Source organism: Tenrec ecaudatus, chromosome 10 (assembly GCF_050624435.1).
Source record: "Tenrec ecaudatus isolate mTenEca1 chromosome 10, mTenEca1.hap1, whole genome shotgun sequence".
NCBI classification, from domain to species: domain Eukaryota; kingdom Metazoa; phylum Chordata; class Mammalia; order Afrosoricida; family Tenrecidae; genus Tenrec; species Tenrec ecaudatus.
The window spans coordinates 83,938,953-84,011,041 of record NC_134539.1 but is presented as its reverse complement, the minus strand read 5'-3'; the positions used below and the strand labels follow the sequence as shown (position 1 = coordinate 84,011,041).

Sequence of the window (72,089 nt, the reverse complement as noted above, 5' to 3'; positions counted from 1 at the left end):
CGATGCTGACCTCAACCCCACTTGGTGGTCCACGTAGAGATGGAGGACGTGAGGGCAGAAGAGAGAGGGAGGGGGGGAGGACAAGGGGAGAAGGGATGGGGGGAGGAGTTCTTTATTTCTAACCACGGCTTATATACCTTTGGGGGTGTGCAAGCCCCCTAATTACAGGTAAAGACATACATCACAGAAAAGGGTTGAACTATAGATAATACAGTAAAGGGAAGGGGACTTTCTAGGGGTATACACGCAATAGTAAGGGGAGGTATCTGGGGTACACATGTGACAAGATGGGCAGATCCTAGATTCAGGATGGCAGCCTAACTTTGGATGTCATCGAGCAGGTTTGACCTGTTCTCTGACTCTCCATGGAAACCATTACTACACTTATCAGTAGGGTGAGAGCCCCACCTACAGTGGACCAGACTGATGTCTGAATGCCTTCAGAGAAAATATCTCTAAGCATCTGACCTCCCACCATGTGCTGGCAAACAGCCTCTAGTGTTTGTCATATCTTTGGGGGAGACAAAGCTGGGGAAAGCCTTTTGTATCCCACAAGGAAATGTGGTTTTAATGCTAATTCAGCAACGACAAAGTATATAGTCACCATGGAAACTTGTATTTAAAGAAAAGAAAACTTTAAGTTGTCATGAAATCTCCAATCACAGGAAAAATGGCTTTTACATTGTTTCCCTTCATATAGAGGCATGTTCCTCCAGCTTATAAATTGCTTACTAAATTATGAAACAATAAATTATTATATTACTGTTTTGAGTTAGGTCAAGGGTTACTTTTATTAATAAATCATTTTATTCTGCCTCTTAAATATTATATTATATTATAGCAATCCATACATCCATTGTATCAAGCGGACATGTACAAATGTTGCCATCAACAACATTAGCTTTTTTCTTGAGCCCTTTGATAGCAGCTCCTCTTTACTCCCTTCCTTCCCCACCCTGCCATTCTCTCGAATCCTTTATATATTATGTATTGTTATTATTATTTATACACACCTTACACTACCTATTCTATCCCTTCACATACAATCTTTGTATTCATCCCCCACAAGGTGGGTTATTCTGCCATCATTGCTATTCATTCCCCATTACCCCCGTCTTTCCTTCCTCTACCCTCCTGGAATTGTTACTCCCATTACTGTTTCTGAAGGGTTTGCCTCTCTAAATATTGAAAGCTCTCATCTGTACCAACATATGTACACCATTCTAGCAGGACTTTTGAGGTAGGATTGAGATCATAATAGTGGGGGGAGGAAAGAGCAAAGGCTCATTTTTAACGATCATTACTGGCTGATTTTGAGCCACTTGTTGAAGGCACACTGGTCCCTCTGCATGGATCAACAATGATTCCCAGGTAATCTTTGTATTTCAATTTCTTTGAATTGTAATTTTTAACACCAATTGATATTGTATTTGAATACATCATTTATTTGCCAGCCATTCAAATTTCCACTATGGGAATTGTCTTTTCAGATTCTTTACCCTCTTGTTTTCTGGGTTTCCTGACTCTTCCTCATTGACTACCGAAGAACCAGAGCAGTGGTTGATGCCATCTTTTGATGATCCCATGAGTGCTGGAGTGGATTGGAACCCCAGACGTTTTTCAGTGGCTGATTTGTATTTTAAAGATTTCTAGGTCTTCTTCCCAAGGGGCCTCTGGGTGGGCTCAAACTTCCAAGCTTTCAGTTAATGACTGAGTGTGCCAACTCTTCTGTGACTAATCAGAATCTCTCAGGGTAGTGCATTGGTGGAGTGGTTTGTTTTCCACCTAAGATGACCACGAAACACAGATGTTTCAGACAATGTGTGTCTGAATAAGCAGAAGTGAGGGCAACCACTTCTTGTAGGTTTTGCCTTGTTTTTACCTCTAACTTCTGCTAGCATTTCATGTTTCCCCATTCTACAAAGAGGGTGTGCCCATTACCCAGTATTGTGAGGAATGCAAGGAGGAGGGGCCTGAGAGGAGCAGTCTTTTCTTGTATATTGGCTAAATCCTGTCCACTCCTTTCCCTGTAAATTGGCTAAGTCTTGAGCCTCATGAAATTGTGAATCTCTCTCGGTTGGAGTATGGTGATCATCTTTACTTTGCTTCTTGGTGAGATGAAAGGGTTCATGTACCACAGTGGATTGGGATATTAAGATGGGTGTAGATTGGGTTTGGCAACCAGACGTTGAGGGACACGAGGCCTTGAAGCCAACAGTAAACAATAACTCTCAGGCTAAATGAGCACAAGCAAGGCAAATAACTGTGTAGGTTCGGCCAACCAAAGTTTGGTAACCAGAAAGTAAGTCAGCTTCAAAGATCGAGCTCTTTGAACTTTGTGGACCTTGGAATGTGTGATCATGTGGCCCTTTGATGTGCTTTGCAGCTGTATACACCTACTTGTATTGATTCAAATTCAACAAGAGGTGTTATGAGTTAACTACTGGCTGCTGTTGAGGTAAGAGGTCTTGGTTTATATGGGGAAAAATAAATATGAAAGCAAGAAATGATATTAAGAATGTGTAAAATAGCAACCGCTATAAAGATGCAAGTAAGCAAGAAACAAAGTCCAAAAATTTAATTTGGCCTCATGAGACCTTACTCTGAATTTTAAACGTTTAGTTAGTCTCTTTTCTGATGCTGATTGGGTCATTTTCTAAACAAATATTTAAGCCTTTTAGCAGGCGCACCTTTCCACTTACCTTCTCCTGGTGAAGGTCTAACCTCACTTCCTTCTTCCTTGGTGGTGTAGTAGTTATACATTGGGCTGCTAATCACAAGGCCAGCAGTTCAAACCACCAGCTGCTCTGTGGGAGAAAGACGGGACTGTCTATTCCTGTAAAGAGTTGCCGTCTGGGATACTCACAGGGTTGTTCTGCCCTGTCTTTTAGGGTCGCTATGAGCCGGAGTCCACCTGATGGTAGGGAGCTTGGTTTGGGTTTGGTCTTTACTCTGGAATGACGACTCCACTTGTTGACCTCCTCCGGCTTGACCGTGGTGTGGATGGTGAGCACTCAACAGGTTCTTCCTACTTTGGTGGCAGGAGGTTCTCTCTCCAGCTGTTAAGAAGGACACAATTCCAGACTGGAAAATATGTGGAAGCCCTCCGGTGGGTGGTCCTGTCTAGCGAGGATATAAAACTGCGAAGAAAAGACAAAACAGGTAGAAGAGCGAGAGAGAGAGTACTGCAAGAACCTTTCATTTTGTACATCACCAGTAACAGGCAAGACTACCTTGGTCACAAAAGCCTTTTTCAGGAAGTGTCTCCCACAGATTAGGTCAAATGGGCTGAATTTGATTTTACTCCTGGGTGCCACCTTCACTCTTCACAGGCTACAAGTAAAATTTGAGTGCAAATCAAATGAAATTCTTGATATGATTTAGTTGTTTTGTTGGGGGTTTAAAAATTGTTTTATTCTCTGAATATTTCCACTAAATTGGGGTCTTTAGACTGTAAGCAACTTTTGGGTCACAAAATATGGGTGTTTTTTTTTTTTTACTTCCAGTGGAGGTAGGATATCACGTCAGGGAATTATTTTCTTGAGTAACCATTTGATAATCCCTAGAACTTTCTCTTTCTGCGAGGAAAACTTCAACTGAGTTCATGTAAATGTCTACCAGGACTAAGAGGTCAATTGGCATAGCAGAGTCCACAAAGAAAATGTTCTACAGCCTACTTGGTTGAGTAGCAAATGAGGTCTTAAAATCTCATAACCCTGGTACCAAGGTCTGAAGTAGAAAGAAAATGTTTTGAAAATGATGATGGCAACAAATGTACAAATGTGCATGACACAATGGAGGGAGGGATTGTGATAAGAGCTGTATGAGCCCCCAATAAAATGATTAAAATAATAATTCATTCATTCATTAATTTTTTAAATCTCATATGAGCCATTTAAGGTGCAATCCTTGTTCTCGCCCTCTCCAGGGGATAGAAGAGTAATGAAAATCAAAGACACATGGGAATAAGTAGTCCAATGGACTAATACGCCACTCAAACATCAATCTCCACAACATCGAGACCAAGAGAACCAGATTGTGCCTGGCTACTCTTAAAGGGATCTCGTATTAGAAGGTACTACTAGATAGACTGGAGGAAAATTGTGGAACAAAACGCAAGGTCAATAAAGAGACTAGGCTAATTGATCAGATAGAGACTGGTAGAAACCTCAAGATTATGGCCCTGGTCATCTTTCAGGTGTGCCACCGAACTCACAAAACTGATGATGCAGGCTTGTTGCACCTTAAAGGCTGTTGTTGATGGCTCAGTTTTCAAGCAAACGATATACAGGTTTATTGGGGGTACATTAACACTAGGGAAGTGTGTACACCAGAGAATCATGAATGATTTGAGATCCAGGGGACAGCATTTGCCCAAGAACAAGTTCACAAGGATTGGAAGAAATGGACAAGGGGAGGCAAGGAGGGGGTGAGATGAGTAGCAAACCTCACAGTACAAGGGGATTACAAGGAACTAGATGAAGCAAAATGTACCTGCACTGTTTATCTAAACCCAAGTGTCTACTCTGTAAATCTTCACCCGATTCACAATTAAAAATGAAAATAAATAAATACGTGCTTTTAGAAAAAGACTAAGAAGGCACTCACAGTGCAGGGCATCTCTATAAAATCACCTTGCCAGATGTATGGATTTGATGAGCTTGTCATTATTGGGCACTGGAATGTGAAAGCGGGAAGCAAGAAGGAAGTGATACTTGTTGGAAAATATGGCCTTGGAGACAGAAATAAAGCTGGACATCGCATGATAGCATCTTGCAAGGTCAGCAGCATCTGCACTGCAGATACAGCTTTTTAATCGACAACACAAACAGCAGCCATACATGTTAACTTCTCCAGGAACCAAACTGACTACATCTGTGGGGTAGAAAAGCTATATCAAAAATTCCATTCTGCTACATCCGCTTTGATCTTTTCTCCCCTTCCTGTCCATTTAATTATCTTTTGCTTTTTTAAGGGATGGTGTTCTTGATGTCACTACACAGCTTGTCAGGTCTTCTGTCCCTGGTGTTCACTGTGTCAGATTTATTCTTAAGAAGTGCCTGAAATCCAGGTAGAATATCTGCAATGCTGACTTTTGGCTCTGTGGACTTGTTTTCATTTCCTTCCACTTCAACCTGAACTGACGTATGCCTGGTTGATGGTCTACCTCACAGCCTTGCTTTGGCTACTGTTATTGAGTGTTTCCATGGTCTCTTGCCACAGACGGAGTGCATTTGATTACCGTGCATTCCATCTGGAGAGGTCCACTGTATATTCGCTGTGTATGTGATTGGGGGGGGGGCGGAGGGGGAAGGTATTTGAGTATTTTCCAAAGTGGATGTGGTAGTACGAAATTTCTTAATATGGTTCTTCCACCAACGTCTCTAACTTCCACTTAGGTGGGACTGTGAAAAGGGATTAGTCCATGTTCATTGTCACCCCCAGCTATAAGGATGAGCCATGGATGAAGCAGGGACAGAGAAGAGAGGAACCCCGCGAACCTTGGGAGAGCACATTCGAGGTCTCTGTGTGAAGTGGCTGAGGCCACCGAGACCAGATGCTTCACAGACTGTGGCACAGAGACTCAGAGCGGCAGTGCTGACGCAGTGGGCACCTACTCCCTGTCTGGCCCAAGACTATGGAACTGTGGTATGTAAGTATGGTAAGTAAGACTGGATTCTCAGCCCATGGAGGCCAAGGCCAAGGGACTTTGTGGCAGCGAGGCTGAGAACCAGTGAGAAATGTCTCTGTATTATCTATGAGTTCTGTGCGGTGATTGCAACAAGTTATGGAAGCCAGCAGAGAAGTGGCCTGCCACGGGAGGAAATGGTTGGTGTCCGAATGAGTAAAGGAGGGAGGATGGAGGCATGTCTGGCCCCTCCTTGGGGCAATAGGGAAGCCAGAGGAGGTCGGATATCACCCTCCATTGTTGTTCGTCGCAATGGGTATCATAAAACATTCTGAGACTTGCTCTTGAACATAAAGCAGCTAAAGCAAACGGAAGAAGTGATGAAGGAAAAAAGCTGAACAGACCATGTCAAAGGACAGCTCGAGAAGACAAGATAAAGCATTATGGTGAAATGTGCAAAGACCCAGACTTAGTGAAGCAATCAGGAAGCACATACTGAGCATATCTCAAGCTGAAAGAATGGAAGAAAAAATTCAAGCCTTGAGTTGCAATATTAAAAGATTCTATAGGCAAACTATTGAAAGATGCAGGAAGCGTCAGAAGAACATGGAAAGAATGTAGAGTTACTGGGCCCAAAAGAATCCAACCATTTCAAAAGGTAGCCCATGATCAAAAGCTATCGTCCTGAAGGCAGAAGTTCAAGCTCCATTGAAGGCACTAGTGAAAAACCAGGCTCCAGGAATCGATGGAACACCAAGTGAGCCGCTTCAACAAGCTGAAGGAGCGTCGGAAGAACTCACTGGTCTATGCGAGAAACTTGGAAGTTAGTTACCTGGCTAACCAATGAGAGGTGTCGATTTGTGCCCATTCCAAAGAAAGGTGACCCAGCAGAATGGAAATAGAAACAAAGGGAGGAAGTGGGATGACTGATGCTACATTGTGGGGATGGCAGACAGGTGCATCAGGTGCTGAGTGGAAAACAGTCTAACTAGGTAAGCCTTCACCCAATTCACATTAAAAAGTTAAAACAACAACAGAAATAAGTTTATAGACCTACACGGAGCTTGTATCACAATGCAACAAGTTTCCATTTTGAACTTTTTGCTGAATAAAGGTTTCTTTGATTGAGTAGCAACGCTGTTTAGCTTCTCTTCATATATGCCAGCAAAGCAACTGGGCTTTTTCAGACACAAAGAAGAAGAAGGAAGAGAGAAGAAGCTGAGAGAGAGGAGGCAGGGAACCTTCAGAAAGAGCCGTGACGTTAGTTAATGTCCTGCAGCAGAACTGACAGTGACAGATGGCAGGGCGATAAGAAGTCACTCTGTCCTCAGGGAGCTGAGAGGGGCCCTGCACAGCCAAGAGGAACTGAGAGAGCAGTCTTGCACTGAAGACTAGCGACTTGGCTCACATGCTTCCTGAACCTGGTCTAGATCCGGGGTTTTCTCAGTTACTTCTTTAGTAAAACACTCCAGTATGATCTCTGAGCTCTGTGTGGCCCCTGCAATAAACTATTGGACCCCAAAGAGAGGCAGAGTGCTGTGGGAGGGATGGCTGCTGTTAGAATTGGCAAAAAGTTTGGAAACTCAGGTACATCTGATCTCTGCCTAATAGGACTCAGGTTTGTGCTGATTCTAATCATTATGCCCGCTGAAGTTAGGCAATCCTACTACCTTATTCCACTTACCTATCCTGCTCTCTGTTGCACAAAATATGTCTTTGGAAGGCTTAAAGACTCTCCAGTTGGTGTTGGAGGCTTGAAGATAAACAAGTGGCCATTTAGTTCAGAAGCAACAAAGCCCTCATGGAAGAACCACACCAGCCGGTGTGACCATGTCATTGTAAATATGTGAGTGTAGAGTGGAGACTCAAAGCCCATCGGCAGCCAACCAGACACTCCCTTACTGAAGGGTTGTGGGGAGGAGATGAACCAGTCAGGGTGCACGGTAGCAACGATGAAACATATAACTTTCCTCTAGTTCTTAAATACGTCCCCCCTACTATAATGATCCACAGTCTACCTTATAAATCTGGCTATATCAGAGGATGTACATTGGTACAGAGAGCAACTGGAAACACAGGGAATTCAGGACAGATGACTCCTCCAGGACCAGTGGTGAGAGTGGCGATGCCTGGAGGGTGGAGGGAATGTGGGATAGGAAGGAGGAACTGATTACAAGAATCTAGGTATAGCCTCCTCCCTGGGGGATGGACAGCAGAGAAGAGGGCAGGGAGAGACGTTGGACAGTGTAACATATGACAAAATTATAACAATTTATGAATTATGAAGGGTTCATGAAGGAGGGGGGAGTGAGGAGGGAGGGCGAAAATGAGAAGCAGATATTAAGGGCTCAAGTAGAAGGCAAATGTTTGAGAATGATGATGGCAACAAATGTACATAGGCGCTGATACAATGGATGTATGTATGGATAGTGATAAGAGCCCCTAATAAAATGATTTTAAAAAAAGACTCCCCAGTGTTTCTGATTTTCCAGAGAAGGTTGTGATTTTAATTGATTATCTCACGGTAATTCATTGTGCCTGGCATCTCTAAGCAAGGGTAAAATTCTTGTTTCAAATCAAAAGAACCTCACTAGCCCATTGGTCTTTTTTATTCTCTACAGCCATACTGGAGGTTTAAAACAGAACAAAACTTGTGATTGATTTATGTTCAAAAGATAATAGGCAAGATTATATAGGGAAAGACATTGGCTAGAGGGTAGGTAAGGGTTAATCTTGGTGAAGGGGAAGGTCAGGAAGAGTTGGTGTTTGTTTTTCGAGAGTTAAAGGCAAGAGGGGCTATAAATACCATGATGTACACACTCCTGCAATAGTGCTGATCTACAATAGATACCTGGGGGACAAGCAGACTAAACAGGTACCCCGGGAGAGTGGGAGCACACCCATGAACAGAGAGAGCTTTGACAGAGGCTGTTTATATTGGGTATTTACCTTAATGCAACTACATCCCTGAATGTGGTAGCGCATACAGAGGGCTTAGTTATGAACATTTCTTTTCTTTTTTTCCAGTTTCTGAAAGACTTTAATTTGGGGGTGGGGAGAGGGGGGCACGGCACTCAGTCCTTCTTGGCAGCAGCCTTCCTCATGGCGGCCAGCACGTTGCTCAGCTCCTCTCTCTTCCTCTTGGCCCGGAGATGTGTGCCCACCCGCTTCTTGATGAACTTCAGTGCCCGCTTGTCCTTGGAGACCTTGAGCAGCTCCATGGCCCTCCGCTCGTAGGGTGCGAAGCCGCACACCTCCCGGATCATGTCCCGCACGAGCTTGGTGTGCATGGTGAGGCGCCCGCGGCGGCGGCTGTGCCTCGGCTTGCTCACGTTCTTGGTCACCTTGTGGCCCTTGTCGAGGCCCGGCCTTAGGGTAGCGCACAGCCATGGCTGCGACTCTTCGATGGGTGCCGTGGCGGAAGCGTTATGAATATTTCTTAACCAAACACCATGAGGAAAATGAGTCCTGGGGCTGGGGGACGAGGACCCCAGTGTCAGAGAACACTGAGGTCAAATGGTACAACATAGTTCATGAACACAATGTTCTGCCTCGTAATTTGATGAGCAGCAACTGGGAGCCCATGAGCAGCCATCTGAGGTGTAGCTGTGGGTCCCGCCTCATCCAGAGCAAAGAATAATGATGGGAAATCAAAGGACCTATGGGAATGTTTAGTCCAGTGGGCTCGTTGGTGGGCATTTCCTTTCTTAGTTTATGTTTGGAAGGTTGACAGAGCAGATTACTAGTTTCACATTCAACACTTCATGCACATCTCATTTCAACTCACCCTTCCAATTCACTCCACGTCTCCTCAACTCTCCCAAGTACTCCCTGTGCTTCCCGTTTCTCTTCTTTCTTTCTTAACCCTCTGGGCTAGGGTGAGAGCTGTCCTTTTGATCTTCAGTGGTCCATCATTCTAACACACAGCTGAGTTCATTTCCAGACTGTCACAGTGAAGGAAACACCCCCTGAGAGAGTTCTACGTGGTCTCACATGGTCTCTGAATAGCAATGAACTTGGATGTTGTCCAACACCACCACCAGCCCTCTCTGGTCCCGGTCATGACAGCCACGACGACACTGAAGATGTTTCACTATTTGATGCAGCCAACGAGACAACACACTGATCCAAAGAGCCAAAATCAGACGCCCGGGGGCATCATTTTTCCATTTATTCTTTTGGGTCTGTCTGATCATCGCCTAACTGCTCTGTGCATTGTTCGGCACCAGCTTTATTGCCTGAGTTGAGGATTGAAGACCTGGTACCACTAGACACAGGTCAACATTTCCTTCCAGTGCGCTGTGCATGCATACACATGGTCTTAGAATATCCGTATTTCCCATAGGAATGTGGTGTTGGTGTTCATATGCACACGTCCTGGAGACTTTTGCATTTTGATTCACATTGATCTGTAGAAGGATATTCTTAGCTTAAAATCTCTCTGAGCATTATTTCTCTTGATGATTTTAAGAAGATGCACGTCCATGGAGAAGAATCAATTTGGTTTGACTGGATGTTAGAAATCATTCTTATCCTAAATGTACATGAGAATGTAAAAAAAAAAAATTGGGGCCACTGGTGTTAACTGGAGCTTGCGAATGTTTGCTTTTATTTGCAGTATGTACGGAAGGCCCGATTCATGTCACTGGAATTGTCAGAGCTCGTATTTAAGGGCTTTGTAGGGATGGCACTCTTCTTTTTATTTTATGGAAAGGTTAGCCACGTTTTGCTTTGGAAGTTTTTAGAAGCTCTTCAGTAGTCCTTGGCTACATGAAATTGATCTTTTCCACTCAGAGTATTGTTCTTATATCATAGCGAGAAATTCTTGAAATACTTGGCATGCAAACTATTGGAAGACCTGAAATTCTGTTCCCCACACAGACTCTTAATTAACAGATTATTTTGTGGTTGCATTTACACTGTGAAAATTTTTTAGGATGTTTTGTTTAATTTTTTAAGTGTACTGCAGCAATAGCTTTGAAGGTGCATAACGTTATATTTATATAAAACCACTGTTTACAAAAAGAACAAAACAAAAAATAACCCCCAGAAAGAAGAGCCAGGGTGGGCTACATCCTTTGGAGCTCAGATCCTTGTGTGTTAATCGCCCTTGATCTAGGAAACAGAGGGCCGTGGCACAAGGAACGTGGCTTTCAGAGTGCCAGTGAAATGATGGCCAGAGAGGCAGCAGAACCAAGAGCCCTGGTGGGCTTCCCCTGGAGCGAGGAAGCGGCTTGCATTTGGGGAGAAGGCTCGATTGTGGAGTGGGGTGTCTCCTGGGCGTTTGCTTGCAGAAGTAGATTTGGTGAGGCACGGAGCTAGAGCCGAGTGCCTTTGGGCAGACGCTTGTGGTAGATGGGGATACCCTTCTTCTACGTCTCAACGGACCTAATGAAAGAGCTCGGAAACACTACTCAGACCAGGTGGGGGTCAAGGGGCCATGTGGCTGAGAATCCTAGGAAAAGAAAGGGGCATTTCCACAGGGATCGCTGAGGAGAGGCTGACCTGACTAAATAACTCTCTCCTGAGCATTTCTGATCTTGAATTGTAACCGGTTAGTTTCCCAAATCCACAGCATAATGGTGAAGACGGTCTGTGAGTTTTGTGCGGCCATTGCGATGATTAGTTGAGCCCTGCAGAGACGACCAATGAGTGTCAGTCGATGAAGAAGGTTGGAAGGTGGAGGCATGTCTGATATTTGCTTTAGAGAAGTGGTTCTCAAGCTTCCTCATGCTGCCACCCTTCCATACAGTTCCTCATGTGGTGGTGACCCCAACCATAAAATGATTTTAGTTGCTACTTCATCACTGTCATTTTGCTACTGTAATGAATCAGGTGACCCCTGTGAAAGGGTCGTTTGACCCTCAAAGGGCTCACGACCCACAGGTTGAGAACAGTGCACAATCAGGGTTCCTTGGGGACTGGGTGCACTCCCCTCCTAGTCTGCCCCCATGAGCATCCGCCGTGTGGCTGTGAAGAGCCTCCTCCAGGCTCCTAGGCTGGGCCCCCTGAGGTACCGGCTGCAGAGGAGCCACAGGTGATTTTTGGTGTTAGCCTCCTTCTAGCCTCAGGAAGCTTGTGTTGATGACTAGAAGGCAGGGTGTAGCTTTCAGCCACTAACAGGGAAAGAAGAAGTTTTCTAAGTGACATGAGCAATGTAGTGAATGACAAGATTATTAAGCAAAGTTAAGTACCTTAGAGTCACTACTTTTAGAAGGCAGGATTTCTTTAACCTAACTATAGATATACACATCACTATAAAACTTTGGTTTTACCGAATCATAGCCACCCTATAGGACAGGGTAGGATTGGTGCATTAGAATTTCCAGGGCTCTGATTGTAAATGGCAGCAGACTCTCACATCTTTGTCCCATAGAATGGGTTTGAACTGCTGATGTTTTGGTTACCGGCTGAGTACTCACCCACTGCAATATCAGGACTCCTTGAAACAGATGGCTCAGGACATAAAAATAATAATAGTAATAAAAATAAAACCCTCAGGTTCAGGAGCAGAGAATGCAGGATTCTAAAATGTGACATCTCAAAGAAGTCAGCAGCGAGGCAGATATAAGGCTTGCCGGTAGTTAAAACCTTCTCCTTTTTATTTCTTTTTGCAAATTAATAAATCATATTATTGGAGGCTCTTATAGCCCTTATAACAATCCACACTTCCATTGTATCAAACACATCTGTACATAGGTTGGCATCGTTTTAAAAACATTTTCTTTCCGTTTGAGTCCTTGGTATGAGCTCCTCTTGTTTTCCCTCCCTTCCCGCACCCCCCTTCCTCAGGGACACCTGATAAATTATTACTACTTTGATCTCCTGTGCCTTCTCCTCTTTCTCAAGATAAAATTGGCAGCTGCTGAAGATGCTCAAAATAGACAAAACACATTGCCAAGGTCCCACAAATTTTCTTCTTTTCTTTCTTAAGATCCAAATAGCCCTGTCTGGAAAATTAGATACCTACAAATGACTATAAGCCTTTACGAAATATGTCTAACTCTGTAGTCACTTAGGCAATTTTGAAGAAGACATTTGCGGTGTGCTGAAACTCGATCTCCGCCTTAAGCACCTGCGGGAGTGTAAGCATACACTCCGCTCTCTGCCCTCACGGTGGGGTGGCCGCACTGACTCTGTGTTGCACCAGACAAAGGCCTGGCTGGGGTAACCGAACTATAGTAGCTGTGAAACGCAGCAGACACTGGGGTGGGCAGAATGGAGTTGAGGTTTCCCCAAAGCCTTATTCCTAGGGAATTGTCATTATTTGATCTGCCTGAAAACTCCCTGGTCTCAGAACTCTCATTTGACTCGATGCAAAGCTTGTTCCCTGCCAACAGGCTCTCTGGGGGTTTGTCTCAAACCATCGGTGGCAATTGTTTAAAATTACATATGCTGGAGGCTGGGACAAGAGTAGGGCCAAACAACAATTGGACCAAAACAATACAAGGGAAAGCTGGGTAATGAGCCTTCCTTCAGGGCTCTGAACATTTCTGCCTTGTCTGCGGTCTAGGAGGCCATGTGACTGGACTTAATTGTGCTGGGCTTTATGCACGCCAATAAAGACCTCAGAGGACCCCAGCCTTGGATTGACCTTGAAGCTTTCTAGGAGCCCAGGAGTAAAAGCTAAAGCAGAGTCGTAACTGCTACAGTGTGGCTCGCATGCCCCTACACTGACACACAGCCCATTGGCAAAGGCTGGGAGACTTACTTGTTCAGGAAATTTAGGAAACTAGCTGTTCCATTATTAACTGAAAACTGATCTAGCTGATCAGTGACCTCTGTGTAACCTATATCAAATAACATATATTGTGCAGACTAGATTCTGAAAAATTACTAAGCACACAAACTCCCTCCCCTGCCGCCCCTCCCCCACTGAGCAACAATCATAAACAGCCTTGTGGAAGGGAATCTGATCACCAGAATTTCAGCCACACGATTGATTTGACGTTATGGGCAGTGCAGTGGCTGAGCTCACCGCTCTGCCATGCCTAAGGCAGCCGGGGCCAGGGCTCAGATGCCAGGACCCAGGCTGGTTTTGAGTAAGAGTAGAAAAAACGGGCTCCCTGGATACGGGTGTGCAATGGACAGAGACACTAACAATTCTGGGAAACTGAGGCAGGAAGTGAAAGCAGGGAGAGGGTAAAGGGAAAACAAGAGCGTGCACCACGTCCAGCATTCCTCTCACAGGTTTTTGAACTTTTGCAGAAGCCAGGCAAACCCAGAAGGAAAGGGTGAAGGACGAAGGCAGAGCCCAAAACAGGAACAAAGTGGCCCCACGAAACCCATTCACACACCGGTAATCTGCGTAGGTTCCAATTTAAATGCTCTCTCATGATTATTCATCGTTGCAACTCAGGGAAGTAGGACATGGCAAATTCAAGCCCCTTGACTTTCATTTATAAAAGGCACGGGAAACCTCACCCTGGAGGGGATCCTCCTTGGTCACTCCTCATCCTGGACCTCAAGGATTTCATCTTACTCACGTCTGGTGCCTGCGCCATATGAAGAATCCAGGAACCACATCTCCAGATGTTTCACAGGTAACTGGCTTGGGGAGGCAGTTGGGAACACGGTGAGGGCAGGGAGGATATGGGAGAAATAGGGAGAAGGGCACTTTGGATTTTGAGTGGAAACAAATGAGAAGAAATATCAGGGGCAGAGAAGGGGGTTAATTACTAAAAGGAGATTTGAAACTCTTCCCTGTATGGAATTCTAGAGTGAATTGTGTCAGCCTCAACTCTCAGTGGCAAAGTGAGACTCAAACTGGTCCCATTTCTGAACCAATCCCATCCCTCTCTTCAAGCCCAACAAGAGTCGTAGCCACAATTGCCAATACCCACCTCAACCCCAGGTATGTCTTTAACCTTAAAGTTGGCTTCAATCCCAGAAACAATTTGAATCTTAACACCAGCCCCAATCGAAAGTTAATCTTCGCATCTAACCTGTTTCCAACTTCGGTGCCTAACTGAGGCACAGCCTCATCTAGGGCTCAACTTAAGTTCTGACCACAATACTAACATGAGACATAACCTCAATTCCATCCCCCAATAAGATCTAGTCCTCGCAACAAATTGGCTTCAACGTTATTATCACCTTCAACTCCAAATTCAACCCAACTCCATCCCCGTCCCAGTCCTGACCCCACTGCCAACCTTAGTTGCAGACCCAGGTCCATTCCCTTTCCCCATCCTTACCCAGGACTCAATCTGAACTGGAGCCTCATCTCTTACGTCACCTCGAATCCTCACCTTGGTTCGGACTCTGGTCCAAGTCTACCCGTTGGCCTAGCCCTTACCCTACCTGCCTGGTTGCGGTTCTTGTCTTCCTTTCAGCTCGGTAAGCCTCAGAAGTTGCGTTGACCGAAGCATGCCGATGAAATATGAAGAGCACCAAACCCTGGAGAGTGAGGAGGGAAGCCAGAAGTTTAGGACTGGTAAGAGAAAGGGAGTCCCGGAGAAGCATGCCCTAAAAGATGCTCTTGAATAGGCTGCCTAGGCTCTGTTGTAGTTCACCATGAGTCCTGGGCCAGGGGGTCATGATTCTGGGCAAGAGATGGCCAGGGCCGAGTCTCTGGTGGTCCCCATCGGAAGAGGACTGGGGCCCTTACAATGACAGAGATAAGGAAGGTGACAGTTGACCTGGCTCCCTGGGTTGTGTGGGGGAGAAAGGAAAAGTTAGGGTGTACGGGGAGGTCGCTGAGCATTTGGATTTGGAAGGGACATTTTATTTGCTAACCTGAGATTCCAGAGGCACTTCAGCCTGCAACATCTGGAATACCCTCAACTCTGTCTTCCCCACAGGACTATGAGTTCTAATGACAGGCTCTCCTACATCATAGTATCCCTACTTGTCCATGCACAGTCATGTAGACGTGTGTTCTTGAGGTGGGAGAAGGTCGTGTGCCGGTCCACAACACAGATGCTCTGGTTCCCCAGCCCACCATCCTCCTAACCCCGTCTTTTCTCCAGCTTGCCTGGGCCCACTCTTTGTTCCTAGACAGCTACCTCTAGACCTCTTCTCTGGCTGCTCTCCCGTCTGGTACCCTCCTCCTCCCGACAGTCTCTCATCCTGCAGGGTCACGCCTTCTCCAGTCCTTCCAGCAGCGGGTTTGCTACGGATCCCCACTTCACCTGTTCCTCCTGGGTCTCGGTCTCCTGATGTTGATCATCATCTGTGTGTTTGGATGCCAAAGTGAGGGCCACACGGGTGGGCAGGGCTGGGGCAGTGATAGGGGACAGCGGGGAGAAAGCCATGGGGACAGTTTGAAGATGAGAGTAGAAGCAATGGGGGGTGAGGTGGGGACACAGTGACCACAGCAGGGCAGGTCTGGATTCCTGGCAACGGCAGTGCCACCAGCAGTCATCGGGGCCATGGCGGGGCGCTGTGGGCTGCCATGATGGTGACATGGATGGGGTGAGAGATGAGCTCTGGGAAGGGGATTGCCAGGGGCATTGAGGAGATCGTGATGGCATTGAAGCCCTGGAGGCCGACAAAGAGGGTTGCCTCCTGGTGCTGTGGACAAAGTAAAGTTCTGGGGTGGCACACGTGGTGTGCACTCAACCATCACCCTAATGTTGGTGATGAGTATTCACCTCGAGGCACAAGGAAGGAGGCTCCTGGTGGTCTGATTCGGTAAAGCAAACCTCATGGGGCAGCTCTATGCTGTGCACTGGACGGTCATCATGAACCAGAATCACCTTCATAGCCATGGGAAGACTTAAGCCTTCCAAGTGTCCGTTGACTCCTCTATAATTTGGGGAACAACTGCGCCTGTCCCCTTGGGTCCTTGTGAGGATCGAGTGAGATAATAGTTGCACAGCGCCCGCTCAGTGCCTTGCATGGGGCAAGGGCCCATCTCTGCTGACTCTGATGGGCCCATCCTGCTAATCAGTTACCAAGCTTCAGAGGGACCTGTTGACCCTGAGAACGACGTCCCTCAATTTCTCATCCAGCACCGCAGCTGAGATCCAGGCACTGAAGAGCCAGGGTGAGCCTGCGGGGTGCAGAGAGGAGGGCTGGGGAGGGGAGGGACTGGCAGCTGACTCCCGGGCACTGAGCTCCCTGTGGCCCAGATGGCAAGTTCCAAGGAATGATGACATCTCGGCAGAGTGAATGGGAGGAACGCATGCAGCAACTGCAAGTGGGTGAGGACCTCCCCTCCTTGGAGAGATTGTGGATGGGAGGGGGCCAAGGGTCAGAGTAAAAGGGGATGCCGCCTATTGGGTGCTGAGTTTTACCACCCTCCAGGCCACTACTTGAGGGAGAAGTTCCTGACTCTGCAGAGCAACTTGAAGATAGAGATACAAGAAGTCAAAGCAGGTCAGAGTCCCCCGCTCCTTCCTCCTTGGGAATATGATGGAGAGGGCCTGAGGGCACTGGACATCCAAGGCACTCTCCCCACTCGCCATCTGCCTGTGTCTCAGGTCATGCCAACATTGTCCTGGCAGTACAACAGCATGCTGCTGACCTGAGCTCCCTGACTTGTCAGATGACTGCTCTCAAGGGCAATGGTGAGGAGCGGGAGTGGGTGGGTAGATTCCCCCCCCCGGCTTTGTCCTTTTCTTTACCCACTTTCCTGAGCATTGTCTATGATGCACACTTTTCTACTCTCCAAGCCTCTCACAGTAAGTGCTGTCCCATGAAGTGGGTGGAACACGGAGGCAGCTGCTACTGGTTCTCTGAGACTGGGAAGACCTGGCTCCAAGCACAGCAGTACTGCCAGATGGAGAATGCCCACCTGGTGGTGGTGAATTCACAGGAAGAGCAGGTGAAGCCCCCAGGAACCCTCATTGAGGAGGGTGGCTGGTCAGATGTTGGGGGGAGGCTAAAAGTCCCTCTTCTCCCTCCCTAGAATTTTATCCAATACCGAATAGGCGGTATAAACACCTGGATGGGCCTCATGGATCAAATCGGGCCTTGGAAATGGGTGGATGGGACGGACTATGAGACAGGCTTCAAGTGAGTGTGTGTCTTCTCCCACAGCCCTGCTCCCTCTGCTCGGCCTGGCAGGTGGCTGGGCCCCCCAGGGACTTAGGGAAGGGTGGCACTCTGGAAGCCCATCTCTGTTCTGTGTCCTTAGGAACTGGAGGCCAGATCAGCCTGACAATTGGAATGGGCACGGCCTGGGTGGAGGCGAGGGTTGTGCTCACTTCACCGAGAATGGCGCCTGGAACGACAATGTCTGCCTGATGTCCTTCTACTGGATCTGTGAGACCAGGCTGACTGAGGCCAGTTAGAATCCACCTCTCCCTCTGCCCAACGGCTCCGGAACTGGGTTCCTCCCTCTTCCCAGGGATTATCATCTAGGATACCATGAGAAGGGGGAAGGGTGGTATCTGAAATATGTGAACTCATGTTCAGAGGTGTGGAGAGATTGACACCTGCCTCTTTCTAGAATTCACTGTAAAGCTTATTATCTTTTTTTAAAAAATAAAAAGCAGAATAAAAGGAGAAAAAGGCTTAAAAATGCAGCATTTTCTGGTTATTGGGGACTAGTTTGGGAGCAGGTTTATTGCTCTGAAGGCCCCGTGGGCAGGTGCAAGTGCTGTGTGTGTTTGGGCTCTGGATCCCTGGATCTCAGCTGTAAAATACTATTGTTCCTGAGAGCCATTCTCCTCGTGGCAGCCCCCACAGGAATAGAATCACTCCCAAGTGCTGAGCGCTTCAAGAGCCTTGAATGAAACTCATCTCTGCCCAATGGATTCATGACATCAACGGAAGCAACAGCGCCAGGCAGGCTAACAGGGGGCCTGATATGCAAAGAGAGGGCCACAGTCCAGAGCCACCTCACAGCTGCGGACAAGCAGTAGCAAGGGAAGGAAGCACCAAATGACAAGAACCAACCACCCAAGAGCAGAGCTGAAGGACACACAGACGTAACAGGCCTTGAAAGGATTATTAACAAACACTGACAACCTATGCACTCACAAAGACCTCCACCCAGTCCCTACCAGAAAAATTCTCGGGCATTCTTACAAATGCTATCAGACATGATCACAGAAATAAATATAAAAATCATCTTCCACACATAAAATTTTATCTTCTTTCTAACTAATTTTTTTTCACTTAGAATAAAAATCAAAATGGAAAAGGTAGTTGATTTAGAAATGATCAAGGACAGCACTGTGGATTAAGTCCAACTGACTTGATGGCAGGATCTTCTGGTTTTGGGGGCAATAATCTTTATAAACACTTATTGCCCATCCTTTCTTCCCCAGCACTTCTGACTACATTCAAACCCCAACCTTCAGATTAGTAATTAAATATACACCACACGGTCCTTTTAGGAACCTCAAGGTATAAAATAAAAAGCAAAACAAAACTAAAATCTGTCCCCACTCCATCGATTCTGATTCTCAGTTCTTCTATCTGGCAGGGCAGAGCTGGCTCACAGGCTTCCCAAAGGGGTAAATCTTTCTGAGAGCACTGCTACATCTTTCTCTTGTGGAGCAACTGGGGGTTTTGAACCACTGGGCTTTCGGTTAGCAGTCAAGTGCTTAACCAGGGTGCTACCAGGGCTCCTCAAGGAACAAAATGTATCTCTGAAAATGGAGGGAATTTACAAAAATTATGAGCAAAATCTGTGAAATAGAATATAAAAAGGCGGAAACACTAGAGAAGCCTGATTCTTTTAAGGTATAAATGATATTTCCCCTTTCCCCTTCACTCTGACTACAATGATGTTTGAGAGTTAAATAAAAATAATCTTGCTTCTTCCCTGAGATGGAACGCGGCAACCTTGGCCCAGGGGCAGAGAAGGGGAAGGCAAAGGAAATATTAGGAGACTGAAGGAAGTTCAGGATGCGTGAATAAGCCAATGAGGTGAAGAAAGCTGATGGTTTCATGGCATCTGGGGTCTTAAAGACTTGAAGGTAAACAAGCGGCCATCTAGCTCAGAAGCAACAGCGCCCACGTGGAAGAAGCACACCAGCCTTTGTGATCATGAGGTGCCAAAAAGATCAGTTATCAAGCAGCAGATAATAAAAAAGTCATATCATTTTGTGCTCACCTCCCTAATATAATCGCTGAAGACAAATGGGTACATAAGCAAATGTGCTGAAGAAAGCTGATGGAGCCCGGCTATCAAAAGAGATAGTGTCTAGAGTCTTAAAGGTTTTAAGGTAAAAAAGTGGCCACTAGCTCAGAAGCAACAAAGCTCACATGGAAGAAGCACACTAGCCTGTGTGATCACGAGTGTCGAAGGGATCAGGTATCAGGCATCAAAGAACAAAAAAATCATATCATTGTGAATGAGGGGAGTGCAGAGTAGAGACCCAAAGCCCATCTGTAGGCAATGGGACATCCCCTTACAGAAGGGTTGCTGCAAGTTGATGAGCCAGTCAGGGTGCAATGTAGAAACGATGAAACACACAGCCTTCCTCTCGTTCCTAAATGGTCCCCTGTCCCCACTATCATGATCCTAATTCTACCTTACAATTATGTCTAGACCAGAGGATGTGTTAGGCAGATAGGGCAGGGATGGAATGTCCATTAACGCATGCCCAGAGAGCCAAGCACGAAAACAAAGGGCGGTGCACTGCACATGTTCAGAGGCCTAGGGTTTCCCATTGGTGGACATGGGTGAGCACTAATCCTGGATTGGCCCACCTGGGCCAGGTGAATTCAATTCAGCCAATGGGGTCATCCACCACGCCTCCCTGTGGAATCCTTGAAAAGGCAGGAGCCCAGAGGGAGAGGGAGAGAACTTGGAGGAGAACTTGGGAGAGATCTAACAGAGAGTTACAGGGAAAGAGATCTTTGCGCGATGCTGAGCAGTCTCTGTCAGGCTGCATGATGAGGATGAATCCTATGAGCGCCATTTAAAACCTGAAACTTCTTCTAACTCTCATTAAACTCACTTGGATCATGAGCCAGGCTTCGGCGTGAATTCTTTCTCGCGCGGAGCCAAGGACCGAGGTGCAACTCTATCTCCAGAGAGTTCTAACAGATGTACACTGGTACAGATAGGAACTGGAAACACAGGGAACCCAGGGCGGATGATCCCTTCAGGACCGGTGGTGAGAGTGGCAATACCAGAAGGGTGGAAGTAGGATGGGGTGGAAATGGGGAGCCGATTACAAGGATTTACATATAACCTCCTCTCTGTGGGACGGACAGTAGAAAAGTGGGTGAAGGGACACGTTGGACAGTGCAAGATATGACAAAATAATAATTTATAAATAAATTATCAAGGGTTTATGAAGGAGGGTGGAGTGGGGAGGGAGGTGAAAAATGAGGAGCTGATGCCAGGGAGTTAAGTGGAGAGCAAAAGTTTTGAGAATGATGAGGGCAATGAATATACAAATGTGCTTTACACAATTGATGGATGTATGGATTGTGATAGGAGTTGTATGAGTCCCTAAAAAATGATTAAAAATATAATAATAACACTTACCAAAAAAAGAAAAGGATGGGAGGGGGGAATTAGCGACTTGATAGGACTCACCCGTCGGGAGCTTCTGCTGCCAGACCAGAAAATTGGGAGGTAAGGTGAAGGAAACGGGGAGGTGTAGTCCTGACAGTAGAACTAGGGTACTAGGGTCTCTCCTGGACCCCTTTTTTTGCATGTGATTTCCACTCACAAAGCATACGAAGAACACTCTAAAGCACTCTAGGCGCCAGCGGGAAAGCTCCACTTTACACTTCCCCCCTCATTCACTCTGGTAAGATTTTTTGTGTTCTGATGCTGCCTTATATCTGATGCCTTCGACACCTCGTGATCACACAGGCTGGTGTGCTTCTTCCATGTGGGCTTTGTTGCTTCTGAGCTAGATGGCCGCTTGTTTACTTTCAAGCCTTTAAGACCCCAGATGCTGTATCTTTTGCTAGCCGGGCACCATCAGCTTTCTTCGCCACATTTCGTTGTTCACCCTCTTTGTCTTCAGAGGTTGTGTCGGGACGGTGAGCATCATAGAATGCCAATTTAATAGAAGAAAGTATTCTTGAATTGAGGGAGTACTTGAGTGGAGGTCCAATGTCCTTCTGCCACCTTAATACTAAACCTATAAATATAGGCACATAGATCTATTTCCCCAACCTCATATCTATATATATATATATTTGCATATGTACATGCCTTTATTTAGACCTCTATAAATGCTCTTTGCCTCCCAGCTCTTTCCTCTATTTCCCTTGACTTTCCTCCTGTCCCACTATCATGCTCTGTCTCCACCTGGGTTTCAGCTATACCTCTTAGTTACATTACCCTTGATCATGCTCTACCATACCTGCCACACCCACCTCACCACCAATTTGGATCACTTGCTGTTCCCTTGTCCCTGGGCTTGTTAACACCATTCTCTTCCCCCCCACCCCCACCCCCACTCCCATCCCATGTCCCCTCGGAACTGTCAGTTTTATTGTTTTTCCTCCAGATAGTTCATCCAGCCTATCTTCTTTAGACAGAACTGTGGAGATAATAACATGCACAAAAACAAGACAGAGCAAAACCAAGCAACAATATCCAACAAAACAACAAACCACTGACAAAGAACAAAAGAAAACACAACAAGAAAGAAAAGCTTGTAGTTAGCTCAAGAATCATTTGTTGGCCCTTAGGAGTGTTTTCCAGTCCTGTCTGTTAGGGCACCACGCCCTGGCCCCAAAGTCCACTTTCAGCATTCCCTGGGGACCTTGCCACTCCATTCCCTTGCTGTTCCACTGCACTCCCCCAGTGCTTTGCCATTGGTGTGGTGGGATCAGGTCGGGACTACCTATTTCATATGGAGGGGGAAGAAGCCCAGAGTTATCAGAGAACTCCTCAAGAAGAAGGACAAAGTCAGAGGGCTTGTCTTACCTGACTTTAACACCTACTATACAGTCACAGTGGTCAGAACAGTGTGTTACTAGAATAACGAAAGATATTCAGACCAATGGAAAAGAACAGAAAATCATCAGCATATAGACAACTGATCATTGACAAGGGCCCCAAAAGCAAGAAGTGGGAGGTGGATGCTTTCTTTAACAACAAATATGCACATGTTAAAAAATGAAACAAGACCTTTACCTCACCCCATGCACAAGAACAAACTCAAGGTGGGTCACAGACCTAGAAGCAAACCCCCAGACTACCAGGACCATCAATGAAGTAATCGGGACAAACCTCAGGGAATCCATAGGCTAACTGCAATAGGGAAGGGTATACACACGTGAACCTGAAATTGACAAGTGGGATTTACTAAGGATAAAACCTTAGTAAAACCTGTGTGCATCGAAAGACTTCACCAAGAGAGTAACAAGAGAACCCACAGACTAGGAGAGGATTTTTGCAATGACACAACAGACAAAGAGCTTATTATAAAAATCTAAAATACCCCCTAGCCTGTGAAAAAAAGAAAACAGTTAACCCCTGAGGAAGTGGGCCAAGGACCTGAACAAATGTTTCACTCTGGAGCAGACCTGAATGGCCAATAAACATATGCGATAATGCTCCTGATCACTAGCCATCAGAAAAATGCAAATTTTTCTAGCCCAAATCACTAGCCCAAATCAGAAAATCAGAGAGCAACAAATGTTAGAGGGGAGGTGGTGAGATAGGAACTCTCCTCCACTGCTGGTGGTCATGTAGATACATACAGCCACTTTAGAAAGCCATCTGGTGATATTTAACTCAAATTGAAATTGAGTTACCTTATGACCCAGCAATCCTCGACTGTGTAAATACCAAGAAGAAGCAAGAAATAGACCACAACCAACTGTCATAGCGCCAATGTTTATTGTGGTGCAATTCACAATCAACGAATTGGAAACAACCTAAATTTCCATCAACAAATGAGTGGATTAGAAAACTCAGGCACACTCTATGATGCTCACTCTCCCGACACAACTGCTGGAGCCAAAGTGGGTGAACAAGTAAATGTGGTGAAGAAAGCTGATGGTGCCCGGCTATCAAAAGAGATAGTGACTGGGGTCTTAAAGGCTTGAAGATAAACAAGCGGCCATCTAGCTCAGAAGCAACAAAGTCCACATGGAAGAACACACCAGCCTGTGTGATCGAGTGGTCCCAAAGGGATCAGTTACCAGGCATCAAAGAACAAAAAATCATATCATTGACTGCACACCTCCATGATAGGATCACTGAAGACAAATGGGTGCATAAGCAAATGTGGTGAAGAAAGCTGATGGTGTCCAGCTATCAAAAGAGATAGTGTCTGGGGTCTTAAAGGCTTGAAGGTGAACAAGCGGCCATCTAGCTCAGAAGCAAAAAAGCCCACATGGAAGAAGCGCATCGGCCAGTGCGATCACGAGGTGCCAAGGGACCAGGTATAAGGCATCATGCAAAAAAAAGATATAAGTGTGTGTATGTATGTGTATATGTATATGTATATATGTATATATATACCATATTAAATGAAGGGGTAAGTGCAGAGTGGAGACCCAAGGCCCAAGTGTCGGCCAATGGAGATCCCCTCATAGAGGGGTTTAGGCGAGGAGATGGGTTAATTAGGGTGTGAGGCAGTACCGATGAAGAACACAGCTTTCCCCCAGATCCTGGATGCTTCCTCCCCCCAACTACCATGATCCGAATTCTACCTTGCAGGGCTGGATAGGACAGAGGCTGTACACTGGTACATATGAGGGCTGGAGGTACAGGAAATCCAGGGTGGATGATACCTTCAGGACCAAGGGTGTGAGGGACGATGCTGGGAGAGTGGAGGGTGAGTGGGTTGGAAAGGGGCAACTGATTACAAGGATCCACATGTGACCTCTTCCCTGGGAGAGGGACAGCAGAGAAGGGGGGAAGGGAGACTCCGGATAGGGCAAGATATGACAAAATAACGATGTATAAATTACCAAGGGCACATGAGGGAGGGGGGAAAGGGGAGGGAGGGGAAAAAAAAGAGGACCTGATGCGAGGGGCTTAAGTGGAGAGCAAATGCCTTGAGAATGATTGGGGCAGGGAATGTATGGATGTGCTTTATACAATTGATGTATGTATATGTATGGATGGGGATAAGAGTTGTATGAGTCCCTAATAAAATGTAAAAAAAGAAAAGAGGAGAAAAAAATGATTAGGGCAAAGACTGTACAGATGTGCTTTATACAATCGATTTATGTATATGTATGAACTGTGATAAGAATTGTATGAGCCCCAATAAATTGTTAAAAAAAGAAAAAAAAAGATTTAACCTTCTCCTTATCAATGTATTTTTTAATAATGATACCTCTTTAAAAATATCATTTTCAGAAATATTACTATATGGGAAATTTTGAGTAATATGATCAAATGTTTATGCACATCATTCCAATTAAGTTCTTGTTTTAATGTAAGCCAATGAAAATGTTCAATATCATTGTAATGTCCTGTCGACTCTTCTAAATAATCTATGCAGTTACTATAGAACTTTTTAACGTGATTCATGATATCTGTACAATTTATTTCACCTTATTCTTCTAGCTGGCTTATACTATTACAAATAGTTAACAGAAGAAAATTATTTTTTAACCGCTCTTGACACTGAAATTTTAAATTATTAACTTCATTTGCTACTTCGATTACCGAAATTGTGTCACCTTCAATAAGTTTTATAGCATTTTAAAAAAGAGCTGCTCGATTGTGTACAAACTCTAGCCAAATTTTTGAAGATTATTTTTCAAAAAACTCTTCTAAAATTCTAGGACATTTATCCTGTGATAGAAAGTAGGATTTCAAAGGATTGTATATTTTCAAAATTCTTTCGACAGCTGGCAAAAGAGTTAACCAGCACAGTTTACTGTATCCAAGTATTTTCTGATATTCCACTTCCGCAGTTTCACAAAATTCTTTAAGCATTTCAACATGCACAGTGTATATATAGAAATAAGTCTATTTTAATAACAATATTTTCCACATCTATGGGCAAAAATCAGCAGTTGTTTAAATGGTGTTATGTATTATGTGTGCTGCACAACCAACACCAATAATGTTTTGATTAAAGTTTTTGTTTAATTTATAAAATATATTTGTACCTCTTCTCTCTTTTCCTCCAAAATTTGCACTCATGTCTGCACAATATGCAATCATTTTATGTTTTAAATTGTTTTTTCCAGAATATTAATAATGGAACTTAAAATTATTTCAGAAGTTTCTCCGGGCACAGAAATGAAATCTAAAATTCTAATTTTTATTCTAGTGTCCGAATCAAAAAATCTAATAATGGCTGGAAATAACTTTATATCCTTATGATTAGATGTGTCAGAATATAAGGCTATAAAATTAATTTTTTTCTGGATATTTGTTTAATTCTGAAAATGCATCAGGGGAAAGCACATTACACACAATTGCCTGAGATTTTGTTCTAGCACAGGCAAATTTTTGGTTGATTAACTTTTTGACAACTTGTGATGCACAGTCCATAGATCTGAAAGAATGATTGTGACTAATAGCTTGAAAAGACATAAGTCCTTTTGCTAATGCTAATTTCTTTTCTTTGTCTCCATAAATTGTTTTCTGAAAAAATCCCTGTATTTTGGAGGAAGATGCAGCAGTATTTAAATATCTTTTATGTTTCTGCGCCTCCAAGTGCTTTGAAATATCATTCTTACCGCCATGCGAAATAGAAAATTCACCATTACATTTCTCACATTTTTACCATGTAATTAATCGCTTTTGGATTTTTAATAAAAGGAAATTTACTTCTTAAAAAAAAAAAAAAGAAAACTCAGGCACATACACACAATGGAGTACTTACTACACATCCCTAAAAAGCACTGATAATTGAATGAAGTACATCGTCTCATGGGAAGACTTGGAGGAAATTATGCTAAAGGAAGTTACCTAATCACAAAAGAACAAGTAGAACAGAGTCCACTGAAGTAAGTATAATCAGCACAGTAGTTACAGAAGAAAAACCAATTTTCTCACACTTTACTGGTTGAGGTACAGGCAGTCGGGCAGGGGACAGACCAAAGTCAAGGATGTACATGTCATTCCAACACAAAGAAGGGGAAAAGGTGGGAGGGGGAGAAGAGGAAAAAAAGAGGGAGATGATGCACTGGGGGACTAGGACACTAACCCAGCTGGGGGGTATTGTTTATGTCTCCACAGAGATGGGAGTGTGAGTACAGCCCCCACCACAGCGCACCAAACCTTTGGAGAAATCTAACCACAAGGAGAAACTCATGAACAGAGAGGTCTACAGGACTGGCCTCAATCAGAGCCAAACTGACCCCCCTCCCTAGATGTATGTGCTATAGAGGATAACGCTAAACCTACAGGCGGAGGAGAGGGGCTGGCCTGCCATGCCCACACAGAAGCAAACCAAGACATGAAAAGAGAGAGTGAGGGACTAGACCCCATACTGGCACATCATGCCCTGAGGTTGATGTCCCTGCATGGAACTGCTAAGCCACAGAGAGGGCAACAGCTTGAGACATGATGTCTCATCTCTGGAGCATGCCACAATAGAGGACAATACTGGGGACACATGGTGGGGTATGAGTCCAGCCTGACCCGCTCCCCCCACACACACAGTGTGACAAACCAAGAAAGGAACATAACAGATCAGCAACGGGAGCAAAGCCAAGTCACAAAGGCCCTGAGGAGCCCCCAAAATAGACTTCAGGCTAGGAGGGGCAGTTCCTAGAACTCCTCTGGACTGGTGGGGAGATAGTCATTAAGGTCAGTGGACAAACATAGGATTATGTATGCTTTTTCTTTTGTTTTTGCTAGTTATTTTTCCCCATTTTTATTCAATCTTTTTGTTTTGTCTCTATTGTTGTTGGTTTGCCTACCTATGTAAGATAGGAATGGGGAGGGGAGCAAGCTTGGGGAGAATGCAAGGGGACATACAGTTCTGGAGGGACAGTTGGGGGAGGAGGAGGCAGAAGGAGAGAAGGAGTGGTCAGCAAACAACTCCATAGACAGGGGAACAACTAGGGAATTAAAAGCAAAAACGAGGAGGATGTAGAGATCCCAGTGATATTAGAGCAACAATAATCTAGCCCAGAGGAATAACTAAGAGGCAGAAGAAGAGAGAGCGTGATGGTGGGGCAGGAGGAATGTAAAATGAAACAGGAAAAATCTAGGAAGCAAAGCTATGGAGAGAAGTATAAACATAGGTGTGCAATGTATTTACTTATGTAAATATATTAATGCATAAAAGTAGGGATATTGGCCTATGTACATATATTTATATAGCAATACATTGAGGAAGTGGATGGACTTTGAGCCTCTGCTCAAGTCCTCCATCAATACAAGAACACTTTGTTCTCACAAGCTGGCATTCTGTGATGCTCACCCTTCCAGCACAATAGCTGAAGACAAAATAGGTGCATAAGCAAATGTGGTGAAGAAAGCTGATGTTGCCCGGCTATCAAAAGACATAGTATCCAGGGTCTTAAAGACTTGAGGAGAAACAAGCGGCCATTTAGCAGAGAAGCAACAAGTCCATATGGAAGAAGCACACCAACCTGTATGATCTTGAGGTGTCGATGGGATTAGGTAACAGGTATCAAAAGACACAAAACAACAACAAAAACATATAGTTGAGAATGAGGGAGGCTAGAGCAGGGATCCAAAATCCATCTGAAGACAATAGGACATCACCTCACAGAAGGGTCACAAGGAAGGGATGAGTCAACCAAGGTGCAGTATTACACCAATGAAACACACAATATTCCTCTGGTTCCTTGAGGCTTCCTCACCCCCCACTATTATGACCCCAGTCCTGCCTTTCAGTTCTGGTTAGACTATAGCATGTACACTAGTGCAGATAAGAGCTCACAACACACTGAATCCAGGTCAGATAAACTCCTCAGAAACTCGCTCAGGGAGTAGTGACACCAGGAGGGTAGGTGAAATGTGGGGGGAAGGAGGAGAGGGAGGAGGAACCGATAGCAATGATCGACAAATAACCACCCCCCACCTCCGAGGGGGATGAACAACATAAACATGAAGGGAGACAGTGGTCGGTGTAAGATATAATATATTTTATAATTTATCAAGGGGTCTAGAGGATGGGAGGTGAGAGTAGAAGGGGGAAAAGGGCGCTGATATCAAGGGCTCAAATAGAAAGTAAATGTTTAGAAAATGATGATGGCAACATATGTACAATTATGCTTGATATAATTGATGTATGGATTATTATAAGAGCCGTGAGAGCCTCCAATAAAATGATTTTAAATAAATAAATAAAATTTAACACCTTATCATTTGATGGCCCTTTTGACCCATTTGAAATTCATTTTTAATATTTTCTGTTTTTCTTTTGATTGAAGTCTTTCTCTGTTATATTTTGTTAGGATTTTTGTTAGGTTGTTTATTGTGAGATTTTCTGTATATGAAGTCCAGTACAGGCAGGGGACAGCCCCAATCCCAAGTATGTGGGCAGCACCCTTTTCCCCATAGAAGAATTTACTTCAGAGGACAGCACTGAAACTACAGCTTAGGGAGCGGGACATGTCTGATCAGAGCATACAGGAGCAAATGAAGGGAGAGGAAGACAGAATGGAAAACATCCTGGCCCACTAAGCCCTGAGGGCGATATTCCCGCTCAGAGCAGCCAAAGCACAGAGAGGACCATAGGGCCAGCCCCACTATGAGACACAACATCCCTCACTGACCAATAGCCCTACAGGGGACAACGAGGTATTACTGTAATCCAAGTGCAAACTGAGCATGATAGTGGGACAAGAGGAAAGTAAAATGAAATAGAGGAAAGAGCTGGGAGGGAAAGGGCATTTATAGAGGTCTAAATAAAGGCATGCACATATGCAAAATATATGAGGATGGGGAAATAGATCTGTGTGCATATATTTATAGGTTTAGTATTAATGTAGCAGATGGACATTGGGCCCCCACTCAAGTACTCCCTCAATGCAAGAATACTTTCTTCTATTAAACTGGCATTCCATGAAGCTCACCTTCCTGACATGATCGCTGAAGACAAAGTGGGTGCATAAGCAAATGTGGAGAAGAAAGCTGATGGTGCCCGGCTATCAAAAGATATAGCATCTGGGGTCTTAAAGGCGTGAAGGAAAACAAATAGCCATCTAGTTGAGAAGCAACAAAGCCCACATGGAAGAAGCACACCAGCCTGTGTGATCACGAGGTGTCGAAGGGATGAGGTATCAGGCATCAAAGAACAAAAAATCATATCATTTTGTGCTTACCTCCCCAATACGATCAATGAAAACAAATGAGTGCCTAAGCAAATGTGGTAAAGAAAGCTGATGGAGCCCTGCTATCAAAAGATATGTCATCTGGGGTTTTAAAGGCTTCAAGGTAAACAAGTGGCCATCTAGCTCAGAAACAACCAAACCCACATGGAAGAAGCACATCAGCCTGTGTGATCACGAGGTGTCGAAGGGATCAGGCATCAAAGAACAAACAAAACCCCATACCATTGTGAATGAGAGGGAGTGCGGAGTGGGGACCCAAATCCCATCTGTAGGCAACTGGACCCCCCCTTGCAGAAGGGTCACAGGGAGGAGACAAGCCAGTTAGGTTGTAGTGTAGCAACAATGAAACATACCCCTTTCCTCTAGTTCCTAAATCTTTCCTCCCTACCCACTATCACGATACCAATTCTACCTTACAAATCCGGCTAGACCAGAGGATGTACACTGGTACAGATAGGAACTGGAAACACAGGGTATCCAGGACGGATGATCCCTTCAGGACCAGTGGTGAGAGTTGTTATACTGGGAGGGTGAAGGGAGGGTTGGGTAGAGAGGGGGAACTGATTACAGGGATCTACATATAACCCTCTCTCTGGGGGACAGACAACAGAAAGGTGGGGGAAGGGAGATGTTGGACAGTGTAAGATAAGACAAAATAATAATTTATAAATTATCAAGGGGTCATGAGAGAGGGAGGGAGGAGCGGGGAGTTAGGGGGGGAAATGAGGTGCTGATGCTAGGGGCTTAAGTGGAGAGCAAATGTTTGAGAATGATGAGTGTAATGAATGTACAAATGTGCTTTATACAATTCATGTATGTATGGATTGTGATAAGAGTTCTATGAGCCCCCAATAAAATGATTTTAAAAAGAAAGAAATGAAGCTGGAGATCACATGATAAGAGTTTTCCCAGACCAACTGCTTGTTCATTACAAATACCTTTTTTCAACAGTACAAAAGGCTATTATACACAATACACATGGGCTTCTGCATGTGGAATACACAGAAATCAAATCGAAGATATCTGTGGGAGAGACAATGGAGAAGCTCCATATCAACAGCTAAAACCAAGGGTGGATTGTAGAATCAATTGCTCCTATGTAAGTTCATGTCAGGTTGAAGGTGAAGTAAGTGAAAAAAGTCCACAAGAGCAACATATATCATCTTGAGTCTATCCTATCTGAATTTCAAGAACAGATTTGCTGCATTGAACCCTAATGACAGAAGAGCTGATGAGCTGTGGAATGGCATCAAAAGTATCATTCATGAAGAAGGTTAAAGGTCATTGAAAAGACAGGAAAGAGAGACAAAGTCAAAGTGGATGTCAGAAGAGACTTTAAAATGTGCTCTCATTCATGGATAAAGGCAAATGGAGGAAAGGTTGAAGTCAAACATTTGGACAGAAAATTTCAAAGGGCAGCTCAAGAAAAATTAAAAAAAATATTTTAATGAAATGTGCAGAGCCCTAGAGTTTGAAAATCAGGAAAGGACAAACTCACATAGCATATGTTAAATGGGAAGAACTGAAGAACAAATTCAAGTCTGGAGCTGTAATACTGAAAGATTCTATGGGCAAAATATTGAATGATGCAGGAAACATTAAAAGAAGATGGAGGAAAAAAATGGAGTCACCGTACCATTGACATTCAGCATCTCAAGAGGTAGCATATGAGCAAGAACCAATGGTGCTATAGACCAGGATGTGAATCACCTTGCTATCATGCAGAAGGCATTGGAAAGTGGCTTGTGGTAGATGCAGTTAGGACAAAACTAAACACCTTACCATTTGATCTCCTTTTTGATCCACTTAAATTTTGCTCTTGTTTTTTACTATTTTCTGCTTTCTTTTCAATTGAGATTTTAATCTGTATTACTTTGGTATTGTTGGAAGTTATTTTTAAAATGGATTTTCTGTATATATAATCCAGGATACGTAAATCGATAGAGACCGTAACTGGATGGATGATTCCTTGGGGGTATGATGGGGGAGGTTGGGGGGAAATGGAGAATAACAATGAAAAAAGAAGATGTTCTAAAATTGATTTGGGGTGATGACTCTACAAACTTTCTTGATTTGAACAAACTATTACAATGTATGATATGTGAATTATATGCCAGTAAAAAATGTGTGTGTTTTTTTTCAAAAGAACCATTGCACTGAAGGAAAACCTTCAAAATGCACTGAAACATTAATAAAAAACAAGACTCCAGGAACTGAAGGAATGAATATGATTGAAATGCTTCAACAAGCTGATGAAGCGCTGGAAGCACTTACTGGTTTATGCCAGGAAATTCGGAGACAGCTCCTTAGCCAACCGATTGGAAGAGATCCATATTTGTACCCATTTCAAAGAAAGGTGACCCAACAGAATGCTCAAATAATAGAGCACATGACCTCTAGTAATAGAGCTGGCATTGCTGAGAACCAGGTCCAGAGTCTCATCCTGCGAGTGGCTGAATTATAATGTCGGCTGAATTGCAGATCTAGATCAGTGTCTGATATAAAGTAATGACATTCATAAGAAAAAGTTGAGACCCTGAAACATGGAATGAGAACATATGGGCTGATGATCCAGAAGAGGAGAATATTGAGCCCCTAGAAATGATTGAGCCACCCCAGTCAATGGATCCACCCCTCCCAGCTGAGGGGATCAATCCATTGTCAGTAAAACAACCCACACCTGAGCAGATTATTCAAACTGCTCAAGCTGAAATGCCAGGTGGGGCTGCATCTGTAGCATTGCCTGAAGGAGATGCCCTACAAGATATTGCTGAGAGCACCAGGGAAGCACCCTCACCACCCATTATTTCCTGTAACTAAAATTAAGGCTCAGAAAGCTCCCAAAGGTGAGGTTGAGATGATTACCCAAGGAGAAGCACGCTATACTCACAAAGATCTGACCCCCAATGAAATGATTTTTAAAAGAAAAAAATGTTTTGAAAATTATTATGGCAACATATGTACAAATGTGCTTGACACAATGTATGGGTGTATGGATTATGATAATAGCTGCAAGAGCCCCCAATAAAATGAATTTTTTTAAAGAAAAAAAAAAGATCTGCTTGAGTTTTCAAATACGTACAAGCAGAAGCCTGGGAATATCCTGGGAATGATTACTAAGGGTGTGGGATACTGGTGCACGAAATGTAATATTAGACGGTAATTGGAAAAATGTGTTTTCTGATGGTCTTAAGCAACCCCTATGAAAGGGTTGTTCAACCACAAAGGGGTCTTGACCCACAAGTTGAGAACCACTGCCATAGACAATATCATTAACCATGAGAGAGATGCAAACCAAACAGCAATGAGATTCCACCTCACCAGTACTAGAATGACAATGCTCAAAAAGAAGGGACAAAAAACGGCAAACACCTGGTGTTGGTAAGGCTATGGAGAAACTGGAGGCTTCATCCATGGTTTGTGGATGTGTAAAATGACAACCGCTGTGGACAGTAGTTTGGTGGCCCCTCAAAAGGTTGAGCATATGATCCAGCGATCCCGGTCCTCAGCATAGATCCAGGAGAAGTGAAAGAAAGCATGCCAACAGGAACCTGCACATCCTCGTTCCCATATTTATTTGACCGAACGCCCACCCACACCCTTTCAGAAAAGAATTACCCAGCACTCCCTTGGCAGTTACAGACCCTTCTCCTACAAGCTGTCGTCCAGGATCAAAGGCAGGTACCCACCTGTCCTTGCAGCTCCCTTGGATCATTCCATCACCCCCAAAGAAAGACTGCTGTCCCCCAAGGTTCTCTGAAACACTTCACAGGAGCCCAAAGGTGGAAACAGGTGAAACGTCACCAACAGATGAAGGGTAAACAAAATGTGCTGTGTGTGCATATAAAGATGACTTGAAGCATATCTCAAGGAGCATGGACGAGGCTTGAAAACACCCTACTGAGTAAAGTCGGTTGTAACAAACAGATACTGTACAGTGTCATGTAGGTGGAATAGGCAAAGGCAAAGAACCCACAGATTATTCGTGATTACGAGGGAGGGAGGGAGAGTTTTTGAGCAGGGGGCTGAGTTTCTATTAATGGTCCCCCTGATCCTGGTAGGGGTGTTTGGAGACACCGATGATGCTGGGAAAATTCAGAGGCAGGAGTTGAGGGTGGGGTGGGAGTAAAGCAGAGGGGAAGAGCAAACTATACCCATCAATCGATATCAATCAAACTATACCCATAACTGCCATCAATCAAGCAATGCAAGTGTGGAGACCGGCATGTAGGAGTAGATAGACAGTCTCTGAGATGGTCCACTTCCCTCCCCCCACTCCCCTTTGCCCGCGTCCCAACTGCATATTCACTTTTGTTTACTGTTCAAAGTCCCAGGGGCAGAAAATGCAAGGTGAGAAATCCCTGGGACACTCAGGTCGGGCTCACTGCCCTACATGGGCCAGACTCCTCCTTCCCTCTCCTGTCTAACAACAGGCCTTTGACCCCCACCCAACCACCTCATCACAGAGCCTGGGCTGCTGCAGGGATCCAAGAATCAGAGCTCCGCAGCGTTAGCAGGTAACCCAAAGTGGGGAGGCAGGTGGGGCTGAAGATACTAGTGATTAAGGAGAGCCTGGTTCAGGGGCAGTGAGGATGGATGGGAAGATATGGTTGGTTTGGCTCATGAGCGTAAAGGCAGAAGACTCAAGGCCGCCCACAATCTCCGGAGGGGGGAATGAACCCCAGCTGTATCTCAAACCTCCGTCTCAACGTCCCCTCCAAACTCCTATCTAAATCAAAGCTACCACCTCTGCCTAGACTTGACTTCACTACCAGCTGCTCCCAGCTCCAGCCCCAAGAGCAGCCTCAGCGCCCCCAAATCCAGCGCCGTGCCAGCTCCAGCTCCTGTCCGGAGCGCATCATGCAGAAGGACTTTCAAGACATCCAGCAGCTGGAGCCTGAGGACAATGATAACCAGCTGGGTAAAGATGAAGAACCAGGTCTTCATGGGCAGAACCCCCAGAGAGAAGATCCATTTTGGAAAGGTCAGTGTCCAGGGTCTGAGGCCATGTGCCACCTCTGACCCAGCTCCTGAAGGGGCTCTAGTCTCCGAGGGCTTCATCACAGGGAGTCCACAACAGGGAGGGGTATGAGGTGCATGGGGCCTTTGCTTACCTCACCTTCCTGTCTACTCCAGAGACCTCAGAGAGGTGTGTGCTCAGGGGCGTGAGAATGACAAGCGAAAGCAGTCCCGTCCTTCTTTCTCACATGGGTCCGGTGTCTATGGGCTGTGTGCACAAGGAATACAGGTTACACAAGACTCAGGTGGGAGGCAGTGTTGGGGGAGGTGTGTGCGAGTGAATATGGAGAGAGAGCCTGGAATATTGTTGGTCCTGTATCGGCAACTCCCCCCCCCCCAACCCACCCCACCCCCTCTTTTCTAGAACAACTCTTGAATGCAGGCCCAAGTGTCAGGTCAAAGGCTTCAAGGTGAGAGGCACTCACCTGAGTCTAGAGGGAAGGGCAGGAGCCCACAGGATGGCAGATGGTGCAGGAGGGCAAGGGGTGTGGGTGTTGGGAATGGAACAGGGTTCTGTGGAGACAAGAGGGGTTTGGACCTGGAGGTCAGAGAGGGCACTGGTTAGCCTGAGCTAGGCAGAAGTTGGCAGACAGAGGCAGGGCTAGTGCTGCTGTTGGTGAGGATGGGAGCTGGAGAGGGCAGGAGGGTCAGGCATTCCTCTCCTCCCCTCCCCCTCCACTCCCCTCCCATCTCCCTCCTCTCCTCTCCTCCCCTCCCCTCCCCATGGTGTACTGGTCTTTCGGGCCTTTCATGGGGCAGAGACTACATTTGCCTTGCTTGGCTCTGCATTCCCAGTGCCCACCGGATGTCAAAAGCAAATTGGATATTGTTGACTCTTCTGAGGGTAAGAAGATTCAGAGTTCAGGAACTTTCGTGAGAGCCCCCAACTTTGGATTTAGTGGGAGAGGGAGCTTGGTGAGGGACCGATGGACAGCATTGAAGGCCAGGTCCAAGCTGGTGCAACCAATGCGAGCATTTCTTCCCCTCGTCAGCCTCTGTGGCTGGGAGCGAGCCGCCATCCTGTCAAGCCATGTTAAACCAGGACACCGGCTGAGGCCGACTTGACTCTGTCTTGTGGTGACCCTGTGGATGTCAGTACCATGCTCCACAGGCCTTTCAGGGACTGGGTTTCTTTCCTTTTTTCCTGTTTTTTTTTTTTTTTTTTTTAGCTCAACAATCCTTTCCTGTGAGACACCCCTGAGTGGACTTGAACCGCAGACCTTTCAGTTAGCAGCCAAGCACTGAATTGGTTTGTACCACCCAGGGGACTCCATCTTCACACTGGCTTAATGTATCAACTTGGGATCATGTTCTGATCTCCTAGCACCTTACCCCTTTGTCATTGCCATCACATTTGGAAATTCCCTGGGCGATTCCTCTTCAAATCTGCTTCACTTTCCCTCTTGCCGGTGGGGACGCCAGGAAGTCCACAGCTCACGAATGACCTCTCCATTTTCGGGCTCTTTTTCTCTCAGCGCTTCTTCGTTTTATATGGTTGTGCAAGACACTGTTGCTGTGTCTTTGATTCACTACTCTCCACATCGAGGTCTCATCCACTATTCTGCTTACCCAGTGCGATTTCATTGAGTCACTGCACTGCTGATGTGTAGACCTCTCATTTGGTACATTTGGTACTTTTAATCCCATCTTCAATGTCGCTTCTGAACTTTCAAAAATTGATTGAATTTTGGTGAAAGTTGACATTCAGTTAGGTTCTCATTTGACAATTCTCCAAGGATTTCTCCAATGACATGAGGCATATGCATCACGGTGTGCGAACCTCCTCTTCAATGGGGTTCTGTTTGTTCCCTTTCCAGTTCTCTAGTTTCCCTCCTCCCGTATCTTCTCATCTTGACGTTTGAGAAAACAGTGACATTCTGGTCTCCTATTCATCATTTTCAGAAGAGCCATGTTCTCTTTTGTGTGCCACTTTACTATGTGGGGAACGGGGGTCTTAGGGAAAAGCCCTGCTCTACATTTCAATAGTGCTTCGGAGTGACAGTCTCTGACAGGCTTCTGTTCTGCATTTTTCTCTTTGGTCTGGCTTTATTTTTAATGAAAAAATTTGAGTTCTGCTCTATATTGTTCTCCCACTCCACCTTGAACCAGGTACTGTGGTCCCAGCCAGAGTATTTCCTGGGGTCATGGAAAGCCCCCTGGCCGCTGGACACGTGCAATTGTGCCTCTTGCACACTTGTCTTCCTTCAGTTTTTGGTTATCTTCTTTTGGGTGATTTGAGACCCCTAGTTATGTGAGATTTGACTTTTTGAACATATTGAACATAGGGGTACTCTCTGTTTTGATGCCTTATCTTTAAAAAATCATTTTACTGGGGGCTCATACAATTCTTATCACAATCCATACACACATCAATTGTGTCAAGCACATTTGCACATTCATTACCCTCAACATTCTCAAAACATTTGCTCTCCACTTGGTATCAGCTCCTCATCCCCCCCTCCCTCCCCGCTCCCCTCTTCCTCATGAAACCTTGATAATTTATAAATTATTATTTTGGCATATCTTATACTGTCCGACGTCTCCTTCACCCACATTTCTGTGTCCATCACCCAGGGACGAGCTTATATGTAGATCCTTGTAATCAGTTCCCCTTTTAAACCCCACCCTCCCTCCACCCTCCCAGTATCGCCATTCTCACCACTGGTCCTGAAGGGACCATCTGTCCTGTATTTCTTGTGTTCCCAGTTTCTATCTGTACCAGTGTACATCCTCTGGTCTAGAAGATTTGTAAGGTAGAATTGGAATCATAATAGTGGGGTGGGGGGGGGTAGGGGGGGCGGAGGAAGCATTTAGGAACTAGAGGAAAGTTGTATGTTTCATCGTTGCTACACAGCACCCTGACTGGCTCGTCTCCTCCCCGAGACCCTTCTATAAGAGGATGTCCAATTGCCTACAGATGGGTCTTGGGTCCCCAATCTGCACTCTCCCTCATTCACAATAATTTGATTTTTTTGTTCTTTGATGCCTGATAACTGATCCCTTCGACACCTCATGATCACACAGGCTGGTGCACTTCCTCCATGTGGGCTTTGTTGCTTCTCAGCTAGATGGCAGTTTGTTTACCTTCAAGCCTTTAAGACCCCAGATGCTGTATCTTTTGATAGCTGGGCACCATCAGCTTTCTTCACCACATTTGCTTATGCACCTATTTGTCTTCAGAGATTGTGTCGGGAAGGTGAGCATCATAGAATGCCAGTTTAATAGAACAAAGTATTCTTGCATTGAGGGAGTACTTGAGTGGAGGCCCAAAGTCCATTTGCTACCTTAATACTAAGCCTATAAATATATGCACATAGATCTATTTCCTCATACTCATATAAAATATATTTACACATTGACTCATGTATAAATATATTTATAAATGCCTTTATTTAGACCGCTATAAATGCCCTTTGCCTCCTAGCTCTTTTCTTTGTTTCCTTTTACTTTCCTCTTGTTCCACTATCATGCTCAGGTGCTATATCTTTTGATAGCCGGGTTTCATTTGGGTTTCAGTAATTCCTCTTGGTTACATTACCCTTGATCAAGCCCTACCAGGCCTCCTACACCCTCCTCACCACCGATTTGGATCACTTGTTTTTCCCTTGTCCCTGGGTTTGTTAACACCACTACCTTTCCCCCCACCTCCCCCTCTCCCATGTCCCCTGGAACCGTAGGTCCAATTGTTTTCTCCTCCAGATTATTCATCCAGCCTATCTTATTTAGACAGACCTGCGGAGATAATAACATGCACAAAAACAAGACAGAGCCAAACAAAGCAACAAAAGGAAACAGAAAAACCAAAACACGAAGGGGGTGCAACACAACAGCAAGGGAATGGAGCAGCGAAGTCCCCAGGGAATGCTGAAGGTGGACTTTGGGGCTAGGGCTACTGGACTGGAAAATACTCCTAAAGGCCACCAAACAATCCTTGAACTAACTACAAGCTTTCTTTCTTGTTGTGTTCTTTTTTGTCATTGGTTTGTTGTTGTTTTGTTGTATATTGTTTCTTGGTTTTGCTCTGTCTTGTTTTTGTGCATGTTATTATCTCTGCAGGTCTGTCTAAATAAGATAGGCTGGATGAACAATTGGAAGAGAAAACAATGGGACCGACAGATCCGGGGGGTAGGGAGGAGCATGAGGGAGGGGGAGAGGGGAAAGGTAGTGGTGTTAATAAACCCAGGGACAAGGGAACAACAAGTGATCCAAATAGGTGGTGAGGAGGATGTGGGAGGCTGGTTGGGAATGATCAAGGGTAATGTAACCAAGAGGAATTGCAGAAACCCTGGTGGGGACTGAGCATGATAGTGGGACAGGAGGGAAGTCAAAGGAAATAGAGGAAAGACCTGGGAGGCAAAGGGCATTTATAGAGGTCTAGATAAAGACATGTAATATGCAAATATATTTATATATGAGGATAGGGAAATGGATCTATGTGCATATATTTATAGGTTTAATATTAAGGTAGCAGAAGGACATTGAGTCTCCACTCATGTACTCCCTCAATGCAAGAATACTTTCTTCTATTAAATTGGCATTCTATGATGCTCACCTTCCTGACACAACCACTCAAGACAAAGAGGGTAAACAACCAAATGTGGTGAAGAATGCTGATGGTGCCCGGCTATGAAAAGATATAGCATCTGGGGTCTTAAAGCCTTAAAGGTAAACAAGCAGCCATCTGGCTCAGAAGCAACAAAGCCTACATGGAAGAAGCACACCAGCCGGTGCGATCACGAGGTGCTGAAGGGATCAGCTATCAGGCATCTAAGAACAAAAAATCATATCATTGTGTGCTCACCTCCCTAATGCGACCGCTGAAGACAAATGGGTGTATAAGCAAATGTGGCGAAGAAAGCCGATGGTGCCCGGCTATCAAAAGATAAAGCATCTGGGGTCTTGCACAAGGGGTCAAAGGGATCAGGTATGAGGCATTATCAGAACAAAAAATGTTACCATAGTGAATGAGGGGGGAAGTGCAGAGTGGAGACCCAAAGCCCATTTATAGGCCACTGCACATCCCCTTACAGAAGGGTCTTGGGGAAGAGATGAGCCAGTCAGGGTGTGATGTAGCAACGATGAAAAATACAACTTTCCTCTGGTTCCTAAATGCTTCTCCCCTGCCCCGCCCTGTCATGAGCAGAATCCTACCTTGCAAGTCTAGCTAGACCAAAGGATGTACACTGGTACAGATAGGAACTGGAAACACAGGGAATCTAGGGCAGATGATCCCCTCAGGACCAGTGGTGTGAGTGGTGATACTGGGAGGGTAGAGAGAGGGTGGGTTGGAAAGGGGGAACCAATTACAAGTGACCTCCTCCCTGGGGGACAGACAACAGAATAGTGGATGAAGGGAGACGTGGGACAGAGCAAGACATGACAAAATAATAATTTATAAATTATCAAGGGCTCATGAGGGAGGGGGGAGTGGGGAGGGAGAGGAAACAATGAGGACATGATGCCAGGGGCTTATGTGGAGAGCAAATGTTTTGAGTATGATGAAGGTAACGAATGTACAAATGTGCTTTACACAGTTGATGTATGTATGGATTGTGATAAGAGTTGTATGAGCCCCTAATAAAATGATTTAAAAAAAGAAGAAAATAGAAAAACCAATAACAAAAAAAGAACCCAACAAAACAAAAACCCAAAGAAGAAAGGCCTGTCGTTAGTTCAAGGACTGTTTTTTTTGGCCTTTAGGAGTGTTTTCCGGTTGAGTCTGATGGGGTGCCAAGCCCTGGCCCCAAAGTCTAATTTTGGTATTCCCTGGGGATTTCACCGCTCCTTTCCCTTGCTATTCTGTTGCATGCTCTTAGTGCTTTGCCTCAGTGTGGTGGGATCAGATCAGGCACAATTCCCACACTGTGTCGCCAGTGTTGTTACCTGTAGTCAGTGAGGGATGTCGTGTCTCATAGTGGGGCCAGCCATGTTGTCTTCTCTTTGGATTGGTTGGCCTTATCTTCTAATCATAACATTTTTGTCAATTCTGAATCCATTTTGATTGATTTTGTAAATCTTCCTCCATGGGTTGCATTTTCCTGTTTCTTTGTGCACCTGGTTATCTTTGAGTAGATGCTAGACATTGGGTGTGGTGGTATGTTCACTCACACACGTTTTTTTTCCTCCATTCTTCCAATTATTCTTTAGTTTTCTTTTAGGATGCAGTTACATTGCTTGGACTCAGATGGGGCCTTTATGATTTTTCAGGTGGTTTGGAAAATGCTCAGTATAGGGCTAATTTTACTTTGGAACTGAAAGCAGACCTCCTTGAGATACTTTACCCAAGACCTTGAGAATTTTGAGGTTTTCTATCTGGCTGCTGGGAATTGGCACTTTTCTTGCCTTTGTGTGATTTCCAGGCACTGTTCCCTAATCTTTTCAAATTTTTTTCTTGACCATAGATGATATCCTTATATGCAATACACAAGATGCAGCTAATTGTTAAAGGGAAACTCTGCAGACCTCCCAGTTTCTCTCTCTGGACAGTGCTCTCTTGCTTGTGCTTCTAGCTATATTGGTCTTTCCAGTCTCTCAGCTTTGTCTCCCAACCCAGGGAGGTCCCATTTCCCTGAATGTATGAAAACCTTCTTCAGGCTGGATGCTGGGACAACCATAGGGCATACTTGTTTCCCAGCGCTCAGAAAGCATTTGACTGATGTACAATAGCTTGACATGGGTTGGTTCTATGGTTGTCTATTATTTTGGGGTGGAGTGGGGGGTTGTTTTTGGTGGAGGGCAAGTCTGGTCCCTGTTTCTCTGAAATAGACCCTTCCTTTTACTCCCAAACTTATTTAAACAGCACTTTATATGTTGTAATTCATTTAGTTCTTATAACAACTGATGAGATAAGCACTCTTTTAAAAAATCATTTTATGACACCCAGACATATCTGAGCAGAAGCCACATTATCTACGTGAAACAGCTTTGGGTGCTCCACAGCTATATGCAGATGCCCACCAAATATGAGATTATTTTGCTTTCTCTGACTTGGCTCTTACTAGCAGTCAGCCTCATTCCATCTCTTTTGTAGATGGTTGTGGATTCTGGGGGGCCTATGGGATAATGGTGGGCTTATGAGATTAAAAAGATCTTTTAGGGAAAAAAAATCATTTTATTGGGGGCTCTTACCGCTCTCATCACAATCCATACATCATCGTGTCAAGCACATTTGTACACATGTTGCCATCATTCTTTTCTTTCTACTTGAGCCCTTGGTATCAGCTCCTTATTTTTTTACTCCCTCCCCTACCCTTCCTCCTCATGAACCCTTGATAATGTATACATTTTTATTATTTTCATATCTTACACTGACCGCTGTCTCTCTTTACCCACTTTTCTGTTGTTCATCCCCCTTTGGGGGGGGGGACAGTTGTATATCAATATATGATTGGTTCCTCCTCTCTGCCCCCTTCCCTCATAGTATCCTTGCTCCCATTGTTGTTCTTTGGAGGTTATCTGTCCTGGATTCTCTGTGTGGAGAGCTCTTATCTGTACCTCTGAACATGGTCTGGTCTAGCCGGATTTGCAAGGTAGAATTGGGGTCATGATAGTGGGGTGGGGAGGGGGAGGAAGCATTAAAAACTAGAGGAAGTTATATGTTTCTTCAGTGCTACACTACATCCTGGCTGGCTCACCTTTTCCTTGTGACTCTTCTGTGAGGGATGTCCAATTGTCTACAGTTAGGCTTTGGATATTCACCCACACCCACCCCTACCCCCATTCACTTCTATATGGTTGTTTGTTCTGGATCTACCTGATCTCATCAACACCTATTGATCACACAGGCTGGTGTGCTTCTTCCATGTGGGCTTTGTTGCTGCTAAGCTAGATGGTCACTTGTATATCTTCAGTCTTTTAAGATGCCAGACGCTATATCTTTTGATAGCCAGGAACCATCAGCTGTCTTTACTACATTTGCTTATACACCCATTTTGTCTTCAGTGATTGTGTCGGGAAGGTGAGCATCACAGAATGCTGGATTATTAGAACAAAGTGTTCTTGCGTTGAGGGAGTACTTGAGTAGAGGTCCAGTGTCCATCTGCTACCTTAATATTTAACGTATATATACATAGCTCTATGTCCCTATCGTTATATATTAATATATTTACATATGTATGTGTCTATATTTATACCTTTATACTCTCCTTTGATTTTCATTAATTCCTTGAGGTAAGTACTCTTATTGTTTCCATTTTAACCCTGAGATCATGGAGGCGCTAAGAAATTGAATGATTTGTGCCTGGTTTCAGAAGTAGCTGGTGGCGAACTGGAATACAGTGTTTCAGGGTAGAAACACTGAACTATGTTTCTGGGTTGACCCAGAGCTGGAGGTTCATAGATTGGGCTGGGCAGTGGACAAGGGCCCACTAAATGAACCGAAGAGAGCAATCGGACCCTCAACCACAGAGTCTTGTTTGAGTGGAGAAGAGTGGGAGCAGTGGCAGAGCATTAGAGTTGGCAGTCAGGGCATCTGAGGTGTAGCCAAGATGAGGTCCCCAGTGGGACTGAAGAGGAGACGGGTGATAGTCAATGAGGGGCAAAGAGGCCAAGGTGATGCATGGCAGTTTTTAGAACATGTCCAACAAGGATGCTGGCAGGAGACCAACTGAGTAGGAGGATTCAAGATTTCTGCCTCACCTTGACTAGACTATGGGGGTGCCTACATGTGATGGTGTTGAGGAAGGAGAGCAAATACAGAATCAGGATTTGAGGTGAAGAAGGGGGTGTGTTTAGTCTGTAGTTGGGTGGTAATAATGCAGGATCTTGGGGTCAGAACCACAGTCCCTCCTCCAGGGCTGGAGGGATAGCAGGACAGGTGAGACAGCTGCGTGTGTCCCTATGTGGGCCTTAGTGTGTGTTAAGGTATGCGGGTGAGAGAGAGAAAGAGACTATGAATCTGTGCAACAGTATGTGTGTGCAGGTGTGCATGAGAGAATGTGTGTGTTCATGCAGGTTTAAGTGTGAGCAAGAAATATGTGTTGACAAATGTGAGAACACGAGAATGAGTGTGTGTGTTTGTGTTTTATGATATTGTAGGGAAATATGTGTAAGAATGTGTACTAATGTGTGTGAGTGAGTGTGTGTATTTGGTCCAGGTTCACTTTGAGAAAGGGGAGGATGCGTGATGGTGGAGAGCTACAGGGAAAGAGCTTACAATGGAACAAAGGTTGCCAAGGCAGCAATGGGTCAGAGAGTTGAAGAGAGGAGTAGCTGAGTGGTGGGAGATGAAGAGGATGGAGTCTATGGCATAGCCTTTTGGGAGTGGTCCATGGGGAAATGACCTGGACTTGGAGGGAAAGGAGTTACTCCAGTCCTAAACTTGTTTGAATGGCCCAATGTGGAGCCCAGGAAAAACACAGGGCCTAGCATCTAGGGACCCATGTCAAAGACCAGCACAGCAGAGGCCAAGAAGGCCAGAGGTGATGTGTAACCCCTCCCACTGGTTGGACAGACAGGGAAACCCAATCATAGACCCCCTTTCTCAGGACTTGTGACCAGATTAGCCAGGTCTGTCCCCCAGCCATCTCTCCATGTTCCTGTCTTCAAATTTCAAGAGTGGGATTTTTGTGGACATTGTGTGTCCATGTGCATATGTATTGTGTACACCTGTATAGGGGCAGGTGCACGTTTGGATACGTTCATGTTAATAAATATGTGTGCCTGCAAAGGTGTCTGGGCATGTATTCATGTGTAAAGCCTAGATATTTGTGATCAAAGCCCATTGAATCCCCACCACTGAGAGTCCCTCCCTCAGCCCAGGTCGCGCTTTCTCAGCCTTCTCTTCTGTTTCTGCTTCCATCGACTTCATTCTCTAGTCCCCATGCCCATCAGACATTCTCCTCTCCTCCTGTCAATTCTCCTCTCACAGCGATGCCTCCTCCGAAGCCCTTTCTGCAGCGTCTCTGCTCCTGGCCCCGCCTCAGTGTGCTCACTCTGGGCTTCAACGTCCTGCTGCTGGTGATCACCTGTGTGACTACGTCTCAAAGTGAGTATGAAGACAGTGGAGGCCGCGAGGGACCAGTGCGAAGAGCAGCAAGAATGGTGGTGGGGAAAGATGGAGGCGGTGGGAGGGCAATGATGTTTGCAGGAATAAGGGAATGGAGGACAAGGAGTGGGTAGGGCTGAGGGCAATGGACAGGGAAGCAACAAGGGCAGTGATGAGGGTGGTCATGAAGCAGTTATGGGAACCAAGATGGCGGGGGGTGGGGTAAGTAGTGGGATTCAGGATGTAGGAAGCAGCAGGGTTGTTGGTTCAGTGGTCGAGTTCTCGTCTTCTGTGAAGGAGTCCTGGGTGTGCATCCTAGCTAATGCACTAGATCTGTAGCCATGACTTGTCCACCCCCAAGATGGAGGCTTGTAGGCTACTCTGCTCCTGAAGAGGTTTCAGTGGAGCTTACAGAGTAAGATGGTCTAGGAAGAAAGGCCTGGCGACCTCTTTCTGAAAGTCGGTCACTTTCTCTTGGTGACAACACCCTGTGGAGCACAACAGCCGCATTCCTTGGTGGAGAAGGCCACCGTGAGTTGAGGGGTGACTCGGAGGCAGTGAACAAGCGTGATGAAGGGAAAGATAGGCTGTGGGCGGAATGGTTGCCTAGTCAGTGGTAATGCGGTCACAGGGACCCAGGCCCCTCCACCTTGTCCTATTCCCATGGTCTCTTGATAAGGCACACAGCTGCAAACAGAGCTACAGCTCCTGAAAGAAGCTTTCCGCAACTTCTCATCGAGTGTCTCCATGGAGATCCAGACTCTCACCTCTCATGGTGAGAGGGCACTTCACTTGGAGGGCTGGGGAGGCGGGTGGGTTGTGTGGTTCTGGCACTTGTTAATTCACACAGATCTGGGGCACTGGGCAGATGCCTGATCCAGAGTCTGCAATGGAGGGGTGTCCAGAGTACTGGAGGTGCAGAGGAGAACAGAGAACCCAGCCTGAGACACAGGGCAAAGCGCCCCAGAAATGCAAAGGCCTGAGTTGAGATGCCTTAGAGCAGCGGTTCTCCACCTTCCTCACACTGTGACCCTTCCATACAGTTGCTCATGTGGTGGTGACCCCCCAACCAGAACATTTTCATTGCTACTTCATCATTGTCGTTTTGCTGCTGTGATGACTCGGGCGACCCCCGTGAAAGGGTCATTTGATCCCCAAAGGGGTCGAGCCCCACAGTTTGAGAACCACTGCCTTAGAGGTTGAGCAGGAGTTGGATGGATGCCAAGGAAGCCCCAGGTAGAGAGAACAGGATCTATGAGAGCCAGCGGGGTGCACAACAAAACAAAACAAAGTACAGCTCATGGTGTGAGCTGTCCATTCCAGTGTGGCTACAGCTGATTCTGAGTGAGTGGAGCCAGGTCATGCAGAAAGCAGGCTCCGTAGTGAGGCTTGAGCTGGAGAAGATGCAGAGGGCCTCTTGGTGGGGCTTAAGCCGGGGAGTAGACCCATTATTAGGTTTATGCTTCAGAGAAACCTCACTGGCTGTGCCGAGAGGATGGATGGTGTCAGGAAAGCCAGGCGTGGAGCCTCCAGCGGTCCCAGGAAAAGATGCTGGTGGCTAGGGCTAGAGCTTGTGCCCCGGTGGCAGTGAGGTTGGGGGGCTATGAAGGAAGAAGTGAGAGGAAAATATATCGCTTTTCTCTTTCAGGAAGCAACGTCAGTGACACGGTGACCTTGATGACAACCAAGCTGGAGAATCATAGCCAGCACTTGAAATCAGGTGCGCTATCGGTCCCTGGATGGTACTATGTATCCGCAGGCCAAATCGGGGCTCCTGGTCCTGGTGCTGGTCGGTGGGAGCCCAGACTGTCTCTGTCCACATCGCCCCTGTTCATCTGTCCTAGATCATGCCAGTTTGCAGCTTCACTTGAAGCACTTCCCAGCTGACCTGCGCATCCTGAAATGTCAGGCCGAGTTCCTTCTAAGCCACGGTAGGATCCAGGGAAGAGCGAGTCAGTGGGGTGCTCCGGTGTTGTCCTTCCTGTTCCCCCCACGGGGTCTCACCGTCCCCTGTCCCCTTGCCGTCAGGTAAAGAGTGCTGCCCTGTTAACTGGAAGGAGCATGAGGGCAATTGCTATTGGTTCTCTCACGCTGGAGCGAGCTGGACTGCTGCCACCTTGTACTGCCAGCTGGAGGATGCCCACCTGGTTGTTGTCAACTCCAGGGATGAGCAGGTGAGTCCATTTCCTTACCAATTACACCCCCACCTGCACTCCCCACACTCGAGGGGGCTCTCATTCATGGAGGCCCCGTGTGACGGAGCAGAGCTGCTCCACCAGGTTTGCTCGGCTGTCACCTTGGCAGATGCAGAGCGCAGGGCCTTTCTGCTGGGGTGCTGCTGGCTTAGCACAACTGCCAACCTTTAGGTTAATAGCCCGTGGCAAACTACTTGTGCCACCCAGTGACCAAGCCTTTCCAAAAGAGAAACACCAAAAACCCAACTCAGTGCTTTCAAGTCAGTTCTGACTCATAGTGACTATCAGAAATAAAAACCCTGAGTCAGCCTGCTCATGTGGGTGTTTGAGGTTGTCAGTCTTTCCAGGAACGTCTGGTGGGCTTGACTTTCTGCCCCTGGGGTTAACCGGCCAACTCATCACTCACGGACGTCACCAGGGCAGGAGGAGGCGCTTGGGAAGCCCCGGAGATCAGCGGGGTCATCTGGCACCCCACGGTGCTGCCCTCAGGGTCATGGGGCTTGGCTTCCCGGGGTCCAGGAATTCCTGGGGTGAGCTGCCTCCAGGAGTCTGGTTTCTCTTCACTCTTCTTTACTCTGAAACAGGAGAGAGCCCTGGCTCCCGTGTCTGCACTGGGCTGAGACAGAAGTAGTCTCTGAGCAGTCCACAGGACCCACCTGCACTTTCTGCTTGAAGAGCCCAGCCATGTGGTTTTCTCTCACAGTTATGCCTCTTTCTGGGATGTAAGCCCACGGTTTGGGAAAGTAGTAATTACCCAGTCTGTGGAGGAGGCAGCGGGATGGATTAGTCGACGTGTGCGCCCGACACTTCCCTTTGCCAGCACGTTAGGGATTTCCACAGAAGGCGGAGGCACAGAAATTGTTCAATTCTGTTCTCATCCCCTAGGGCAGGGGCGGGGAACCTATAGCCTGCCAAGGACCATTTAGATATTTAGAATATCAGTCATGGGCCATGCTGGTCTAATATTTAACTTCTCCTTGGTAAGGCATTATGTTAGCTGGTATAAGGTCTGTAGGTTAGGGGTTCCCCACCCCTGCCCTAGAGGTGCAACTGAGAACAGCTCACCCTTGCATCTCTCATCCATTGTCAGTGAGCTCATTCTGATTCCCGGCAACTCCTTGGGATAGAGTAGAGCTGGCCAAAAAAGGCCATACACCTTTTTCTTTAAAGTCATTTTATTGGGAGCTCGTACAGCTCTTATCACAATCCATCCATCCATCCATCCATTGTATGTCAAGTACATATGTTGCCATGATCATTTTCAAAACATTTTTCTCTACTTGAGCCCTTGGTATCAGCTCCTCATTTTTCTTCCTTCCTCCCTCATGAACCCTTGATAATTTATAAGTCATTATTATTTTGTCATGTCTTACACCGTCCGACGTCTCCCTTCACGCACTTTTTTGTTGTCCGTCCCCCAGGAGGGGGTTATATGTAGATCCTTGTGATCGGTTCCTCCTTTCTTCCCTCACCTTCACCTTCCCGTCCTGGTATCACTACTCTCATTATTGGTCCTGAGGGGTTTATCTGTCCTGGATTCCCTGTGTGTCCAGCTCTTAATAGTACCCATGTACATGCTCTAGTCTAGCCAGATTAGTAAGGTAGAATTGGGATCATGAAATTGGGTGTGGGAGAGGGGAGGAAGCATTTAGGAACTAGAGGAAAGTTGTATGTTTCATCGTTGCTATACTGCATCTTGACTGGCTGATCTCTTCCTTGTGACCCTTCTGTGAGGATATGTCCAATTGTCCACAGATGGCATGGCCATAAATCTTTATGGAAGCAGACTGACACAACTTCCTCCTAACTTTATCTGTAGCACTCAGAATTGAAGACCCTGCAAAAAGACAATGAGCTATGCATGTGGGAGTACCCCTCAAAGGCTGGTATGGATGCTCCCCAAATTCAGAGGAGTTGAGTTCGAAGGAATGTGAATGGAGTCAAGGCACAATATTTGCTGCTACCTATTACCTGAAACCCCTCTTCCAACACCAGAAGCTGAACAATTGATTAGAAGAATAAAACCCAACCCAAACCCAACCCACTGCCATCCAGTTGATTCTGAGTCACCAGGACCCTAAAGGACAGGGTGAAATTGTGCTGGTGGGTTCCTGAGGCTGCCACTCTTTCCACATAACCACTCCATCACTGGGGCTCCTGGATAGGAGAAAAGAAGCCCTCAATACCCAGCCTTTCATGCCGGAAACAAAGGTGATAAATCGAATCATGACCCAAAGGTGCAGTCCAAAAGATCCACCCCACCTGTTGACACACAAGAATTGTACCCATTCATGAAAGCAGCACGGAGCAAAATCAGCACTGGAATTTTTTTTTAAGTAAGAAGAGAGAAAGAAGGATAAAGAAGGCAGAGGAGGGAAGAAATACAGTACCGAAAGAGAGAGCAACACTACAACTTGGAAAAGGAAACTTGCTGCAGAATACAAAGGGATATTGGAGAACAACTTCTTTACTTTCTCAAAAAACATTAAAGGGGAGCATCCTATTTAAATGAAGGTGGCACCCAAAGTGAAGAAGAAAATCCTGCCCTTCCACAAGCAAAGTCAAAGCAGAAGCAATGCCAGCCGAGAAGGCAAAGCTGAGAGATGTTCACAATGGCGCAAAGCAGCAAAAGTGGAAGAGGAGGGAGAGCAGAAAATGCTAACAATCTGCTTCCCAATCACCTAAAACGCTGTGACTAAAGAAAGGCCAAATCGCCTTAGAAGAACAGTACCAGGGAAACAAGCTGATCACTGCACCACCATCAAATTCTCTCTGATCACTAATTTGGCCAGGAAGAGGCTCCAAGATCACAACACATGTGTTTGTTGTGGCTAACAAGATTAATAAGCATCAGATGAAACTGGCTATGAAGAAGCTCACTGACATTGACATAGCTAAGATTAACCACCTTGATTGGGCCCACTGGAGAGAAGATTATATATATATGACTGGCTTCTCACTATGATGCTTTGGATGTTGCTAACAAAATTAAGACAATCTAAATGGAATCTAGCTGGCTAATGCTAAATGTAATTGTTTTCAATATGCACAGATTAAGAGATGAATAACAGTATTTCAAAGAAAATATCATAGAAGACAACAAAATGATAAGGAAAGAAATGAAAGTGAAAATTTTATCTCTAATTTAAAGAAATGATCAACTCAGTAGAAAGAAACCAAGTCTGAGATACAGGAGAGGGATTTGATGAAATCACCCAGGATGGAGAGGGGAAGGAGAAAGATGGAAATAATAGCAAGAACGCGGTGACTATTGTTCACTGAACCACAGGTATGGTTATGAAAGAAAACGCAAGGAAAACTAGTCATATTGGATTTACTGGCTTAGCTTGAGGCAGATCAAGGTTAAGGTGGATGGTGGAAAGTATTAGAAATTTCTCTCTGGTCTGTTTTCCCAGAAATTCCTTCAACAACACATCAACCCTTTTGATACGTGGATAGGACTCACCAATGTCAACAACACCTGGAAGTGGGTGGATGGAACCAAATATGAGAATGGCTACACGTAAGTGACAGCTCCCCCCACCACACACCCCCGCAATTCCTGTATGCGCTATTTAGTCTGACCTGGGGACAATCACCTGGACTTCTGACCCACTCGCCTCTTACCCAATCCCTGAGGGCCCAATTTCTCCAAGTCTCTTGTCTTAGTTTATCCAGTGCTGTGGTAACAGAAATACCACACTTGGATGGATTTAATAATCAAAAGCTTACTTTCTCACAAAGTCAAACTTACTGCCACCAGGACTCTCCCCAAAGATAGCAGAGAAGAATAAATTAAAAGTAGAGCAAGCAAAAATGGGTCAAAGGGGAAAACAAATGAATGAGAATATGGTCCACTTTAACCTAACTAGATACACTTCCCAATGTACTCTGCCTGGGCACTGAACTATCCACATCCATGACCCATGGACTGAGGGGATTTAATGGAGGCTTTGTCCGTGTGTGTGTGTGTGTGTGTGTGTGTGTGTGTGTGTGTGTGTGTGCAAATGGACTTTGGGCTGTCACTGTCATCCTTAACCTTCTGCAAACCAAGTGCTCAGAATTTAAGCTCTGATACAGCTGTTCCTTCTGATCTTGGCTTCTTTTGGTTAATGGTCCTTTGGTCATACTGGCTGATGTGCTTCTTCCCTTGGCATCAGGTGACATTTCATTTAGATGGCTTCTAAGACAAGACTCTAAGACCGCAGAACCTATTCTTTCTGACAGCCGGGCACCGTTTGATTTGCATGCCACACTAAGCAAGAGCGCCCGTTGCGGGCTCGAATCAATGACAACCACTGTAACGTCTCGATCAGTTAGAAGAGTCTTTATTTGGTTATAACCGGACTGCTAGAATCAAAAAGCTATCTTGGATTGTAGTCTGGAGTCCACATTTAAGTTTATTTTTAAAGACGAAAACCTCATTTATCATTTGTCTAAGACTTAAGCAAGCGTGGACAGAAGCAGAAAGCAAAATTAATGCTATTACTCTTTAGGGTTAGGGAGCGTTACAGGGCACATGGTTCATGATAACATTCTGGTAACCCCAGGAAGAGCAGGCATGCATTACAAGGTACATTCCTTTTCATGAGAGAAACAATGCCAACATTGACTACATCCTGGTTAGCATCACGAGATTAATTGCACCATTCAGATTGCAACATCAAAGGAACACTATTAAACAAATGCTATATAGAAGAACGGTTTAAACTAATTGTAGGTCCAGACTTGGTTACATGAGAGTACATTCTAAAATCAGTCTCTAGTGGGACTTTCTGAGATGGGAGGGGGAAGGAGGCAGGTCATTCAGCAGCTAAAAAATGGAGTTTCTTTTGCTAGTCTGCCTCACACCCATCTCTTCTGAGATCACTGCCTGAGGGGGAGTGTGAGCAGGGCCACATCAGAAAAGCAGATTATTCTTAGATTAGGGTTTATGATTGAGAGCTCAAAACCCATTTGTATATTTATGGTTTATATCTCCCTGGTCCACTTTAGACACAGTTTCTTTCGTCTTTGTTAATAAATTGTTTTATTGGGGGCTCTTACATCTCTTTATAAATAACCCCCATGGGACATTTTATAATTCTATTGATAATGTCATTAATTTAGCCAGTGGTATAGAATTTAGCATATTATTGGGAAAAGGAAAATAAACTTAGGTAGGAAAGCTTTTTTTTTTAAGACAAAAATGGGATGGATGGTTGACTTGTATAGATTAGCAGCTTAAGTGACTAAACACGGAAAACAGTGAGCATTGGACATGAGACAAAAACCTTTCAATCACACTCAGGCAAAACCATGTCTGTGGGACTAAGCTATGCCATAAAAAGCAAAGAGTATAAAAATAGCAAGTACATAGTAGTTTTAAGTTGCTAATTATCGGGCACCTTCGAATGCAAGATATGAACCAATGTCTAATGACTTCTCAATCCATGACCTGGAGACGGCAGTCATCTGCCTCTCACACTAAGGCATTGCAGTCGAAAACCCAAGAGCATTTCAGTTCCTTGAACCTACGACGGGTATCCCGGGCTCCCAACTTCTGTGCTGTCACTCCTGCTTCCTGGGCCACTTCCATACTCTGCTTTTCTGGGGTGGGGACTGATGGTCAGTCAAGGATGTTGAGGGGCCCTAAACTGGAGTTTTTTTCCCTGCCTTTTCAGGAACTGGGTTAACTCTTGGACATACCCCCGGCAGGGCCCGGATACCCAAAGAGAGGAAGGCTGTGTTGAAATGAAGGCGGGCGGCTCCTGGAACATTGATCACTGCCAGGGAGTCCACCGCTGGGTATGTGAGACCAAGCGGAACCGCACCACAGAGGACCCCAACCACAAGTCTGCGACTCGCACACCGCCCATTTGACCTGACACAGCTTTCCGCCCCACCCCTCCACTGGACGATTTTCAGGAAGGAAGAAGAATGGAACACAGGGGATGGAGCTGAGGGGCTCGGAGGTGGTGGTTATAGGTTCGGGCCCTGGAGGGCAGAGATCCCTGCTTCCGTCCACAGTTCATTGTCACAATGAACCATTTCAACCCCTGTAATGAAGGAGAAAAAAGGCTGGAACTCTGTGTGGCCTGGTTATCTGCAGGAAACTCTGGCGGAGTGGGCCCAAGAGACACGTGATTGGCCTCCAGGGTCGTGACATGCAGCAGCAGACAAGGGTGGGGGCCCTAAGGGCTACACCAGGCCCAAAGAGTCTCTAGGAAGCAGTTACCCCTGTCGTAGTCTCCTCTACAAGAGGTGACAGGAGACACCCTGGCTCCACTCCCAGCCTCAGAACGGCAGGGAGGGCTGCTAAACGTCCCCAACGAAGCAGGGCCAGTGATCAATGTTTGTCAAGAGGAAGAGACAGGCACTTTGATCCATTTTCAGTCTCTCTTGACTCAAAATAGATGTAGACATACCTTCAGCAGAGGCTAGCACCAGCAACTTCCACACTGGATAGACTCCACATTCCAACACCATTCTAAAACTCACCTTTACAAATGACCGTTAAAAATTCCCAGAGTAATTTATTCATTGTTGCTAGTTGCTGTCATGTGGCTTCCCACTCATGGTAACAGTGTATAACAGAGCAAAATAATTCTTCATCTTGTACTGTCTTCATTAGCAAAACCATTTCCAAGGAAAACACACACATACACACGCGCGCATGCAGTGAAAGTACTCCTCTGACTTCTCCCAAGTCCACCATTTCATGGGTAGTCTGTCATGACCTTTTAAATAAATCATTTTATCGAGGGCTCGTACAACTCTTATCACAATCCATCCATCCATCGGGTCAAACACATTTGTACATTTGTTGTCACTATCATCCTCAAAACATTTGCTTTCTACTTGAGCCGTTGGTGTCAGCTCCTCATTTTACCCCCTCCGTCCCCGCTGAGACTGTTCATCTTTAAGGGAGTAGGAAGCCTCATCGTTCTCCTGCAGAATGGCATAAGGTTTTGAACTGCTGACCTTGTGGTTATCAGCCCAATGCCTAACCCAGTGTGCCACCAGGGCTCTCTCAGGCACATGGATTCAAATAACAGCCAAACTCACTGCTGTGACGACATTCCCAGTGACCCGATAGGAGACAGCAGAACTTCCCGTGGGTGTTTGAGATTGTGACGTTTAAAATTTTCAGTCTTATTGGCACTTCACCCACATATCATACAGTTGAATAGTCCGACCATATTGTATGATCTTTACCATCATCAAGTTTTGGAACATTTTCTTTTTCCCTGTACTCATTGTTATTAATGTATTTTTTTCAATTTTGGCAAAAATATACCCAACAAAGCATTCACCAGTTCCACAACTTCTACATGTACAATTCAGTACCATTGATGATGCTCTTTGTGTTGGACAACCATTGTTCCACCATCAACAACTTAAACTCTATGCTCCCTAAGCAAAAACTCTTTCTCCTTCACCCACGGTAAGCACAGGTCAAGTTTGCTTTCTTTTTTTTAAAGTAGTTTTCTTGATATACTAGTCACATGTCATACACTTCCATAGTTAAACCACTTCCAAAGAGAGTTGTACATACACCAGACTGTGACTCTTTATGGGAGCAGAAAGCCTCATCTTTCTCTCACTGAATGCCTTGTGTTTACGAGCTGTTGGCCCCGTAGTTACCCTCCCCACCCTGAGCTCTTCGGGGTGCTTTGATTCGGGAGATCAAAAGAGACCCATATTTTGCCTGGCTTATTAGATAATTTTTCCCATTACGGTTCCCACTTTTTCCATTAAGGAACGATACTCTCTAAGAAGGTATTCTTAACCCCTTTATACAAAGAAGCCTCTCCCACTTATCTTTATGGATGTTGTAAAAGTGGCCTGGAGGTGGGGTGGGGGGCAGAAGGGTTGTCTGACCACCTAAGGCTTCACAAGGGGGCAGGAGAATCACCTGTCTCAGTTGCAGCTGCTCCACACGGCTGGGATTCTGGGACTCTGGGATTCTGCTTCACAGCTGGATGAGAGACTGTCATAATTGCAGGCCGCTTTCTTGCCCTCTGCTGTTTCCTTCACACCTTTCTCCATGGTACACCCAGCCTCACTTCAAAAGGAGAAAGAGGGATGAGTTCCAGAGCATAAGGAATATGCACCAAATATATTTTCTTTATTACTAGGAATTCAGATAGAGCTCCAAGACGATCTCACACCTCACCACGACTGCATGATACAGACGAAGAGCATGTATGCATGGAAGCAGGACCGCAATTAGCCAATGAGATAGGGACATGCTGCTGTGTGGCGTGGTTAGCTTTAACCCTGAAGGGATGGAAGGTTATTTATGATGAGGCTATTATTGTAGCCATTTTAACTCCAAAGGAGAATACAGTTAAAAAGAGAATAATTTTAAAAAGGGAGGGAGGAGTGGGAATGATTGGGGGGGCGGTTTTTGAGATTTATAAACGGTTGTTTGATTACCTGAGAAATGTCTTTAGTGGCCAAAGAAACTACTTCTCTCAGAAAGGATATGAAATGCTAGAGATGCATGTAGACCTCTTACAAGGAAAAACAAAAAACAAACTCACTACCATTGAGTCAGTGCCATTCACAGGACAGTGTGGAACTGCCCCTGTGAATTTCTGAGACTGTCAATCTTTATGGGAGTAGAAAGCCCTGTCTTTCTTCCTCTTTCTCCTGCTGGTGGTTTTGAACTACTGACCTTGTAGTTAACAGCCCAACACACAACCTCTATGCCAGCATGGTTCCTTATAAATAAGCAGTTTAAAACTTGAAGGAAAAATACAAAACAAAACAAAAAGAACCTGCCCTCAGAATTTTTGAGAGTTCACTAAGAGTATTCTTAAAGGTCCAAGAGGCAGCGAAGAGCATCTGAAGATATGGTCTCTTTCTCTCTCTTTTTAATTGTTTTATTGGGGCTCATACAACGCTTCTCACAATCCATGCATGCACCAATTGTGTGAAACACATCTGTACGTTCTTTGCCCTCATCATTTTCAAAGCATTTGCTCTCCACTTAAGCCCTTTGCATTAAGTCCTCTTTTTCCCCCTCCCTCCCTGCTTCCCCCTCCCTCATGTGCCCTTGATAATTTATAAATTATTATTTTGTCATATCTTTCCCTGTCCGATGTCTCCCTTCACCCACTTTTCTGTTGTCCATCCCCCAGGGAGGAGGTCACATGTAGATCCTTGCAATCGGTTCCCTCTTTCCAACCCACTGTCCTCTACCCTCCTAGTATCACCACTCACACCACTGGTCCTGAAGGGATCATCTGTCCTGGAGGAAAGTTGTGTTTTTCATCGTTGCTACGTCGTCCCCTTACTGACTCATCTGCAAGGGGGTCTCCAGTGGCCATCAAACGGGCTTTGGGTCTCCACTCTACACTCCTCCCCTCATTCACTATAGTAAGATTGTTTTTGTTCTGATGATGCCTTATACCTGCTCCCTTCAGCACCTCGTGATCACACAGGCTACGGTCTCTTACAAATATTTTATTTCAGTAGATGGTACAATCTCACAGGGGTTTCATAGTTTCAAAAGCTACAATCTCATCATGTTGTATCTGTTTAGAAAAATGGTGAAGTAAATTGAATGGCTTGATTTTGGCCATACATATTTCTACACAGTATTTGTGGAATCTACACCAAGAAAGATCCTCTCCTTTTGTTCCAGTGAATTGTTCTTGTGTATAAATTGCTTTCTATTCCAGTATATCCAGAGAGGTGAAATAGCAAGTCCAACCACATAGCTAAAGGCTGCTCCAGACATACAGGAGATGGGCTATATTGGCAAAAAAATGTGTGAGCTGAAAAGAGAACAAATCGCTCATTATGACTTGAACACAAATTATCCTAAATAGTCCTATATTAAAACATATATGTACCTTCTTCAGAAAACAAAACAAAACAAAACACAAACAGGTTATTCAATTAGTCCTTCAGGATCAGAAATGCTCAGGACCCAATTCTTCCAGCCAGGATAGCCTCTTCTTAGCCATGCCTGCAGGGACAACTTTCCCTCAGAGAGGACCTTGGTCTCTCAGCCACATAGACCCCTTGACTTCTGCCCTACTCAGTCAATGCACCAGACCTCTTTAAACGCTGCTGATATATTCCCAAAGGATGCTAAAGCACTCCACCATCAGCATCAGCCTGAAGGTGTTTAGCATTAGCTCTTGGTCCAGCAATCTTGCTCCTCTAATGAATTGTCTGGAGGGACCCCACTCCATATGGAAGCCTCCTGATGTCAGGCACTCAGTTCAGTGGGCTCCCTGAGTTAGAAAGCCCACCCTTCTATCTTATATTCAGAACTGTGCCACTCTTCTCTCTGGAAAACTAATGGCTTTATTCTAGTAAAGAAGACTGCAGAAGCAAGTGAATCAGGTCAGGTGCTAGACTCAAGCCCCAGGAACTGGAGAGTTGGCAGAGGCAAGCCAGATGTGGGATCCAGAGGAAGAGAGCAAAACATCTAAACGTGAAAGAGGTCTCACATGCTTAGCCAGCCCGAGAGCCCAGTGGGACTCATAGGAAGACGGTTCATCTGAGTTCTGGGCCAGTAATCTTGGTGGGCGGTCACTGGCACCTGCTTGGTGTTCATCACCCAGCAGTCTCCATCATGTGCTTTGTATGCACAGAAGAAGAGGTCACAAAGAAGACAGATTGCCCACAACCAGGATCTGGATGGCAGCTGGGATTTTGCCTTTTGCAGACCATGCCTCCAAAGAAACAGAGGATGCTGACTTGAGTCACACTCTAGTAAGGTGGAGCCCAAAATATGTCCCACTTTAATCCCCTCATGAGCATCATGGATAGCACCCTCAGAATGGAATCCCAACCACTGGTGTGGGGGCTAGGATTGTGGTACTCCGCAAAAGGGAAGACCATGGCTAGAAGGACCCCATTAAGGAAATAATTACATCACAACCCTCAAGTTTAGCTTTTGTATTCTGGTCTAACAGGCTATTCTAATTTTAAGACAAAACGACTTTCTTTTTCTCTTTAAAATGTTCTTTTAACTTTCTACTTAACTTTCCTCTGACTTTCTATAACCTTTTACAATTTCCCATAGCGTTCTCCATTCCAAAGTTAGCCCTTTATGTCTTGTCACCTGGTTTTGGAAACACCACATCTCTCCTCAACTGACTAAATCATTTGCATATATTTAAACTTTCCTGGGTATTTTGAAAGACAATAGACGACCAATTTTTTTTTGCATTATTTCACAGTGCTTTACGGCATGAAAGAGACCCAATCTCAAATACAATTTAAGGAGAATATGTATTAAATAGTTTTTTGTATTAAATCTTAAAGGGGGGCAAAAACAATAGAAGGACACAGACAAGATGTCAAGCTGGAGTCCCAGGCTTCATCGGATGGTAGTTAAAAAAGGTATGGAACAAAGGAAATTGTCACAAATTCATGCTGGAGGGCAGATCAGTACATCAGTGAGAGGTGGGACTACAGAACCAGGAACAGGACCATAATTGACACAAGTATATGATGATAAATCGAAGAGCTTCCAAGACGGGACTATGATCTTCAGACCAAGGCAGTCAGGACATTGACAGGGCATGACTCATGACCATGGGGCACCCTGTATGACCCCCCAATATGGCGGTCTCCATCAAGGACAGACCACATAAGCAAACCCCAAAGAGAGAGACTATCTCTCCCTGGGCTGGCTGGGGAGGGGTGGAGGTCATCCACTTTTCATACACTCTGTCTACATCCTACACTTGATCTTAGCCAAAGGCCGAGAAGTGATCAACTACATCCTTAGTTAATGATCAGAAGGAATTCAATGGACCCTCAGTCCATGTGAAGACTACATCTGTAGCCTTCTGTGAATGGGATGTCCAGAAATTAAGCTCGAAGACAGCACAGCCAGTGGAGAAAACTCCAAGGTCCTAGACTTACTCGATATCTCTGGAAGAACTTGTTTCCCATTTAAAATCACCCTCCCTCCCCCCCTAAGATAAAATATATTATGAAGTATCTAACTTAAGTTAGTTGGAAAGAACTCAAAAATCTCCGTCAAAGTGGATTCCTATCATTCTCCACAAGATCAAGACGACTTAACCTACAAACACTCACCAGTTCCTAGAAGAAATACTAAAATTTGGAGGAGACTTCCGGGAAGATGGCGACGGAGTGATACATACCAGAGGGACTCTGCAGAATCCAGCCCAGGAGAGTTGCTCAGAGGGAAATTCAATGCCACTGGATCGCAGGAGGCGCATCATAAAGATAAGTAGGCACAGATCCATGGGGTTTTGAGGGGCTGGGGGCTTTTGGCTTACCTCAGTGGAAGCCGGCTGGGGCTCAACCCTAGCCTAGCCGCTGTGTCTGCCCAATCTGGAACCATTTGGAGCCTGTAGCAGGGCTTGGCCTAGGCACAGCCACAGTTTTCCCCTACCTGCCTCAGGGTAGGGACAGGGCCCTTGAGGCCCCACCGGCAGGGACTGGTGTTTAGCTGCATTGTTGCTTCTGTTTGCATCTCTGCTCTATATTCCCACACAGCCAGGGAGGGCTGCGGAGGGGCTTTTTCGGGGCACAGCCACAGCTTGCCGCGCCGCGTGGGCTGAGCAGGGACTGAACCCAAACCCCCACAGCTCCATAGGCAGGGATCAAGCTTCAGCTACACTGCGGCGTCTGTTAAGATCTCTGCTCTCTGTCCCCACACTTCTCTGGAGGCTGCTCAGCAGCTTTCTTGCGACTCTTCTTGGGGCTCAGCTGCGGATTGCCGCTGGGGCTTGGAGCAGGGAGTGGGCCCTTGCAGGTCCACAGGCAGGGAGTGGGACTCAGCTGCATAGTTGCTTTTCCTTCCCTCGCTTCCCTGTACCCCTGCACAGTCTGGTCTCACTTTTAAATTTTTCTCCCCCTCTTGTTCCTGAACTGCTCTCTCACACTCCATTGCAGACTTACGGGACACTCCCATTGCCCTAGGGCATTTTCGCCTGGGCCACACCCAGCTAGGTGAGCTCCACCCTGCATAGATAGCCCAAGGCTAGGGAAAGGCCTGCTTGCTCTCCAGGGGATGCTCCTCAGACTCCTCTCCAGGGACTTCCTGTCTGTGTACCTGGGGACATAAGGCAGCTCAGCCAACACTTATCAATATTCAAACCAATAGCAGGAACTTCAGCCCAGCCTCTGCAACACTGGGGCAGGCAGCCGACCTGCCATCTGGGGCACTCCACTGATAGGGAAGCCACAGGAAGATAAAGTGGTAGGTTAATAACCTAGCAAAATCAGCTGTAGGCAGTTCGAAGAAGCATTCCTATAAGTATTCCAGAGAGAGACTAGAAAATGGCACCTGGCCCCTCAAAAACAACTCAACGCAAACAGCCATCAGCCCCAACGACCTCAACAAAAAAAAACCAGGAGAAACAAAAGACAAAGGCAGAAGATGTGCTGAACATAGCAACATACATAGAAGAAGCAGACATTGAGAGGCCATACAAAGAAACTCTCAGAATGCTGCTTGGAGCCATGCAGGATATGAGGGAAACAATACAGAAAAAGGATGAAACAATAGAGGAGATAAAAGCCATACACCAAAGGGAAATATAGGAGCGTAGGGAGGAAATAACGAAAAACAATAGCAAAATCATGTTCCTTGAGAATCGATTGGAGGAATCAGAGAACCGCATCAGTGTCTAGGAGGACAGCCAAGCAGACTTTAATAAACGTAAGCAAAAATCTAATAAGAGCATCAGAGAAGCTGAAGAAAGCCTAAGAGCTATGTCTGATGCTATGAAGAGGAACAACATTAGAATTATTGGCCTACCGGAGGAAGACACAACAAAGAAGTCATCTGCAACAGTAGCGAGAGAATTCTTGGAGGAAAACTTCCCCAGCCTAATGAATGAAAACCAAGCAACCATCCAGGAGGCTGAAAGAACACCAGCACAACGGGACCCCAAGAAGAAATCACCAAGGCACATAATAGTTAAACTATCCAACCTTGAGGAAAAGGAGAAAATCATGAGAGCAGCTAGGGCAAAACAAGCAATCACATATAAAGGTCACCACATAAGGATATGCTCAGACCTATCAGCAGAAACTATGAAAAAAGGAGAGAGTGGAGTAACATATTCCAAAAGTTGAAGGAAAACAACGCAAATCCAAGAATACTCTACGCAGCCAAATTATCAATCAACATCGATGGAGAAGTAAAAGTCTTCCCAGACAAGGAAAAACTCAAAAAATACGCTACAACAAACCCAGCCTTACAAAAGATCCTCGCCAACTCAGTATGGGCAGAAGAACAACACTCACCAAGCACAAATAAGAGACCAACACATTGAACAACTTCACCCAGAGCACAACAAAGAGAAAACAGGCCCCAAGATAGCAATGGCTTAAGGATGGAAAGAAGTCAAGAATAAAACACACACAAAACACACACTAATGATAAAGGAAAGTAGGACAACTCCCAACACAAAAGGTATAAAATGGCATCACAGAGTCCGCACATTGAGATAATAACCCTGAATATCAATGGCCCGAACTCAGGCATTAAAAGACTGAGACCAGCAGAATGGCTTAGAAAACCCAACCCATCAATTTGCTGCCTACAGGAGACACATCTCAAGGCTACAGACAAAAATAGGCTGAGAATCAAAGGCTGGAGAAGGACCTACCAAGCAAACAGCAATACAAAAAAAGCAGGGGTTGCAATCCTTATCTCGGATAAAATTGACCTCAAAGTGCAAACCATAAAAAGAGATAAGGAGGGACACTATATAATGCTCAAGGGAATCATAGACAATGAACCACTAAGCATTGTAAACATATATTCCCCGAATGAGAGACCAGCTCAATATGTCAACCAAACACTCCAAAAGATTAAGAAAGAAATCACAGACTCGACAATTATAGTGGGTGACTTCAACACACCAATCACTGAGAAAGCTAGATCACAGGGAAAGAAACTCAACAAGGAGACTAGAGCACTAATCTCCACAATTAGACAATTTGACCTAATAGATATTTACAGAGCTTTTCATCCAAATAAAAAAATTTCACATTCTTTTCAAGTCCCCATGGCACATATTTGAAGATAGACCACATGCTGGGGCATAAGGCAAATCTACATAAATTTAAGCACATTGAAATAATACAGACCTCTCTCTCTGACCACTGTGCCATAAGACTGGAAATCAACAAAAAGAAGACAAAGAAAATAAGAGCAAATAATTGGAGGATGAATAGATCTCTACTGCAAAAGGAGTGCATACTGGTGCAGATGAGAGATGAAATCAGGAAATTTCTAGAAACCAACGAAAATGAGCACACGACGTACCAAAACTTATGGGACACAGCAAAGGCAGTCATCAGAAGAAGGTTCATAGCAATACAAGCACACCTAAGAAAGGAAGAGAGACTCATGATGGATACGCTGACACAAAATTTACAAAATCTAGAGCAGAGTCAGCAGGACAACCCTACTAATAGCAAAAGAAAAGAAATTATAAAAATCAGGGCTGAGTTTCAGGAGAGGGAAAATAAGAAAACTATGGAAAAAATTAACATCGCTAAAAGTTGGTTCTTTGAAAGGATAAACAGGATCGATAGACCATTGGCAAACCTAACCAAAGAATGGAGGGAACAAATCTCAATAGCAAGAATAAGGGATGAAAGAGAGGTCATTACAACAGACCCTAATGAAATCAAAAGGATAGTTACACAGTACTATGAAGGATTGTACTCCAATGAATTCAACAATTTGGAAGACATGGACAAATTCCTGGAAAAACAATCCCTCCCTAGACTATCCTCGGTGGACATCAAGAATCTCAACAGACCCATAGCAATAGAAGAAATAGAAAAGGTTATCAAGGGATTACCAACAAAAAAATCCCCTGGACCAGATGGATACACTGGAGAATTTTACCAAGCATTCAGGGAAGAACTAATACCAATCCTACACAAACTTTTCCAGAACATAGAAAAAGATGGCAAACTCCCAAACTCCTTCTATGAAGCTAGTATAACTCTGATACTCAAACCGGGCAAGGATCCCACAAGAATCAAGAACTACAGACCAATATCCCTAATGAACATTGATGCAAAAATCCTTAACAAAATACTAGCCAACAGAATACAACAGTATATAAAACAAATAATTCACCATGACCAAGTGGGATTCATACCAGGGATGCAGGGATGGTTCAACATACGAAAGACCATTAGTATTATTCGTCACATTGACATGAAAAAGTATAAGAATCACATGATAATATCAATAGATGCAGAAAAAGCATTCGACAACATCCAACACCAATTCCTGTTTAAGACATTAGCGAAGATAGGAATAGAAGGAAAGTTCCTCAAGACAATACAAGCTATATATGAAAAACCAACAGCCAAAGTCATAGTCAATGGAGAAAAGACTAACACAATCCCACTGAAAAAGGGAACCAGACAAGGATGCCCCTTGTCTCCACTCCTTTTTAATATCGTGCTGGAGGTTTTAGCTAACAGCATAAGGCAGAGAAGTCACATCAAAGGTATTCGACTGGGGAAGGAAGAGGTGAAACTATCGTTATTTGCAGGTGATATGATTCTATATATGGAAAATCCCAAAAATTCCACAAGGGGAGTACTGGAAGCAATAGAGGAGTTTAGCAGAGTGGCAGGATACAAGATCAACAAACAGAAGTCCATCGGACTGTTATACACATCAGATAAGACCACAGAAGAAGAGATAAAAAAGGTGGTACCCTTCGCAGTAGTCAAACACAAATTGAAATATCTAGGGATACACCTGACTGAAAAAACAAAAGATCTATATAGGAAAAACTATAGAACACTATTACAAGAAACCAAGAACGACCTCAACAAATGGAAGAATATTCCATGCTCTTGGATTTGGAGACTTAATATAGTTAAGATGTCAGTTCTGCCAAAAGCACTATATAAGTTTAATGCCATCCTGATACAATTACCATCATCCTTCTTCAAAGAAATGGAAAAACTCATTACCAACTTCATATGGAGAGGGAAGAAGCCCAGAATTAGCAGAGAACTCCTCAAGAAGAAGGACACCGTGGGAGGGCTTGCTTTACCTGACTTTGGCACATACTATGCAGCCACAGTTCTCAAAACTGCATGGTATTGGTACAATGACACATACTCAGACCAATGGAAAAGAACTGAAAACCCATAAGTAAAAGCATCAGCATACACACAGCTGATCTTTGATAAGGGCCCCAAATATATCAAATGGGAAGCCGATGCCCTCTTTAACAAGTGATGCTGGAAAAAATGGATATCCACATGCAGAAAAATGAAGCAAGACCCTTATCTCACTCCATGCACAAGAATAAACTCAAGGTGGATCACAGACCTTGAAGTTAAACCCCAAACTAATAGAGCCATCAATGAGGGAATTGGGACCAACTTGAGAACTTTGGCGCAGGAAATACACAGGCTATCAGAAATATGGAAGGACACAAACACAGAGGAGGCACAAATTGACAAATGGGATATACTGAAGATAAAACACTTGTGTACATCTAAAGAATTCACCAAGAGAGTAATAAGAGATCCCACAGACTGGGAAAACATCTTTAGCAATGACACATCAGACAAAGGCCTTATTACTAAAATCTACAATACTCTGCTAGATTCCAAAAAGAAAAAAACCAATAGCCCACTTGAAAGGTGGGCAAAGGACTTGAACAGAAATTTCACAGGGACAGTAATCCGAATGGCCAACAAACATATGAGAAAATGTTCTCGATCTTTAGCCATAAGAGAAATGCAAATTAAAACAACAATGAGGTACCACCTGACACCCTCAAAGGTAGCCCAATTCAAAAAATCAGAAAGCAACAAGTGTTGGAGGGGCTGTGGGGAGACAGGAACTCTCATCCACTGCTGGTGGGCCTGTAAGTATGTACAGCCATTATGGAAATCAATCTGGCAATACCTAAAACAGATGGAAATACAGTTACCATATGACCCAGCAATCCCCCTACTGGGCATATACCCAGAAGAGACAAGAAACAAACCAAGACCAGACATCTGTGCTCCAATGTTCATTGTGGCACAGTTCACAATTGCAAGGAGTTGGAAGCAACCCAAATTTCCATCAACTGGCGATTGGATTAAAAAACTGTGGTATATACATATAATGGAGTACTACGCATCACTAAAAAGCAGTGATGAACGTATGAGGCACATAGCGGCATGGGAAGAACTGGAGGAAATCATGCTAAGCGAGGTAAGTCAGGCACAAAAGGACAAGTACAACATGAGCCCGCTGAGGTAAGAATTAAAAAAATTTTTTTTTAATGCAAAAGTGGCATAGGGGAAAAAGCTACTGTATACAAACATTTCTGGGGTGAAGACTGTGTAGTATGGCAGAGACCAGACCAAAACCAGGAATGCACATGGTAGACAACGGTGGAGGATGGGGGTAAAGGAAAACAAAAGGATGAATATAAGGAAGAAAAGGGAAGTGGGGGCATGGGGCACTAACCCACCCAAGGGGAGGGTATTGTTTATATCTCCACAGGGAAAGTGGGACTAGACTTCAACCCAGTGTCGCAAGGTGTGAATGCAATATCCCGGCCTGGAGTAGGGAACAAGTGGAGAGGTCTGGGAGGCTGGCCCCAGCACCATAAATTAAGTGGATTCCTGCCCCTCCCCCAAAAAGAATTTGTTTCAAAGGATGACATTGATTTTGCAGCTCCGGGAGATGGACATATCTGATCAGAGCACATGGGAGCAGATGAAGGGGCAGGAGGAGACAGTGGAACACAGCCTGGCCCACCAGACCATGAGGATGATGTTCCTGAGTAGAGCAGCCAGTCCACAGAGAGAACAACATGGCTGGCCCTACTCAGTGACTAAGGGCGATACAGGGGACAGCACCGGAGACACAGTGTGGGAATTGCACCTGACCTGATCCCACCACGCCGAGGCACAGCACTGGGGGAGTGCAGTGGAACAGCAAGGGAATGGAGTGGCAAGGTCCCCAGGGAATGCTGAAAGTGGACTTTGGGGCCAGGGCATGGTGCCCCAACAGACTGGACTGGAAAACGCTCCTAAGAGCCAGCAAATGATCCTTGAACGAACTACAAGCCTTTCTTTTGTGAAGTGTTTTGTTTTGTTCTTTGTCAGTGGTTTGTTTTTGTTGTTTTGTTGTCTGGTTGTATACTGTTGCTTTGTTTTCCTCTGTCTTGTTTTTGTGCATGTTAGTGTCTCCACAGGTCTGTCTGAATAGGACAGGCTGGATGAACTATCTGGAGGAAAAACAATGGGACAGACAGTTCCGGGGGGACAGCCAGCTCCGGGTTGGGGAGGAGGGTAAGGAAGTGGTGTTAATAAACACAGGGACAAGGGAACAACATGGGACCCAAAATGGTAGTGAGGGGGGAGTGGCAGGCCTGATGGGGAACGATCAAGTGTAAGGTTGCGTAGAGAAGAGGTATAGCTGTAACCCAGGTGGGGACGGAGCATGGTAGTGGGGCAGGAGGAAAGTCAAGGGAGAGGGAGGAAGGAGCTGGGAGTCAAGGGGCATTTATGTAGGTCTAGACAAAGACACGTACATGCAAACATATATATGAGGATGGGGAAACGGATCTAAGTATCTACATTTATAGGTTTAATATTAAGGTGGCTGAAGGACCTTGGGCCTCTACTCAAGCACTCCCTCAATGCATGAATACTTTCATTTATTAAATTGGCACTCTATGATGCTCACTTTCCCGACACAACTGCTGAAGCCAAAGTGGGTGAACAAGTAAATGTGGTGAAGAAAGCTGATGGTGCCCGGCTATCAAAAGAGATAGTGACTGGGGTCTTAAAGGCTTGAAGATAAACAAGCGGCCATCTAGCTCAGAAGCAACAAAGCCCACATGGAAGAACACACCACCCTGGGTGATCGAGTGGTCCCAAAGGGATTAGTTATCAGGCATCAAAGAACAAAAAATCATCATATCATTGGCTGCACACCTCCATGATAGGATCGCTGAAGACAAATGGGTGCATAAGCAAATGTGGCGAAGAAAGCGGATGGTGCCCGGCTATCAAAAGAGATAGTGTCTGGGGTCCTAAAGGCTTGAAAGTGAACAAGCAGCCATCTAGCTCAGAAGCAAAAAAGCCCACATGGAAGAAGCACACCAGCCAGTGCGATCACGAGGTGCCCAAGGGACCAGGTATAAGGCATCATGCAAAAAAAAAAAATATATATATATATATATATGTATGGGTATATATATATATATCATATTGAATGAAGGGGGGAGGGGGAAGTGCAGAGTGGAGACCCAAGGCCCAAGTGTCGGCCACTGGAGATCCCCTTATAGAGGAGTTTAGGAGAGGAGATGGGTCAGCCAGGGTGCGAGGTAGTACCGATGAAGAACACAGCTTTCCCCCAGATCCTGGATGCTTCCTCCCCCCAACTACCATGATCCGAATTCTACCTTGCAGGGCTGGATAGGGAAGAGGTTGTACACTGGTGCATATGGGAGCTGGAGGCACAGGGAATCCAGGGTGGATGATACCTTCAGGACCAAGGGTGTGAGGGGCGATGCTGGGAGAGTGGAGGGTGAGTGGGTTGGAAAGGGGGAACTGATTACAAGGATCCACATGTGACCTCCTCCCTGGGAGAGGGACGGCAGAGAGGGGTGGGGGGAGAGGGAGGGAGACTCCGGATAGGGCAAGATATGACAAAATAACAATGTATAAATTACCAAGGGCACATGAGGGAAGGGGGAGCAGGGAGGGAGGGAAAAAAAAAGAGGGGGAGCAGGGAGGGAGGGAAAAAAAAAGAGGACCTGATGCAAAGAGCTTAAGTGGAGAGCAAATGCTTTGAGAATGATTGGGCAAAGAATGTACAGATGTGCTTTATACAATTGATGTATGTATATGTATGGACTGTGATAAGAGTTGTATGAGCCCCTAATAAAACGTTTTAAAAAAAGAAATACTAAATTTTGATTTAATAGTACCACCTGGAGATAAAATGATCATATTTTCATAATCCTGTATTTTACATGCTTTATAGAACTTTTAAGAAAAAGCTATTTAGAATGAGTTGTTTCTTCCAAAGGCCTTGTTATAGCAAATGTTTAAAAAATGTACTCTAATAGACAGCAATCCAGAACACTTGAATTATTTTCATGGCACCCAAAATCTAGAGAAACAGATGCCTGTTCAAAATTGACCTACCTTCTACAGGCTAAATATTATCGGAGTAATAGACTGTTGACACTTTTTCTTTTTGTGGAGAATCTTGTTTTGTTGATGACAGATAAACTTCACAGGCTAAACACTACCAAGTCTTAGTTATGTCACCAGACCAGCTTCGTAAGCTATGCTAGATTCGGTCTTAGGTACTCTTTCTTAAACCTGTTAGAACTTCTCCTTTCACACAGGGGGGCCTTGAAGTTCCTCTTCCCAGAGCATCCAACACTATGCTGTCTTTAAAGCTCCCCATTGGCAGCATCATGGTCCACAAGCTCACCTCTGCAAAACCATGGACGAATGTGTGCTCACATGATGGAGGTCTGAGGGAGGCTATGGAGTCAGGGGAGACTACAGATATATTCCCATCAGGGGCATCAGATTCACTATCTACAAAATGCTAACTTCGTTGCCTGGAGTGATCTAGGCATACTGGCGAGGAGCAAAAGGATTGCCTTTGACCTTGTTCACAACCTGGAGACAGAGGAGGATCATAAGATTTTGTCTGCCTCTAGATCAGTGGTTTTCAACCTTTCTAATGCCATGACCCTTTAATTCAATTTCTCATGTGGTGGTGACCCCCAACCATAAAAGTATTTTCGTTGCTACTTCGTAACTGTCATTTTGCTACTGTTATGAATCATCGTGTAAATATCTGATATGCTGGATGTATTTTCATTGTGACAAATTGAACATAATTAAGGCATAGTGATTTATCACGAACACAATGTTATTATATATTGTGAAATATTTACTTCTAATTACAAATAAATGAAATTCTTGAAGCATGTTGTAGCACGGGTGGCAGACTGCACGTCGGGTGCTCATATGTATGTGGGTGGATCTGCATGTGGGCAGACTCACCTGGAGATGGATAGAGGATCAGTGTCTCAGTTCCTAAGACCATGAGAAATATGTGTTTTCCGATGGTCTTAGGCGACCCCTGTGAAAGGGTCGTTTGACCTCGAAAAGGGGTCACAACCCATCGGTTGAGAACTGCTGCTCTAGAAGCTGTTCAAGTTTCTTTTATAGGGTAAGGATTGCATCACAATCATCCTATACATCCACTAACATATAACTTGTTATCACTACAGGTTAAGCATCGACAGGCAATCCTTACCATGTCTCATTACAATATTAAATGTCCATCCAGGGATGTATTTTTTTTAGGCTACTAAGACCTGGAGTTAGCAAACCAAATAGGAAGAACATGATCAGCATATCTTAAACTGAAAGAACTAGAGAAAAGATTCCAGCCTTAAGTTGCTACATTAAAAGATTCTATGGGAAAAGTATTAAATGATGCAGGAAGCATCAAAAGAAGATGGAAAGAGAACAACAGAGTTGAATGTGAACGAATTGTGTAAGATATGTTAATAATAAGAAGAAGAAGATGGAAGAAAGCATTGTACCAAAAAGAACTGATCAAAATTCAACCATTTCAAAGAGCGGCAGATGAGCAAGAACCAATGGTACTGTAGGAAGAAGTCCAAGCTTCCCTGAAAGCTTTAGGCAAAAGCAAGGCTCCAGGAATTGATGGAATACCAACTGAAGTGTTTCAACAAACCAATGAAGCACTATAAGTACTCACTCATGTCTGCCAAGAAATTTAGAAGACAGCTACTTTGTCAACTAACTGGAAGAGATCCATACTAATTCCAAAGAAAGGTGACCCAACAGAATGCTCAAATTACAGAGCTGTATCATTGAGATCACATGGGAGTAAGATTGTGCTGAAGATCGTCCAACATCAGCTGCATTGGCAGGAAGCTGCCAAGCCAGATTCAGAAGATGTGGAACAAGGGATAACATTGTCAGACGGATCTTGGCTCAAAGCAGAGAAAGCCAGAAAGATGTTTACTTACGTTTTATTGAATATTCAAAGGCATTCAACTGTGTGGATCCTAACAAACTACGGACAACCTTGAGAAGAATGGGAATTCATTGTGCTCATTCACTGTGCTCATTCCGTACCTGTACCTGCATCAAGAGGCCGTTGTGCTGCGTGGTTTATAATCAGGAAAGGTGTGCATCAGCGTTGTATCCTGTCACCATATGGATTTAATCTGTATATGGATCAAATATTCAGAAAAGCTGGATTATATGAAGAATGAAGCATCAGAATTGGAAGGTTTCTTTCTTTTTTGGGGGAAGGTTTCTTAACAACCTTTGATATGCAGATGACACAAGCTTGCTTGCTGAAAGTTCAGAGGACTTGAAGGATTTGCTGAAGAAAAGGTCAAGGATTTCAGCCTTCAGTGTGGATTACAACTCACTGTAAAGAAAATGACCATTGCACTGGGTGAATCTGCTGCACGGGACCTCTTTAAAGTGTTGAAAAGCAAGGATGTTACTTTGAGGACTAAAGTGTGCCTGACCCAAGATATAGTATTTTCTTTTTTAAAATTTGTATTAAAAGATCATTTTGTTGGGGGCCTTTACAGCTCTTATAACATTCCATATATCAATTGTATTAAGCATATTTGCACATATGTTGCCATCATTATTTTCTAAACACTTTATTTCTTTTAAAAAATAATTTTGTTGGAGGCTCATACAACTCTTATCACAATCCACACATCCATTGTATCAAGCACATTTGTACATTTCCACACCACCTTCCCTCCACCCTCCTGGTATCACCACTCTCACCACTGGTCCTCAGGGGTTCATCTGTCCTAGATTCCCTGTGTTTCCAGTTTCTACCTGTACCAGTGTACATCCTCTGGTCAAGCCGGATTTGTAAGGTAGAATTGGGATCATGATAGTGGGTGGGGAGGAAAGATTTGTCTTCTTTTGGGTGTGGATAGTGAGCTAAGTCAGTTTCCAAGGACATCCTCAGCCAATGGCAGCAGAGTGAACACACTGCCCATGCTAGCATCCCCTCCCAACCCAGACATCAGAAATACAGCAGTGTGACCCCTCCAAAAGTATGTACAGAGTGTTATAATTTCTCTCTACTGACCCTCAAAGCAACCAATAAAATATCAAAGAAAATAATTAATCAATTTTTAAAAAAACATCAATTTTAGCAAAAGGAAAATATCATCCTTGCACCTTGATAGTAGAAATGTATGAACAAATGCTTGGGATGGAGCTGCCCCTATGGATAAGTTGATCAAGCTGGATTGGTTCTCTGGCAGAGTTAGGATGCCAAAGAACACGGGCACGTAATGGAAGCCATGAATGTGAAGCTTGACCTATTTTGGAAAGATGTTGACCTTCCAAAGAGAACCACATGGTAGAGTGAGGCAAAATGAGCTGCATTCTGAGACAGGAATACACAGTGAACATTCCAGAAGAAAGTAAAAAATGTGTGGTGGAAAGGATTCCTTGAGGGTTTCAGAAAGGCCTAGGTTAGGATTCCTGCAATAGAAAGTATCCTTACCACCACCATGACATCAGGTCACGGGCCTCTTTCCCTTTAATTCACCTTGACCTTGCCCCAATGCTTGAAGGTTAATACAGGGAGAAGAAGCAGGAGAGGCCAAACGATTTACAATTCTTGTCCTAGCTTCCCAGGAGTGGTTCCTTTACAATTCTTGTAAATCTTATAAGTACCACGCGCTAACCAATCTCGCCACTGGAGCTTTTAATTCTTGTAAATCTATCCAATAGGAGTGTGTCCAGGAAAAATGGGTGGGCTAACAAAAAGAAGAAGGGAAGGAGGTGTTCAAGAGTAGTTGACTGTGAGATGAGAATTCTTGCCACAGTGATTTATTAAGCAATGCTCGCAGTAATATCAAGCAAAGTCGTATGATGACGGTGCATGTGTGTAGCTTTAACCCATTCCCACAGGTGAACAATGGAGACATGGTGGGGCAGTCACACATCGGAGGTGTCTCCACTGGGGAAGAGGCAGCTGGAGTACACCTACTCTTGCACTGAAGAGCCATTAATGAAGCGCTGCCTCTGGTTGGCTAGAGGTTCCCATGTGTGGCACGAGTGGCTTTCCTTTGGGCTGCCAATGCCTAGGTTGGCGGTTTGAACCTACCCAGCA

The 72,089-nt window shown here is 45.0% G+C and overlaps 2 protein-coding genes and 1 pseudogene across 2 annotated transcripts; 2 read left to right on the top strand and 1 right to left on the bottom strand.

Moving 5' to 3' along the window:
- Positions 1-8,683: 8,683 nt before the first annotated feature.
- Positions 8,684-9,019, bottom strand: LOC142458051 (large ribosomal subunit protein eL36 pseudogene; annotated as a pseudogene).
- A 5,979-nt stretch (positions 9,020-14,998) lies between these two features.
- On the top strand, positions 14,999-17,868 carry LOC142458579 (asialoglycoprotein receptor 1-like). The gene is made up of 9 exons (XM_075559561.1): positions 14,999-15,065; positions 15,707-15,823; positions 16,524-16,619; positions 16,705-16,776; positions 16,880-16,951; positions 17,056-17,142; positions 17,248-17,399; positions 17,484-17,590; positions 17,712-17,868. Exons 1-9 carry the CDS (start codon positions 14,999-15,001, stop codon positions 17,866-17,868), a joined length of 927 nt encoding a protein of 308 aa, XP_075415676.1.
- A 16,723-nt stretch (positions 17,869-34,591) lies between these two features.
- Positions 34,592-52,792, top strand: LOC142458578 (asialoglycoprotein receptor 2-like). The gene is made up of 8 exons (XM_075559560.1): positions 34,592-34,715; positions 44,619-44,735; positions 45,415-45,510; positions 46,384-46,455; positions 46,580-46,666; positions 46,764-46,909; positions 50,347-50,453; positions 52,594-52,792. The coding sequence occupies exons 1-8, from the start codon at positions 34,592-34,594 to the stop codon at positions 52,790-52,792; spliced, it is 948 nt and encodes a 315-aa protein (XP_075415675.1).
- The last annotated feature ends 19,297 nt before the right edge of the window (positions 52,793-72,089 follow it).

Bases quoted from the DNA above. Each gene is read 5' to 3' on its own strand.
- LOC142458579 (XM_075559561.1), top strand. From the start codon at position 14,999: ATGCCGATGAAATATGAAGAGCACCAAACCCTGGAGAGTGAGGAGGGA. The intron at 15,824-16,523 runs GTGAGGGCCACA...CCTGCTAATCAG, and splicing joins CTGTGTGTTTGGATGCCAAA to TTACCAAGCTTCAGAGGGAC. The intron at 17,400-17,483 runs GTGAAGCCCCCA...CTCCCTCCCTAG, and splicing joins TGAATTCACAGGAAGAGCAG to AATTTTATCCAATACCGAAT.
- LOC142458578 (XM_075559560.1), top strand. From the start codon at position 34,592: ATGCAGAAGGACTTTCAAGACATCCAGCAGCTGGAGCCTGAGGACAAT. The intron at 45,511-46,383 runs GTGAGAGGGCAC...TTTCTCTTTCAG, and splicing joins CCAGACTCTCACCTCTCATG to GAAGCAACGTCAGTGACACG. The intron at 46,667-46,763 runs GTAGGATCCAGG...CCTTGCCGTCAG, and splicing joins CGAGTTCCTTCTAAGCCACG to GTAAAGAGTGCTGCCCTGTT.